The sequence below is a fragment of the Bactrocera dorsalis genome, chromosome 3 (genome assembly GCF_023373825.1).
Source record: "Bactrocera dorsalis isolate Fly_Bdor chromosome 3, ASM2337382v1, whole genome shotgun sequence".
In the NCBI taxonomy this organism is placed as follows: Eukaryota; Metazoa; Arthropoda; class Insecta; order Diptera; family Tephritidae; genus Bactrocera; species Bactrocera dorsalis.
Window position 1 is genome coordinate 34484348 of NC_064305.1, and position 72089 is coordinate 34556436.

Here is a 72089-nt window from a genome sequence, read left to right on the forward strand (position 1 = left end):
GATTCGTAACACGTTATTACAGTTTACCATGAAACACGATATCTCAATTTGTTACTCTAGTTACAGCTTTCACGGAATGACGCACGGACGTACTTACCCGTATTTCAACTCGTCTCGTAATCCTAATTATATATGTATATGTATATAACTTCATGTTTACAGAGAGTTCTCATTCATTGTCTTAAAACGAAGAAAAACGAGAGAAAACCTCAGTCATAATTGATAGAAGTATATACTGAACTTGCTTTAGCTGAGCGCACCTGCCAAAGTGATTTAACCGAGTTAAAAGTGGTGATTTTCGGGGAACTGACCTCGCAGAATCTTTAGGAGTCACACAGGTAGCCATTTCAAGACGTTTAAAAGCAGCAGGATATATTCAAAGGCGAGAAAATTGCAATATAAATTAAAGCTGAAGGACTTTAAAAGATAATTTGGTATGTACAGAAAAATATCAACGCCAAAGCCGAATAGCCATAAGGCCAAAGTAATGCTTTGTATTTCGTGAGATTAGTGGGGCGTGCTGTAAATTGAGCTCCCAAATCCGGACAAAGCATCTCAAAAAATGCAGTCGAGCGATTAACACCCAGAAGAGCGACTACGCAATCGTTTTCATTATATTATTTGGAAAACAGGGGCTGGGAACCTGACCAATATTTTTTCCGGTTGATATACAATGACCTCATTGGAATACGGTTCACATTAGAACAGAGAATGGCCGCCATCCCGACGTAATTCTTTTGATGAAATCCACAGTACGCAGTACTTTTAATAATTCTATTGGACCTTTTGCTCAAATCTTGAAAGAATAAAAAACAGGAAAAAATGTTGAATCGTTCAGTTTGTGTGGCACCTATAGGTGTCGGGCAGCAGTTGCGTCAAATGAGCATCTTGTTAGTGTGAAAGGGACGGGGGCATAATGACAGATCGATAGAGGACTAGGTCACTAACATGAAAACAGAGAGACAAAGCTAAATCGACTCAGCTCGTCACGCTGATCACTTATATATATTTTATAGGGCCTTCGAAGTTTTGTCCTGAGTGCTATAAACTTCGTGGTTAAATTGATATATCCTATTCAGGTTACAAAAATGAACTAAAGTGTATCTTTAAAAAATATATAAAAGTAGAATGGAAAACAGAATGAAAAATTCTTCTTCCGCACTCAGCCAACTCACACACACACGTCGGGAAAGTAAAATTCCATAGCATCAACAAAACCAGTTTGCTTCATAATTTATAACATGTTTTGCAGTCGTAAGTCGTTGCTTTTGCTATATTCAAAAGATTTATGGAAATGCAATTTCCTAACCACAAAAGAAATATAAGACATGAGAAATTTATACCCAAAAAAATTCCGAATTATTTCTATGTGCACAAAAATTACATAGGAGAAACCTACTTTTAGGCGCCATATATTTTTCATTACTTATAGCTCAGGGCGCATACGTATGTGCATTGGTGTGTGTCTCTGTGCTTGGATTTGTGCAAATCTCACTGCAATAGCTAATCAGCTTTTGCTTACAAAACATTTTTGAAACGTCATTTTCATAGTGTACGCGTACGAATATGTGCCTTCTAATGCAACAGCAACAATAACTTCAACGGCGACATGCCATGAGTAGACGCAATCCATATTGGCCAATAAATTGCAACTCTGTCGCATGGAGATTCACGACAATTTTACACCTTTTATACAATCACAGCAACAAAATAATATTTCGGAGCAGAATCACAACAGAATCACCAACAAACGGGAACAAAAAGTGAACGTTAGAAGAGGAGAAGGACAAGCAGAGAAAGTATGGACTGCAATTTTCAACTGCCAGCGGCTTCAGTGAATTGCCATGTACAGTCGTATTTCAACAATTGGGCGAATTTTGCATGCCATGTGTGCGACAAGTAGCAAATGCAATGTGAGCAATTTGTAGCTTAGGCGCGTTGGCATCGACTATGCAAATATAGGAACAACAACTACAAAAATTGCCATAATAACAACATCAGCAGTTGTATGTATGTATGTTTGCACGTATGTTTATTTGTATGTATATGTGGCCGCAATGCTTTTGTTGTTGTGGAATTCTTATCACGTTCACGTAATTTAACGCAATAAATCCTTTTATTTTTCACACTTAAAACCGACATTTCTCAGCAGCTTACCAAAGCTCGCACGCTTACAAATATATGTACAAGTACAAAAACACACACGCACACATAAGGATAGCTTTAAATGCATCTCAAAGTGCAGCAGATGTTCTCTTATAAAACGCCTTCGCAACAACGTTGGAGTTGCATTTGTGTTAACACAAACACATGAAAAAGGATAACGAAACAATGGTTGTTGCAATGCCGAACGGTAAGTGCAAATGCATTGTGCCCGTATGTGTACATGTTTGTGTATTTGTAGAATGCTAAACATATCAACAAAATGCCACTAAATCCCAAATGGTCATAAATTTCAAAATAGTTAAGTCGGCCACGTTCTTTGTTGGCCCACTGCCATTTTATGGGTGTATGTGTGCATGGCACAAAGGCCAACACACAGTTGCGCTATTTATTTTTATGCGCTTGTGTAAAATTGCTCCGCAGCAAACAATCCTTTGAATTCATATGCACAAAATTATGTTAGTAAACAAATGTGTGGTTGAGGCTAAGAAGAATAGAAAACAAATTAGGAAAAATGAAAACAATACCGTACCCTAGCACATCTAGAGCCATAAAAGCCACCAAGGTGCGTTTTTTATGCAGAAAACTTTAAATATTTTTGAGTGGTATACAAAAATTCCAAAGTAGTTCCAGTTTACTAGTGTATAATATATAAAATATGTCACTATTATTACAGGACGAAATTTCAAAAAATTTGGTAAAAGTAAAACTGAAATTGCTGAAAACCGTTAAAAATAAATTTATTTGAGTTTACTCATAAAAAAGTCAACTCCTATTCCATAACCACAATAAATTTAAAAATATAAAAGAAATCAGAGTCAAGTAAATGTATACACCCAACTTTCTTGGAAAACTTCAAATAATTACAGTTTTTGTCAAAACGCTTTGGCGGACTTATTCATCTAACGGGTCATCCAAGTAGAGGTACTTTTTTGAAAGCCTCTTTCTGACAGATCATCCGTGAGTCGTCTCAAGAAAGACTCACGCCTGAACAACGTTTACAAATCGTTCAACTTTATTACGAAAATTTCAGTTCCGTAAACAATGAGCTTTGCACGCTTCTCTCAACCCATTGTCAACATAATCGGCTCAATGAGCGCAAAATTTGCAACACCACCACCCATCTTGGGACCCAGCATTAATTGAATAATATTCGATTTAAGAGACCACATCCAGCATGCAGCGAAGAAAACAGAGCAACCGTAGCTGAGTGTGTACACAAAGACCGCTCTATGGTCTCTTGAAAAAGTGCCAGAAGATCCGCCGTTTTCGAGCCAAATTTTGTTCGGCGAGGCCCATTTCAGGCTCAAAGGATACACAATTGTATATATATTGTATAAACAAGTAAAATTGCTGCATTTGGGACGAAGAGCAACCTGAAGAGATTGAATTTTATCTAGAAAAAACAATGGTTTGATGTGGTTTCTGAGCCAGATGAATAATCAGTCCATATTTCTTCAAAAATGATGCCGATGAGAAGGCACGGTTGACGGTGGTAAATGACAACCCTTATCGCGCCATGATAACCAACTATTGTATTTATTGAGAGCAGAAAATTTCACATTTTGGGCTGGTCGATTGACCGCGAAGATTTTGTTATATCACACCCTTAGAATTCCTCCTGTGGTGATATGTAAAGCCTAAATACTATGCGGAGAAGTCCTCTTCAATTCAGGCATTCCAGCAAAACATCACGGATATCATTCGCCAGTTACCAGTATTCACTAAACTTACAGAGCAATAAAAAATAAAGCAATAAGAAAAAACGTTAATTTCGGTTGCACCATAGCTATTAAACCGTTCTCAGGTGCACTACATATGGCATAAGAGGATTTAAATAGAAAATTTTCTTGATTTTGATTGGCCAGTTTGAACATCAGCCATATGTATAGTAGTCTGATCTTTTCTTCACAGAATGCACCATTCACTTTGACAATAATCCATACAGAATTTTGTGAAGACATCTGGGATATGGCTAGACATTGGCTACATTGACTCAGCTTCACCTCACGTTAATTATATATAAATTTATATTTTATAGGGGCTCCGACGTTTCCTTTTGGGTGTGATAAACTTCCTGACAAACTTTATACACCCTGTTCATGGGGTAAAAAAAACAAACACCAACCACAATAGAGGGTTAACACTAGAACACACACCCGGGTACAAATGTATCCACTTTCAACTTTGAAGTGTTGTAACTTTTGAACCGCTATACCTCTATACCGCTAACAAATTCAAAATTTGAACCAGATCGGACCATTGGTTCAGGAGCTACAGCCTTCCAAACACATTATATACGTAAACACACACCCGGGATACGTTTGTATCCCAATAGTAAAAATCCTCATAATAATCAAAAAAAAAAAAAAAACTTATTATTTTTTTATTTGAAAAATTAAAAATATTCATTTCACACATTATATTATTGACTTTTATTATAAAAATTATAAAAATGCATCTTTTATCTAAGGAAAATCATGGCAAATAGAGCAATTTGTTGATGTGACCGAATGTTCAAGACACATTGGCTTCTTACATTTGGCACACAGCTTTCTGGTTTTTCTACGGCGTTTTTTCTCTTGTGCGTAATATAAATAGCAAGATCCGGACACAGGTTTTGGCGTGCGCGCTGCGGCAGATGTTGATGCTGCTGTTGACACCATTGATTCCACCCGTCGGTTGAAACAGCAATTTTAGTCGAAAAATTTCGCGTCACTTGACAAGGCAACATAGGGCTATTCAAATCGTAGACAATGTAGGCTGCAAGGGCTGTAATGACCAACATGTTGAAGAATAGGGTAGGTCGATTCCGGACTTTTTTCGATTCGGTATTTCTAATAGTGCGGAAAAGTTGCCTTAGTACTTCCTGATTCCAATGCAACTTTTTGTTTTGAGATCGGATTGCATCTTCAACCCGAACCTCGGCCTTGAAATTTCGGAAATTCGCCTAAAATCGTGAAATTGTCTACCTAGCACCTGAAATACGCATCTCATGGCAAAATGTATAAAACAAAAGTTATTTGTCACGTCATTTGCTACCGAAATGGTATATGTGATCATGGCCGTAGGACGAACCGTTCCCGAGATACGAGCGAAAAGGCGGCGCGCCACAGCGCAGGGTGAAAATCGGCTTGCGGCCACACTTCTTGACGTTGATTTCGCCGAGTGCTATCACTCACATTCATTCACCTACGCCAAAGGACACGTTCGGATAGGTCACCACACAAATATTTTTTCATCGAGTTCCTTCACTCTTGTCGGTGATTTCGCCGAGTTCTATCACTTACATTCATTTCCCTGCGCCATACGACACGTTCAGACTGGTCTCCACATAAATATTTTTTCATCGAGTTCCTTCACTCTTGTCGTTGATTTCGCCAGGTGCTATCACTTATATTCTCTCAACAAAACACAGAACTCAAAATGTCTGTATCTAAATTTAAATTTGTCCTGTGTTTGGCATATATCCGTACAATCTCTCTGAGTCCCAGTTACCTACTTACCAGGATGTTCTTTTGTGTTATCAGTTTGAAAGATTTGGTATAGGGCGACTCCGAGGCGACAACTATGAACCTAGGAGTAAAGAGGTTACAGAAATAGTTGCATCACATCTTACAGAGTCAATACTTTCGGTGTTTTGGAGCTTAACTCCAACACTTTTTTTTGCCCGACTAATCTTGCATTTGTCAATGACAAAGCTAGCCTGATCCTCTGTTATCAAACCTGCATTTTTGGCATCCAGAAAAGCAGATGAAACAATCACGGCCGCTGCTCTATCACTTACTCCAAATCTTTGGGCAGCTAAAGCAGTGTGTTCTAATACTAGTGTGTTTTGTTTGGTTTTAGAGGATGGAAGAGAAAATTCATCATCAGTATCGTTTTTGGAAGAATCCATGTGCGACGCGCCTACATTGTTGTCGTCTGTATGAGAGTCTGGCTGATCTGAATGGTCACGTGTTCTAGCTGATACTTTTCTGGTAAGTGTTGATGTTGAATGACGTTTTGAAAGCTTTTCTTTACGTTCATTTTTCTTTGTAATCTTTTTTGTTTCAGGTAGATCAACACTTCCAATCCGACCAATTCTTGTGGTTCTCTGGTCCAAGAGAAATGGTTGTTCATTGATAGGAACTTTCCTTTCCTTTGGACAAGTGCAAGAAGAAAAATAAATTCATTTACAAGCAGCGATGTCAAATAATGTTCCGGCAGAAGAGACAAAGTCGTCTCTTTTAAAGCTCAAACCTATTGAAAACATTTGTTTAAGAGTCAGAAACTTCTTATGGTATGTGGTGAGCATTTGTACAACTCTGGTGTGTGAAACTATCGGAATAGATGACTTTTTGAAAGTATTTTCAAACTTTTTTGAAACTATTTCTGTAACCTCTTTACTCCTAGGTTCATAGTTGTCGCCTCGGAGTCGCCCTATACCATATCTTTCAAACTGATAACACAAAAGAACATCCTGGTAAGTAGGTAACTGGCACTCAGAGAGATTGTACGGATATATGCCAAACACAGGACATTTCTGTCTAAATTTAAATTTAGATACAGACATTTTGAGTTCTGTGTTTTGTTGAGAGAATATAACTGATAGCACCTGGCGAAATCAACGACAAGAGTGAAGGAACTCGATGAAAAAATATTTATGTGGAGACCAGTCCGAACGTGTCGTATGGCGCAGGGAAATGAATGTAAGTGATAGAACTCGGCGAAATCACCGACAAGAGTGAAGGAACTCGATGAAAAAATATTTATGTGGAGACCAGTCCGAACGTGTCGTATGGCGCAGGGAAATGAATGTAAGTGATAGAACTCGGCGAAATCACCGACAAGAGTGAAGGAACTCGATGAAAAAATATTTGTGTGGTGACCTATCCGAACGTGTCCTTTGGCGTAGGTGAATGAATGTGAGTGATAGCACTCGGCGAAATCAACGTCAAGAAGTGTGGCCGCAAGCCGATTTTCACCCTGCGCTGTGGCGCGCCGCCTTTTCGCTCGTATCTCGGGAACGGTTCGTCCTACGGCCATGATCACATATACCATTTCGGTAGCAAATGACGTGACAAATAACTTTTATTTTATACATTTTGCCATGAGATGCGTATTTCAGGTGCTAGGTAGACAATTTCACGATTTTAGGCGAATTTCCGAAATTTTTAAGGGCCGAGGTTTGGGTTGAAGATGCAATCCGATCTCAAAACAAAAAGTTGCATTGGAATCAGGAAGTACTAAGGCAACTTTTCCGCACAATTAGAAATACCGAATCGAAAAAAATCCGGAATCGACCCACCCTATTGAAGAACATCGCTAGTGGCCATCGTTTTGTTTGTCTTTGTGTTGGATGTTCCGCAAACATTTGGTCCATTCGATCAACACCACCTTTGGTACGATTATAATATTCAATTATTTCAGGTTTCCCACTGTCAGCTATTTTAGCATCATTATGCATGGTCGAAAGCAAAATTACTGCTTTATTTTTTTGGGAACATAAAAGCACATTGTCACATTATTTTTGAAGCCAAATGTCGTTGAACCAATTGTCCTGTTTTTGTTCTGCTTCATTTCTTGAGGAATATATGATTTGTTTTTGCGCAAAGTTCCAACGATCGTGAGTTTCCAGGTGAGAAGCAGTTCTGCAACTGGCAAGGTCGTAAACAAATTGTCCATTGTAATGTTTCGGCCACTTCCTTGGTATTTGGCAGACAAATCCTTCACCACTCGCCTTGGTTCGTTTCCCTACCAGTTTCTGCTTGGCCAGTATATATTTGTCCATGCAGTGGATATGCATTTGTGGCACCGCAAATCCACCAAACCTTGACACCATATTTAGCAGGTTTTGGCGGTATGTACTGCGTAAACCGTGTGCATCCACGGTAAGGAAATAATTGTTCATCAATCGTCAAGCATGAGCTGGGCTTGTAATGTGCAGCAAGATTTTTGTTCATCATCGTCCACAACTCACTGATCGGTGCTGCTTTATCAGTTAGTAAGCGTGTTGCACGAGTGTTTTTATCGTCAAATCTTAGGAACCGCAATATCGAACAGAAACGGTTGACTCCCATTGTGGCGCGATATAAAGGATATTTTTTGACGCTCCATAAATCTCGAACCTGTTCTCCATTTCTATGATTCGCACCAGTCATAATAAGTATGCCCAAAAATGCATACAGCTCTGTTATTGACACAGGCGTCCATGAAGTATAAGTTTCTTTTGCTAACTTATTTGTGTGGCGCATAATTATATCAGCCATTTCAACGTTCATGAAACATTTGAATTTTTGTTCTATTGACAACATTTCAGTGCATCTAGCTGGACCAGAACGTTCTCTTATAATATTTTGTCTGAGTACCTGACGACTTACATTTGGTTATTTCATCCACTCAGTACCATCACGTGCAACAAATTTTCCGGCACTAGCAGGTAATTCATTATTTTCTTCTACTTCTTCTTCTTCATCGTCTTCTTCATCATCCTCATAGTCCGCATAATCAGAATACTTCTGCGGCACTTTGCGAAACTTCAGCATCGTCATCAGCAATTTCAATGTCATTGATTTGAATTTCTTCTTCATCTTCTGAGTCAAAGTTATAGGGAGCGTCATCGTCACAAATTTCATAAAATAAAGATTGTACATATATATGTATGATTCTCGCTGTTCCTCAGTTAGTTTGATAAATATTCGTTTCTTCTTGAAGTCATTTCGGATCCAGTTATTTATAGTTTCAGTTATATTTATGTAGGGGTGGATTCATGTTTATTAAAAAAAAAAGGTTTATCAGTTGATTTTAATTTTACAAAAAGTGATTTTATTTGATTTTACGAACGTATCTTATTTTAATTTTACAAAAACTGATTTTATTTTAATTTCACAAACTGATCTTAACTTTATCAACTACTTGCATCTAGCATGGTGCTCGTCCACGTGTCGACTGACTGTCGTTTCCAAAGTTTTCGTTACCCGTTTCTTTGTCGGTTAATGGTAAAAAGTGTCAAACTTTCCAATGGAAATGTCAGATTGCACCTGGCTAACTTAGTGTTGCCTACGTCAAAGATATATATAGCAGCCTACGTAATAATTGAATTCTAAGCTTTTAAGCTACAATGTGTGCTAATATCTAACAAAGCAAGGGCAATAAATTAAAATACGGAAATATTTTTTGCAACTTGCCTGATATGTATTTAATTATACTCTCGCAACAAAGTTGCTAAAGAGAGTATTATAGTTTTGTTCACATAACGGTTGTTTGTAAGTCCTAAAACTAAAAGAGTCAAATATAGGGTTATATATACCAAAGTGATCAGGGTGACGAGTAGAGTTGAAATCCGGATGTCTGTCTGTCCGTCCGTGCGTCCGTCTGTCCGTCCGTCTGTCCGTCTGTCCGTGCAAGCTGTAACTTGAGTAAAAATTGAGATATCATGATGAAACTTGGTACACGTATTTCTTGGCTCCATAAGAAGGTTACGTTCGAAGATGGGCAAAATCGGCCCACTGCCACGCCCACAAAATGGCGGAAACCGAAAACCTATAAAGTGTCATAACTAAGCCATAAATGAAGATATTAAAGTGAAATTTGGCACAAACCATCGCATTAGAGAGGGGCATATTTTAATCTAATTTTTTTGGAAAAGTGGGCGTGGCCCCGCCCCCTACTAAGTTTTTTGTACATATCTCGGAAACTACTATAGCTATGTCAACCAAACTCTATATAGTCGTTTCCTTCAGGTATTTCCATATACAGTTCAAAAATGGAAGAAATCGGATAAAATTCACGCCCACCTCCCACACAAAGGTTATGTTGAAAATCACTAAAAGTGCGTTAACCGACTAACAAAAAACGTCAGAAACACTAAATTTTACGGAAAAAATGGCAGAAGGAAGCTGCACCCAGGCTTTTTTTAAAAATTGAAAATGGGCGTGGCGTCGCCCACTTATGGACCAAAAACCATATCTCAGGAAGTACTTTACCGATCTCAATGAAATTTGGTATATAATATTTTCTTGACACCTTGATGATATGTACGAAATATGGGCGAAATCGGTTAACAACCACGCCTTCTTCCGATATAACGTATTTTGAATTCCATCTGATTCTCTGTATAATGCAATATATACATTAGGAACCAAAATAAACAAATATGTAAATGACGGATAATGAAATCTCGATTATCACTTTATCATGCGAGAGTATAAAATGTTCGGTGACACCCGAACTTAGCCCTTCCTTACTTGTTTTTTATTTGTCTACCCTGAACATGGTATATTAAATTTGATACGAAGTTTTCAACACCCAGAAAAAACGTCGAAGAATTAAGTATTTATGTAAATGATCAGCCTGACGAGCTGAGCCTGTGAGCAAAACTTAGTAAGACTTTTTAATTCAATTTCACATAAAACCCAATTTGTCTAAATATTTCTATGCTGCTATGGCTGTAAGTGATATCTGAGCCAAACATCGCATCAAAATAATAATTAGTGTTTAGAACTTATATGTGCTTGTCTTTAAGAAGTGCAAAAAATATATTCGTTGATATTTACGATGAGTGAAATTATTCAACGGAGGATTCAACGGAGGATGGAAAAAGAAATTATTCAACGCAGAAGTTCCATTAAAAATCCTGTGCGGAATTATATTTCAGGTGCCGAAACGTTCAGAATCTTGGAAAAGGTCTTCGGTGATAATTGTTTGCTCCGAGCAAGTGTTTTTGATTGGACGCACCGTCGCATACTGCAGTTATTCTTCGTGCGTTTTTCACCAAATTGTTAACCAATATTATTTACATTGCGATCTCATAAGATAGGTCCTATCAGCTGATTCGGGCTGCGGTTTTGCAGTGTTCGCTGAGACAATCATTACAGAAAGACACGTCGAATATAAATGGTATATGCGCACCGAAGCATCTGTGGCCCATGTATTCAACTGACTCAAAATGGTTTCAACGGAGCACTTGTTTGACTTTTCTGAATTGCCAGAAGTCACACGGTGCTAAATCAGGCGAATATTGAGATTGCGGCATGACCTTTGTAGTGTTTTTAATGGTTAAGAGTGAGTCTGTTAGATCAAATGTGCTGGAATGATAATTGAAATCATGACATATACGGCAGAATGGTTCGTTTAACTCAAAATTTATTCTAGAAATGAGAACTGATCAGCCATTACCGCTTCCACCGCCTGCTTTGCCGTAGGATACCGTAGAATTTCCCACAATGGCAACATTGTTCAAATCAAAACAAACAAGAAATGCGCTGTCGTGGGACACCAGGCAGGAACGAAGTTCCTTCGGATAATGTAGAATCGATATAATTTGCAAAAAAATACCACATGATAATACATGAACATTCGTAAGAAGGCAGCAACATAACAATGGCCGGCATGTACACAAGACAACACAGCTGTCCATTTTGCATGTACACAATATCGTTGTGGCCATACTAATACCTTTCACTCCAATGAAATTTTAATATTTTGTTCAATGTGAAATTTTTTTATGCAAAAAATTAGTAAAAATTGGTAAATATTTTTTTTGTTTTAAATTATCAATTGTTATTACAAATGATATACTCGTAATAGAGCTATAATAGAGCTATTTTATGCTTTTATTTGTAAAATAACGTCAAGTTTGTTAGAGCTGTGAATAATTTTACATATTAGTGACATCACCACTCTACCTCCTCTTTCTATCTTCCATTCTACTGTCAACTCTACTGTCGTCCTACTGCCGTTGGCAAATACAGGAAATATTCAAGTTAGCGGGAACGACAACTGTTGGCCTGCAGTCGTGTAGTCGTGCAGCTGTCAAAATAACAGTGTCCGTAAGAACGTCTGTATTTTAATATTTGGCAGATGTAGTTTGCAGTCTGTCGCGCTCTATGTGTTCCGCACTTCATTCAAAACTAATTTGCATACACAATAATGTTACAGATTTTCATGCCTAATTATTTTGCAAAACCTAAAGGTAGGCTATAACTAGTGATCTTACAGTCTTTTTCTTACGGGTTATTTCCTCAAAGCCTGCGCCAAAAAATATGCAACAATTCAACTCCCCATAAACGTATTTAGTGCATGCAGAATTCTCAGGTGGTGAACACAATGACTGCGACAGCATGGCCGGCATGTACCAAGACAACACAGCTGTCCATTTTGCATGTACACAATATCGTTGTGGCCATACTAATACCTTTCACTTCAATGAAATTTTAATATTTTGTTCAAAGTGAAATTTTTTTTATGCAAAAAATAAGTAAAAATTGGTAATTTTTTTTTGTTTTAAATTATCAATTGTTATTACAAATGATATAATAGAGCTATTTTATGCTTTTATTTGTAAAATAACGTCAAGTTTGTTAGACCTGTGAATAATTTTACATTTTACATATTAGTGACATCACCACTCTACCTCCTCTTTCTATCTTCCATTCTACTGTCAACTCTACTGTCGTCCTACTGCCGTTGGCAAATATAGGAAATATTCAAGTTAGCGGGAACGACAACTGTCGGCCTGCAGTCGTGTAGTCGTGTAGCTGTCAAAATAACAGTGTCCATAAGAACGCCTGTATTTTAATATTTGGCAGATGTAGTTTGCAGTCTGTTGCGCTCTATGCATAATTTGCATACACAATAATGTTACAGATTTTCATGCCTAATTATTTTGCAAGACCTAAAAGTAGGCTATAACTAGCGATACAGCTTACAGGTTATTTCTTACGGGTTATTTCTTACGGATATTTCTTACGGGTTATTTCTTACGGTTTTTACTATCACTTTTTTTCAGTTAGCTCCCGCAGCAAAATCCCATCTTCTGCAAGCCTGCCGTAAGGAACTTCGTTCCAAAAAATGGCTGATTTCTATTGGCTCAAGTTTTGCCACATTTTGCCTACCTGCTTTTACACCCGGTCTCTTCGCCTTGCATCCTTTGTATGTGGTAATGTCAAAGCTTGCTGCTTGTCTATGATCTATCGTCTGTCGTCTGCTATTGTGTAGTTTGCATACGCTTGAAATGTAAATGAGATTTTAGTCATTCACAAGCCAAACGCATTAATAATTTTTTATAGCTCTCTGCCAGTTTTTAAAGAGTGCGGTTGAAGAGTTCTCTGTATTTTTATATACAGTTTTTGTAGAACTCTGAAATCTGCACAAGTAGATATTTTTGCAATGCTCACACATACTCTAAACATATAGCCCTTCTGCATTCATACATACGCAGGTACTCATTTGGGCTTTAACAGAAGAAGAGCATAGCGGTCCCTAGTAGCTGTATTAGAAAATAAAACAATTTAATCGGACTTGTAAAGATAAGTTTGAAGGTAGAAACAGTCAAAAAAGAGTTGGCATGTGTCAATTATACCTCGAGAACAATTTTCTGGGAAAAATAAAACTGAGAATACAGCATATCAATAATGCAATAAGAACAATTGTTCCAAAGGTGAGCTAAAGCCAAAAAAAAAAACAAAAGTTAAGTTGCAGTTTTCTTCGATTATCGAGGAGTGGTGCACTTCAAAAACTATATCGCAAAATTAATTACTTCGGACAGTTTCTAGAAACCAGTAAATATTAACATAAATTTTAATTCTATTACAAAATGAAATACTTCTGCTATCTGACTTAGTATACAGAAATATCAAGAAAACAATAACAACAGTTTAATCGTAGCATAAATTCTACTTTAAAATAAATTACTTGTGGCAGAAATATCAATAATGAAGTGAGAGCATTTTTCTGTGAATAGCAATTATGAGTACAAATTATATCGCAACATTAATAACTTGTGCTTTGGGATTTAGTAGACAAAAAATAACGATTTATAATTCTTAACTGATTTCGGAGAAAATTTTTTAGAAAGTTTTAATAATATTGTAATTAACAAAAAATAAAAGCGGTCGCAGACTATGAATCAAATTGGGGAAATTTTTTTTTCTGCAAGTTAAAGGCGTAGAAAAAGTAACATTCAGAATTCTTTAATTTGGAATAATTAAAAAAAGGTGAAAAAGCATTACCAGCTTTAAAAATACTAGTAAAATATTTTATGATGGTAATAAGATTCAAGCTGGTTTGAATACTGCATCCTAAAGCTTTATAAGAAGAAAGAAGCTCTCGAATGATGTGTCAGAAGTTTTCAGCTTTTGTATTACCGATAAAATAAAGGCATCTGTTATAACCTCGCTCATCTGCAAACCTTCTCCCTCCTTCAATTTTCGTAACTGATTCAAGGAAACTTTGTTTTGAGATATTGGAAGTTTGCACCTTCCTTGTTCGTGATCAATATGAAGATGTTCCAAGAGAGAGAATATTCAACTGATGCTGTAAGCCAGAAGAGTGTTCATTTTTAGTTTTGGTATTATAAAAGGCTTAGACTTGTAATTTCCTTCAACCCAACCTTTCGAAATTCTGCGACAACTATAACAGCATATTTTTGGCAGTCACCTTTTATTTCTCTCTTCAATAGGAAATCCAAAATATAGCTTAAAAACCGTTCTAACAGTTTTGCCGTATCGCTGTATTTTCAGAGTAAACATAGCTCTAATGTAACAAAAATAGGAAGGGAAATTTTGATATGTACGTGGCATTACAAAACCTTGAATTAAAAAGCAAACATCGTCTCCGTAAACTTAACAAATTTGGTGGCTTGAGTGGCATTCTTTTTGAATAGCTGTAACTTTTTTTCAACCTCCCCGAATTTAATTATTTTGTGGTTTAATGAAGCTTCACCTTTTTAACACTATATGGTGTCATACAATGCGATTGGGTATGGAACAAACTGCGGCAGTAATTCGGCTTATGTATGAAAGAAATTCGCACAGTGTATCGCACAAAAGGAAAGTAGCGACAAATTAAAGCGGCTGCTAAAATATGCATAATAAAAACGCACATGTCTACATAATACATATGTATATGTTTCTTGTATTTCCATACAAGCGCACGCACGTGCGTACGAGGTTTGACAATTAAGGAATGAGACTGATTTTATTGCCGCGCTTGTGGTAAACCTGTGACCTTGAAATTCCCGAAAGAAGATCGTCGTGTTGCAACAGCCACCTAATTTGCCCGACATGTCACCCTGTGACTTTTTTGTTTCCTAAGTCAAAATCGGTGGTCAAAGGAACCCATTTTGAGTCGATTACGGACATCCAGGTGGCCGTGACGAGGGTACTCGCGGACATCCCAGTCGAAGCGTTCCAGAAATGTTACGAAGCATGGATAACGCGCTGGAATCGCTGTATAGCTGTCCAAGGGGCTAATTTGAAGGGGATGGCAGAGTTGTAGAATAATTTTCTAATATACGGTTTTTATGGAATCAGTCCCATTACTTAATTGTCATACCTCGTACAGACCCCATTAACCCAACACCAGATAAGCCAACACGAAAATATGTTTCTTGTTTCTATCACTCCCTTTACGTAATGAAATTTTTATCCGGCAGTTTGCGATTTAATTAAATTTTGAATTGTACGAAATCAAATTGCGTATTTAAAATGTTTGTCTCCCCTCAAGAGGGTGCAAGTGTGTGTGCGTGCATTTTACCGTTTATATTTTCACGCTCACTTCATTTATATGCTTTGCTTTGCCACTTTTATTTTCACTCATTTCGCGCAATTGTGCGATAATGAAATTTTCTTCACACAACGCGCCAACGAACCAAGATAAGATAACCGAAGAAAGCAATTGTCTGTTGCTTGCTGGTAACTACATTTGCACGGCTTCGCATCGTTTGCCTCTAGCGAGTCTTACACACACTTCGGTTTTTATTATCCCTGATTTTAATTTTGCAAAATGAGATTTTGGATTTGGCTTGATTTTTCGAGTAGCTAACACCCGTCGTAATTCGCTTTAGACAATTTGGAGTTTGAGGTCAAGGGCTTCGAGTTAAAAGAAAGATTTCAGAAAATTGTTGGCAACAGAAATTTATAAAGATTACAACTTTATAATTTAGCTGCCTAAGGGGTTAGGGGTAGTCAGAGGCACGAAAAAATAACAATTTTCAGTATTTTTTTGCTATTAAATCGTGTTATTTTACAAAAGTAGTAATATGGCATTATTATAGCTTGTGTTGACTTGAAGTCACGAAAATTTCAAAAAAAATTAATTTCCAAATTTATAGGTAGTATATTATAGTATTCCAAAAAAAGGTACTTGCGGTGACAACCATAAGTCCTTGGAGATTCATCTAAAATCAATCGGAGAAAAAAATTAGTTTTATAAATTAATAATCCTGGGCTTGACCGAAGGATTTTTTGTTTTTTTTTTTTTCAAAAATTAACCAAATGGCGGCGTTAGGAAATTTTTTTTTAATTTTTGGGAAAAAATCAACAGTTAATTTTTCTTAAAAAATCGAAATTTTTGAAAAAAATAAATAAATCTATCAGGCCCGAGTTTATTATGTATTCTAAAAGCTGTATAAAATCTACTGAGCGGTTTTCGAGTTACAGTTGTCACCAGTTCAAAAACATAGTTTTGAGAAAAACGCGTTTAAAGTTTCACAGTAGCACTTTGAATTGGCCGAGCTCTTTTTGTTGTTTATGGAATAACTCAAAAACTAATTATCGGATCAACGTGAAATTTTCAGATAATATTTTTAAGATATTACACTTAACGAAAATGTAAAAAAATATACATTTTTTGAAAATTCTGACTACCCCTAACACCTTAATCCAAGCTCAAACACGATTTGTAAAGAAAAAGCAATAAGACCCACGGAAGCTTAACTTGTGGTAACCACATAATTTCTTTCTTCAACTAACTCTATATTGAAATATATCTGCAATAGTTTTCGAAAACACCTTTCACTACTTTAAAGAAGAGTAGAATGGTGATTTCTAGTTTTTTTCTGTTTTCAGAGGTTGACAGGTGTAATGTAGTAAAAACACTCTCGACAGATTTGGTAATGATTTAAAATGAACATACTTCCTTACAATCAGTCCTTATTACACTGATCGATGAGCTGGATATCTCAGCCCTTTTTTTTATTAAAGCTCTTTCTTTTGAGGCTATTTTCAAAATTTAAAATCCCTATCCACCAGCGAAATGTTGACAAGTTACACTGGATATTCATATTACTTTACACAGGCAAACGATTTACTTTATATTAAGACAATTTGAAGTTTATTATGAGCTAGGTAGTTGGTTTCGGACTAGTAAAAAACTAGTTGACGAATGACAAACATAAAGAATAATTTTACAACAAATTAGTAAAGTATGCGATATTACTACCACTTTATTTTTCAATCGGACTAATAAAAATCGTGTGTTGATGTTTTGAATACATATTTGTCATAACATATACAAGTAGGTTAAGTTAGGTTAGTCTGGTAAACTAGTGAGCCACATATAGACCAGTTTTAGCTCTTTGCGATACCAGTTTCGTTACGAAGTCCACGAGAAGAAGTCATCCTTTAGGATGCCTGCGTTTGACGCGAACTGCAATAGCGTCTGTGGTCTCACTGACAATACCTCTTTATGTAAGGTGGGTTCACCAAATGATTTAAGCGTAGCCTTTGCCAATAGAGGACAAGTCCACAAAAGATGCTTCATTGTTTTCCTGTACATCTATTTTGCCCAGACTGGGTGCAATATATACACGACACTGTTTTTAGTTGAAAGTGAGCAATTTCGCCACAAAAATCGAAGGCGACTTGAAACATATGGAAGCAAAACAGCGGTCAAAAATTAACCAAGCTTTTAAAATGGCAGATTTTTTCAGCATTAGTAAGGGATATGAGTACCAACACAACGCAATTGAAAATCGAATGCACGTAGCCCGCGAAATACACTTAATACACCCTCTGGCCAGCTATTTAAACCAAATTCAGCTAAATAGTGTCATGGTTAGGCACATACATAATCACAAAGACACAACTCAGTTAATAGGAGTCAAAAAGTAGCTTCACACGTTAAATTAACTGAGTTGTCACTCAACTAAGAAGAGACGGAGAGAGAGAAGAGAGCTAGCAAGTATGACAAATGATTATCGCTGGAAACGATGAAATGAATGTAATGGCAATAACTACAGATTTTCGCAATTCAACTGCTGCACGGTATTTGCAAGCAATTTGTCACACAACCTTAAATGCACACATACATATATGGCCACATTTATATAAATTGATTCTGCGCGTTTGCAATCATCATAATCCATTATTAAAAACGTTGCTAACAGCTCACCAAACAAAGCACATTCCATGCACGTGCACACGCAAGCGGTGGCCATTAGGTCCCCACTGCTTCTGCTCACTTGACACCTATTTATGCACACATACAAAAATATAATAATTTAAGTTTAATGTATATAGCATATAAAAAATAATTTTTTTCTAAAATTAGCCAAATATTTATGTTTTTATTAATGATTAAAGTTAGAACTATTTTTCACTTCGTTCGTAATTTATTGGACAAGTACTTTATATACAGATAAATATGTACTCTCGTACATATATGAACAAAAACAGAACATTTTAATATATGACAACATTTATCTCAACTTTTCAAAAAATAAAAAGAGAAACGTAACCTCCGCTGAAAAAGATTTTGTCCGCTGAATTACCATTACGCTTGGCAGTAAATTTTAACGCGATGAGTGTTTGCCTGTATCTCTGCGTTAGTGAGTATTTGTGTATTTTAAATTTAATCTATATAAAGTAGCTGCAAAATGTGCAAGAGCTGCAAAAAGAAGTTACAGTTGGGAACGCAGCTAAAGATTTATTTCAGTATTAAGTATTAAGTACATACATCATAGCAAACAAGTTTATATAATAAGCAAATACGTACATATATATACAAACATAATATATAAAACACATATAAATAAAAAGAAAAAACACCAACCACGTTTACCTTGGTTGCACCGAACTTACAACATCCTTCACTAATAAAAAGTTTTCAATCGGTTCGTAAGGCAGCTACATGAACAATTTTTCGTAGTTTTTGGACAACAATATAAGCAAAATTTCGTGAAAATAATTTGGGAAATAAAAAGTTTTCCATACTAGTTCTAAATTTTGATCGTACAGTTTGTACCATAGTAGCTACATATATGCCATAGTGATACCATGCAAGCAATTTCTTTGCAACCTTAGAGAATAATCCATGCCAAATTTTGTGAAGATACTTCCTCAAATAAAAGGTTTCCTTTACAAGAGCTTGATTTTGATCGTTCAGTTTGTATATGCTGTATTGATCCAATCAAAAAAAAAATCCATAAACATATTTTAGAATTGTTCTCAAGGGAATTATTGCCAAATTGCGTGGCGATATCTTGTCAATTAAAAGAGTTTTTCATATAGCAACTTAGCTTTGATCGTTCAGTTTGTATAATCCAAGATCGGTGGTTCATGCAAATAAACAGTTTCTTGGAGACGTGTGCGAAATAATTTCAAAACAATATCTCAATATATCTGAAGCGGCCCACTCACGACAAATTTGTTTGACAAATCTGTTTGAAGACGGTTGAGCACTCACGACAAACCGATTTGACAAACTTTATTTCCATTGTGTGTTTCGCGGAGTTAACATGTCTGATTATAACGCGGATGATGTAATTGCGCTACTAGTAATACACCAGTGCATGACGCGAAAAAAGCCAAATGCAACAAAAAAAACAAAAATAATGAAGATGGATGAAAGAGTGGTTATGTGAGAGATATAACCACTCACATGTAAAACTATTAAATTCAATGGAGCTGAATTTTTCCACGACTTATCTTTTTGGCATTTATTCTTATAATTTTCACTTTTGCATTGCCATAAGGCCGGTTCATTTTTAAATAATTCAATAAACTCTTCCAAAAAATGTTTGCTCACGCTTGCCATTTTTTTATCCGCTGATGTTTACTCTGCAAAAATTTCAAGCAACTGACCAAATGTTTGCATACCACGCCACTCACGACAAACGAATCGACAAATCGGTTGTTAGTTTTTGAAATTTGTCGCAAACCTTCAACCCGTTTGACAACATGCCCACTCACGACAAAAACCACCTCAAACTCAAACAGATTTGTCAAACAAATTTGTCGTGAGTGGGCCGCTTGAGGAACTATTTCGCGAATATATCAACTCAGCTCATCATACTGATCATGTACATATATATAGTAAATATAGTATATGTTTTAGAGGGTCTACGACGTTTCCTTCTGATATTTACAAACTTCATGACAATTTTTATATTTCCTGTTTAAGTTATAAAAATAAACATTTAGATGTACGAGTATGAGTTTGAATCTACAATTCTATACGAGTATACACCGTTGAAGTATGCTATAAATTTATGGAGGTGGACTTCCTTTGCTCTTAAGCAAATGCCACCGAAATATCGATGTCGGAAAATGGATTTTATTTGGTACAAATGTGGAAGGAGGAATGGAGCTGGCAATGAAATCTTAATCGAGATTTTTTGTGAAAATATGTATACTTTATAAAATTTTTACATGAAATGTTAAATTATTTCTTTTAGTTACTAAAATATTCAAAGTTGTGAGGATCTAGATAAATTCATTATAAAAAAAAAACGAACATGTAAAGATGCAGCGCAATCCTTGTTAAAAAGTTCTTGCGCGTAATCAACGGTCAACAGCCATGAAAGTATCATTTAAAAAAAAAAAGAAAAAAAATTCACTGTTGAACAAGTTTTTAACAAGCAAAACCGCAAAAATATTATTCCAAGCATCCAACGTGGGCGCTATTCACCTATGGGTGGGTAGGATTCCTTCTATAATGGCGAAACGCCATTTTACTTCCTTTTAAAAAGGATTAAAACTGTAGCCAAAGTGTATCAACAGATTATTTTGGAAATGTGGTTAGCAATACTCTTTTCGATGGAGAGCATTAGATCTTCTAGCAAGATTCTGCTTCTGCACACAAGGCGACAACCCCCAAGCAATATCTCAAAAGCAATATTGCTGGTTTTATAGCTGCACATATGTAATTGGCAGTCCGGAAGTACAGATTTGAAACCACTGAACTATAGTTTATGGGAATTTTGAGAATCTCCAAAAATCTTTGGTGCGAGCAGCGTCGTCAAAATCATAGAAAAAATTAAAATAGTGTTAATCGCAATAACTGTGTCATCAAAATGGTACTTGTACTCAACAATTCGAATTTAAATATCAAGTCCGTTTGAAGTTATTACGGCATTCAACTTTTCGATGCTATTTTTGCAGTACGATTTGTTATTTGCTTCAAAATAGGCCTCAGCTTCGGCAATCTCCTCTTCATTTGAAGATTTTTTTTTCCAGCGGATGCGGAAGTAATTTGAAGCTCGATGGATTTTTCCCATCATTTTCAATGACTTGTGACATGATGCCTTTGTGAAACAATACTTTTTTTCATCAAATACGGCTGTTTTTCGACCCTTTCTTTTTTCAAACGCTACATACTTAATAATCGGTAGACAATAAAAATTATGAAAGGGCATCCCAAAATACAAGTGCCATAAGCTTGGTAGCCAACTGGTGCATTTTTCCACGTTTTGGAGGGGGTTCATCATCTGCAGTCCATTCGAATGACTATCGATTGGACGTCGGAGTGAAATTATGGAGCCATGTTTCATTCATTCTCTCATATCGATGCAAAAATTCAGATTTACTATGAATAAAAAACTGCAAACCCTCCTTAGGATCGGAAATTCTGCACCCACTTTCCACAAAGCTTTTGCATACTCAAATATCAAATACGTTTCATTTTAATTTATTCACTATATATCAAATACGTTTCCTTAATATCTATAGAGTCTCAATCCTCTGACACAGCTTCACTTTACGAGCATCCGAAGTTATAATGGGAACCATCGCCGGTAACAGTCTCCTTAGGGCGTCCACGCCCTTCATTGAACTCGCTGCTCATTTTTCCCCGTTCAAGCTTAGCAAACCACTTTTCAACGCTTGAGTTCCCTAGGGCAGAGTACAAGTAATATGTATTTATCAATCCAAATTTTAGCTTTAACAGTATTTTTCGTCAAATTTCGACATGAGCCTTTTGAAGGTTACGGCTACCTTAAAATGATGTGGTTTTAATTATAGTAGCAACGTCTATGCCTCAAACCAAGTACTTTTCAATTGACCTGCTAGTTGCAGTTAAAGCAATAAAATTCACAAATATGCATTTAAAATTTCAGAGCAATGTTCACAGAAACACAGGCTGGCTACCCTGACAACATTATTTGAATCCCACAACTTTAAACCATTGTTTTTAAATACTTTTTAAGCCGGAAAGTTCATTCTCAAATGGCTCTTGTTCGTGCAAATGGCTCTTGTTAGCGCACATAACAGTACTGGCACAGTAGCCATGCAGACACAACTTTTACGCCACCACAACAGCAAGCAACATCGCATACATATACATACAAGCGTTTTAAAATTATTTGTTTGTGTAGGAGATTGTAGGCATGTGCTCCAACAAATCCTTATTCCACCTTATTCTCTCCGTCCTTTTCAAGCTGTTTCAAATGCTGCCATCGCCGAATACTTTGTTCGACGGATTAATGTGTTCACCGGCGCTTAATGGTGTTTAAATACGTTGCAACATCATTGTAGCACGCATAGCTCTTACATATGTACATATGCTACACATATGTAATAGAACAAAAGTTGTGTGAAGGTATAATGAGCACTATCGGTCAAATGTATTTTTATATGTATTTAAATCAATGTGGTTAGATAATCTGCCTACAAGGACTTAAAGCATATAAATATTCAATCCTCGCGCATATTTGTTTCAAGGTATTAAAGTGAGAGCATATGTATATATGTACTACATGTAAATGCTTCAATACTCCTGTAAAAGTATGACAGTAAGCGCGTTGAGGTGTGCTTGTAGTTTATTTGGACATATTTCTAGGAGTTACTTGGTGTGACTCTACACCTTCAAACTGATATTCGTATGTATTTCCGGAGCTTTAGCATGACAACTTAAAGCTCTGTTACGCACACACACACACATACAGAAAATACTGACACAAGATACATTGGCTGCTAACTGCGAACGTTTAAATCTCTTTTAGGCACTGTTCGTAGTTAATACGTAAATACATATGGTATATACAAACCTACACTCGCACAAGCATTGCCATGAAAAACTTTACTACGCTCTCGGTATGATTTTTCACCATTAACTCGGAGCATACGGAATAATTCAACTGCAAAGTTACCAAAAGTTTAACAGGTTTTTGAATAGGCCTTAAATGGATTTGAATGTCATGGTGGAGGCTTTTTATCTACCTTTGCCGTTTTGAAAAGTTTGGCAATACGTAAGGTGCTAGAGGTCTCATATGTATATAGAATTTACGTGCTTTAATTTAATTAATAATTATTTAATAATTGATGCATACAATGTTATCACTAAATTCACAAAATGTAAATGGCTAATTTGACTCTGCGCTCATAAAAGTATGCAACAAATAGATTACTTAAATGGGATTTGGATAAACACAACTATTTGACTGTTTTCTATCTTCAAGATATTGCGTGCCTTGAAGAGTAAATGCTTTTGTCTAATTCTAAATAGTAACTTTGAAACTATACAGAACATAGGAAAGTTTTGACAAATTTCCTAAAATATTATTAAAGTTTTAATAAATAAATTTTCGCATGGAAGTATTGAGTTATTTGTTATCTTAAGCTTACCAACATCTTAATAGGAAGAGAGGCATGGAATATAAATGAGGCACCCTTTAAAAAGCAGTAAAATTATTATATATTTGATAAATCAAATTTCGATGTATTGAACCTTTCCAAATTACATCAAGTTCTTAAACTGTTTGAGAATCAAATTAATGTGCCAATGAAACTACTACTTTAAGCTCAAAATAAACCAAGCAGGTTTCTTTGAAAAAAATTAAAAAAGTGCTACATAAAATTTTTTTTTGGTATCTTTCATTGGATATAAATCAAAAATATATGAAATATTTATATCATATAAGTTTGCACGTTTTAACCGCCACTTAATCAGCGAATTAACTTTAATTTCCAAAAAAAAAACAAATCTCAGAATAAGCAGTCCCGTCAGTGTGCACAAAGCATTGCCTTGGACAAAAATTTGCCTTTTAAATCAATTTCTTTGATGATAAGACATTTTATTTGTCAAATTAATAGTCATTGTCTTGGCAAAATAAAAATCATGTCAAACCAACAAGCATTTATGTCCAAAAGAAACTAAAAAATTTAAAAAACATATAAAATAAGGGTCAAAATTTGTACTTGCCGGTAAGCAGAAAAAATTAATCAGTCACTATGGTGCTTTTTCTATGCCAGCTCATCCAATTCTCCGTAGTAAACGGCACCTCTAACAGGGTACTGAATTTAAAGCCAAAAAAAAGATAAATATGTGACTGCCGCACATTTGTCTACCTATCAATAAGAGGGATGTGCATGATGTTAATTTTATTTTCAGAGCCGCCCGATATCCCTAAGCAGTTAAGAGTGGTGAGATGGGTAAGGAGAGCAGCAGCTCGAGGACGAGCCTAACTCAAAATATTTACTCTTACTTAGGACTTTCAAAAAATGTGCATATACACATAGAAAACACGAATCTATACAAATAGGTCTACAAAAACATGCTCGCACATATAAGCACACAGTAAACTGCAGTTATATTGATGATGAGAGCTTCAGTAGACATTTCCGAACAAAATAACTAATATTGAATTAAGACCCAATTAAAGAGCAGCAAGTACAAGGAGGCATAGGGAACACATAGAACACACTAAATAAATGATAACAGATAGCACGACAGGCCGACAGGCCGACTAAAGGCGATATACAATATTTGTTTATGAATCTTTGATACACAATTTATACAACATCTTTACACCAACAGAAACACACACATATACATACATTTTGCTGTAGGTATGTGGATTCATTTAGAACTTCGTATACAGTAAAAGTATCGAAAACAATTAAAATGAAATGAGCATAATACACATGCAGCACTAGTACGGGCCAACGCACAAAAAGTTTGTTTCTTCCAACCAATGGACGCATACACAACACAGAAAGTATGTAGAGTGATAACACTGAATATTTCTGTGGAACCCAGCGCAGGTGGTAAGCATGTTGTTGGCAATGTGTAGCATACATTTAGGCGATTTATCCATATTACCTATAAAAACTGTTTTAGCACCGATAACAACACTGTGCTCTGCAGCTCGCCACATAATAGTTGTCGATAAAAAGAGCAAAATAATGCAAAATTACCTCAGAGTAGTCAGTCAGGTAGGAAGAAATTCATTGGCAAAATGAAAATTCGGAATCAGTAGAGCTACAAAACTCACAAACAACTATTCTAATTTGAATAATGAGAAGACCCACAAAAAGGTTGCAATGCGAAAAAACTATAAATGAAATACATCCAGCGGACACATTTACACGAACTGGTATATCGTATATGGAAGATACATAAGTAGGCAGGTAGTGTAGTTTTGTGAGTTTTGTTTTTTATGCTATGTAAATAAATTCAGAGGTACTGATTAAATGTGTGTTATGAAGATTGAATGAGCTAAGTTTGGCTGCGGCAGGCAGTAATATATACTATATATATATATTTCTGCAATTTTATAACCACGTTTTTCTACTTAAAATATCTGTGAACAGGATTATAACGACTATCAACAGACACATCATTCAAGACCAAAGTCAAAAAAATTATGTTATATCCAAGTTGCTGTACCATTATATTTGGGTGTTCGTTGATAATCAAGAACACAATATTCAATTAAAAATTTTATAAATAATGGAGTCCGAAGAGGAGCATAGTAAATATTGGTCAACAAGGCAGACATGCCATCTAGGCCAAGACCAAGGGTCGGAATAATAGGGCTCATTAGAGCCTTTAATCCGAATCTATATATTTATATATATAAATAACCCACTAAAATACCTTAGGGTTTCATAAAAAAAAAGAATGTCTTGATCTTGAACTGGATCAAACATCGAATTTCGCGAAAATATAAGGATGTGTAGGAAAGGAATCAAAACTATTCGACGAGGGTTTTGATGAACTTCATCAGAAGCAAAGGCTGGTTCAAAGTGTCGTTAGACATATACCAGTGATCTGCAATGAATGAGTTAAACACAAGTTTGAGCCACTTGCGAAAAATTGAGTATGAAGCAAGCAAATTATTCACGGAATGAGTATAAGTGTGAATACTGCTCACTTACAATTATGAGAGAGAGAGTTTTGGCTTGTGAGCTGCTTAGCTTGTATGAAGCATATATTCACAAGTGTTTGCTTATGAGCTCACAATACTTATGAAACTTTACTTAGGATTCTCTGACAATTATGAATACAAAACACTTGTGAATATACGAAAAAGCTCAATTGTGCGCAAGCCACTTGAGCCTTTAGAGCCGTAACGCTATGAACCAAAGGCTAAAAAATCCATTAGGAAAGTAGTATTTTATTGTATAATAACAAGGATTTTGTAACCGGTTCTAATAATGACTAGATATAGTAAAACAAAAAACGGGGTTTTCAACAGGGTATTTTAAGTTTGTCACGAAGTTTGTAACACCCAGAAGGAATCGTCGGAGACCCTATAAAGTATACATATAAATGATCAGTATGTCGAGCTGAGTCGATTTAGCCATGTCCGTCTGTCTGTCGAACTAGTCCCTCAGTTTTTAAGATATCGTTTTGAAATTTTGCAAACGTCATTTTCTCTTCAAGAAGCCGCTCATTTGTCGGAACGGCCGGTATCGGACCACTATAACATATAGCTGCCATACAAACGGAACGATCGGAATCAAATGCTTGTATAGACAACTTTCACATTTGACAAGATATATTCACGAAATTTGGTACATATTATTTTCTAAAGCAACAATGTAATCTCCGAAGAAATTGTTCAGATCGGTTAACTATAGCATATAGCTTCCATACAAACTGAACACATAGTTACTAACAGAAATGCACCTGTGAAGGGTATTTAGCTTCGGTGCAACCGAAGTTAACGATTTTTCTTGTTTGTATTAATTTTCTCTATTATTAAAAAAATCACATATACCTATTTACATTCATGTTATCACGTATAATATAATATTTTATTTTATAAAATGATAACTCAGTCCCTTTCAATGGAATTAAAATTAAAAATAAAAATCATATCGGTTTAATGGTACTTATAAAAATTACATGAATTATTAATAAAAAACAAAATAACATACTTCAGTTACTTTCGGTAAAAAATAAAAAAACTAAACATAAAATTTACTTCCAGATTTATGTACATACATAAGACTTAACTCCAAAGATATACACATACTATAAGTATGTATGTAGCTCCGAAATATATCCTTAGATTGAGGTATTGCACAAAATAACTTTTCAATACCTTTGCATATTTTTGTTTTTAAAGTCTTATTGTCATATTAATTAGTCTTAAATACAGAATTGAGGAAAATTATATTGTCTACGGTTTTGGGTGCAAGTCGATTTCTTTTATCAGTTATTAAATTGCCTGCCAATGAAAATACACGTTCAGACGCCGCACTACTTGCAGGTACAGTTAATATTTTAAGTGCAAGTTTTGATATGCGTGAAAAGTTAGTTTTATTTTGCTTCCACCATTGAATTGCGTCAAAGTCATTATCAAATTGTACTCTTTCTGTAAGATTTCGATCTAACTCATCTTCGATACGTTCCTGCGCGCCCATGTTTGAAATATTTGGAAAAAAAGAAGTTCAGGTCATTTGCAGGTGAAGACGTATTTGATGTTGAAGTAATTGGTGAAGATGGAATTTGTGGGGTCTCATTGTCTTCGGAAGTGTAAAACTCAATATTGCCTGATATCTTCTCAATGCAGAAATGCTTCACAGCTTCAATATCGACATCTCTCATAACTTTTGCTGGAGGATATAAAAATAGTCCTACTTTGTGGTAAATGCTTAAATTAGCAAGCCTATACTGTGGATATATGTTGATATGTTATGTTTAAAACTGACTATTGTTGGAATGTATGTATGAACTACTCCGCATATCGTTTTTAATCGAAAAATTGAAGGAAGTACAAAACATATTGACACAAAACCCACCCATATTTCTTATATAAATGTATAGTATCTCTTAGTAATTTTACTATGTTTTAATGTGATTTATTGTGCTATTTTAAAAGAAAACTGAATAAAAGGATAAGAAACAAAGAAGTTTCAGTTTTGTAGTTTTTACGAATTACTAGACTCACTCGTTCCTTTTAAAACCCCTCCGCGTAGGTATAAACTTCAGGGACTCATCTACCTAAGCTTTTCACTTTCTAAAATGTAAGATAAAGCTTGCATCTAGGTTTAAGAAATAATTGAATAAAAGGATAATAAACAAAGAAGTTTCAGTTTTGTATTCACTACAATCGCGCGTTTTAAACCCCTCCGCGTAGGTATAAAATATATTTTGAATAGGCACGGAATTTGTGAATGTATTTGTATGCATAGGACTTGCAAGCATGTGCTACTTACGGACATGTATGCTTATCAGGTTAAAAGCAGCCCTGTAAAGTAGAGAGATTGGAGTTAAACATATCAGTGGTTGTAAAAATGTCAGGCGTCTGTTGTGCCTACCAATTAATAACTAAATGGCTAAATAATAGAGTTCTAGACGTTAAGTTCTTCTATAATATACAATAAGTCGGCGCACATTTTGATATGTTTTTCCTACTAAAAGACTCATCGAATTTGTTTCTACAAAAAGTTAAACCGTTTGATTGATTCCGGTTAGGTCACAAAGAGAGTAATATCACTCTTGATTCTGTTCGAATTGTCTGAGCTAAATGTCACGACATATCCTTTTTTTGGGAACGAATGGAGGAAAATATTTCAGGATTCTTAGTTTTCTAAACTTAACGTAAAGCTATCTAAAAATCTTTTAAAACCAGTCAGTAATTCTCTCAAACAAAACCTTGGTTTTTCATACAAGAATCGGTCGAGACCATTTCTTAAAATAATATAATTTTTGCATGTGTAGTGAACACAAGTCATATTTTCTTGAAAGTCCATCGCAAATTCATAACTTGCCACTTATTGAAAACTTCAAAAGATAGTAACAAAAATACATTGGTATTTGTCTCAAGGAATTTCTACCAAGCGAAGGGAATATAGGCCCTGAGTTTTTTAAGTTATTTTCAATATAAAAGGCCATACCCTTTGGTTTTGGACAGCATCTCTCTTTCCGTAAACTCTCTCTGGTTTATCTCAAAATTATTACCCTCAAATTGCAATTAATGTACCGACAACAAGCCTGCAGGCGGCCAATTTAGCCCGTAAAACATTAAACAGTTCAAAACCTTGCCTCACGAAACGCATGCCTTACAGGGTATCTTTTTGACTTATTTGAATTTGTCATTTTGAAAGTGACATGAATTGAAGTGGTGTGCAGGGTGTACTTAACTCTTAAAGCATTTAAAACTCTAAAGCCCGGGTCCCACTATCGGCGCAAGTAGCACAATTTGTACCGATTTTTATTGGTCTACATCGGCGCAAAGTGCCAAAACAAAATTGAGTCAATTTTTAGCAGTCACATTATCGGCGCAAATTGTGTCATATTTTATCGGCGCATATCGGCGTTAAATATTCTGCTACGATAATCGGCGCAACGCGGTCACACTGTTGTGCTCAATCAGCTGTTTGCAGTAAAAGTTTTTATTTATTTTAGAACATGGATTATTTGAAGAAGAAAAAAGTTGCAGTTGCTCTGCTTACCATTGCAACATTAAAGCTGAAAAAGAAAAATCAGAAACGTAAAACAAATCCTAAACAACGTAGTATCTGGGTGAGAAATTGGCTGGAAAGAAGAAATACTAATGGTGCATATGAAACGACTTTACGTGAATTTCGAGAAGTTGATAATCAAAAGTTTCTTTTTAAAAATTACGTGCGAATGAACGAAAACAATTTTAATGAGTTACTGCAGCTAATTTCCCCACTGATTAAAAAAAAAGATACATGTTTTCGTGAAGCTATTCCAGCAAGTCATCGTTTGGCCTGCACTCTCCGCTTTTTGGCCACGGGCGATAGCTACAAAAGTCTTTCAGCTTTTTTCCGTATTGCCCCAAACACTATCTCAAAATTTGTTCCTGAAGTTTGTGATGCGATTTACAGTCAACTTCGAAATACTTACCTGAAGGTAGGAACACATGCTTTACCAAATCCATATGTATATTTTTCATATTTCCCCTTATTTAGATACCTTCAACAAAAGAAGAATGGACTGAAGTTGCTTCGAAATTCGATTTATTATGGAACTTTCCTAACTGCATAGGAGCAGTTGACGGCAAGCATGTGGTCATGATCGCACCAGCAAAATCAGGAAGTACGTTTTACAACTACAAAGGAACTCACAGCATAGTGCTTATGGCAGTTGTTGATGCCAGTTATAAATATTTGTATATTGACGTCGGCTGCAACGGGCGTATTTCAGATGGTGGTGTTTTCAGTAAATGTTCTCTGCAGTATGCCCTCGATACGGATTCTCTAAATTTACCACCTCCTCGTCATTTATTAGGTCGTGAAATGAATGTACCTTTTGTTTTAGTGGCAGACGATGCATTTAAAATGCAAAATTATTTGATGAAGCCGTATCCTGGTCGCATTTTATCTGGTAGCAAACGTATTTTTAACTATAGGTTATCAAGGGCTAGGAGAATAGTCGAGAACGCATTTGGATTCATGATGAAGCGCTTCGAAATCTTTTCACGACCAATGAAGCTGAATCCAAATAAAACAACGAGAGTGACGTTAGCATGTTGCGCATTACACAATTTTTTAATGACAAAAAATATAAGTTATGCTACTGGATTGGTAGATAGCTGCACTGAGGATGGAAATATTATTGAAGGTGCACGCGTTAATATTTCCATACCTACCTTTGAAAGCGCCACAGAGGATATATCAATTTCCTACATAAGCAACGAAGCAAAAACTATCCGTGAAGAATTTGAAAACTATTTCATGTCACCAGACGGCGAATTGCCATGGCAGTATAAATTTATATAACAAAGCAGACACTTAACAGAATATGTGCACTTTTCATAATCTTTAAATAAATTGTATTTATTTGTATTTATAATTCAACATATTATGATAAACTTTCCTCATCTTGTTGCAACACAGCATTCATAGCTACTTGAATTAATTCCGCGTGAAGTTTATTTGCTGCTCTTTTATTTCTTTTTGATAGTTCACGCATTTGCAGTGCAAGATACATGCCCACTCCATGCCAGTGGTCTTCTTCTTTATTTAAAAATTGTATTGCGCTCTCCATTGCATCTGTTGTCACTGATTCATCGGATGCAGAGGGTTTGGATTTCCTGTCACTTCGGGCAGCTGTTGGTGGTGGCGTTACATCTGCATCCACATCTAGTGTTGAGACGGACGAACTACTCTTGCAGCGATCATGCAAACAGTAGAATTGCATAGCTGACCAAAACGGCCAATGTGGCAAAGCATTACCGGCCGCTTGGCCTGATTTAGTTGTCATTTTTTTCTTTACATTTGAAAATGCCGTTTTTATATTCGCCCATTTTGCTTTGCATCCGTCAACTTCTTGGGTTGGAAATTTCTCCGCGATGTTATTCCAAGCTTTATCTCTTTTGGCGCGATCTTTATATTCTGGGCAGGAATATTCCCAAATACAATTGTGCATTTCAATGGCCTGTATCAAATTCGTTGTGCTTTCATTTGTCCATGATGACACTATTTGTGGTTTTTTTCGTCTTTTTGTTTTGCTGGGTGTGGAAGAAATGGTTTCGTCAAGCACATTGTCCATAACACCTTCAAAAACTTCGTCGTCTGAATTCATTTCTAAAAATTATTAATTAATTACTTCATATTATAATGCATTTTAATTTTATTGTATGCAACTTACCGAATATATGTTTTATTTACATATGTTTGCAACCAGTAGAGATGTCGAAGATCGATTAATCAAAAACCTTCGACTCGATCTTTTTGTTTATTTTGTTATTTCGGTTGGAATCGAGAATCAATTCAAAAATCATGACGATTAATGTGGATTTTTTTCAACTTTAAAATTTAAAAATTATTGATAAAGATTTTTCAAATTAATACTTAAAAATTTGCTGAAAAAGAGAGATATTGGTGGTGATTGGCGTATTCGATCGGTGCTCAAGTGCCCGATAAAAATCTGCGCATTTTTCAATTTTTATTGCTCTTTATCAAACATTATAGCGTTCACATTATCGGCGCAACTGGGTCGATTTTGGTTGTGCATTGTAGGCCCAATATCGGCCATGATTGTCGCATTTCATAATATTTAATGCGGTCACATTATCGGTACATGAAATACGCCGAAAATTGGTACCTTGCGCCGATAGTGGGAACCGGGCTTAATATAGTAACGGTAGTAATGATGAACGCAGCATTGTGCACACATATGGAAAGGAAGCTCGAATGGATTTACAAAAAATATGGTTTAGAAGCAAGAAATATCTATGCGCATGTAGAAAGTAGTGTGGTGTGGGTCCCAGGCAGTTTCTAAGTGGCTCACTGGTGCAGCAGAACTGCCGCAAAGCTATGCCAAAATACCAAATGAATGTTTATATAAGTGCGCTGTATAACTTTCGGCTGGTAAAACATCAAGTGAGTCACACAAGTTCAGCGGCGGGGGAAAAAAACAATAACTAAAACAACCGAATTCTAAGAATAATGATATTCAGTGCGAGAAAGATGCTGGCGCTAAATAAAATTCGAAAACGAAAGTACAGAAACAAATTGAAAGGCAGAGCAAATAACTAGTGTGTGGTGTTGAGGTGCCGTTAAGCAAGCGTGACATGAGTTGTCAAGAGTTTGCTCAGAAGGTTAAAAGCAAACTGAGACGCACAGTAGAGTCATGTGTAAAATATATGGCAATGAATTTGTTTTTTCCTTTTCTCCCACTTCAAGCTAAGCACAAGCGAAAACTAGCGTCGTTGGTTTCAGCATTAAAACCATTGAAACCTCCAGCCGCTCCACCAACAACCACTCACACATGTCAAAGAACTCAAACAAGTGTAAAGCGAAAAAAAATTGCAGCCGTTAAGCACTCATTTGAGGCAGTGTAAAATGGCAAAGAGACACGCAAACACTGACGTATACAAAACACACCCACATACACGTACATGTTTGGCAACATATTGAACGGAGCGGCATACCCTTTATATAAAGGAACTTAACTGCACATTTTAATCATTACGGGGACCACAAATGTGAACACTCACCCATTTGTACACTCCTTCCTTGGCAGGCGAATGTGAGCGATGCCTGCTTTGCTTTCAGTTTATGTTGGTGCCCATAGCGCATTAGAGTTCACGTTCAACAAGCTTGTCAGCAGGTGTAACAACTGAAGCGAGCAAAAACCACAACAAAAACAACACTCAAAGTAATAACAAAATTATTTGAAGTTTTCACTAATTCAGTGCTTTTCATATACATACATACACACACATCTACATATATGTATATATAATATCGAACATAAAAATGTGCATTTATCCTGTTACTAATTTGCTAGTATGTTTGTGTTCGCGTTCTTTTGCATGCTACTGTATAATGAAAGCGCATTTAGCTGTTGTTACTTATTAGTGCCGGTATGTTTAGTAGGTTGCTCATACGACGCGGCTGACATTGACAGATATTAACACTGTGCCACCGCTACTTACGCTATTGCAACAACTGTGTACCTATTTACTGTCACTCAATAGCTAAGGACACTCGATCAGGGCAAATGTCAGCAGCAAGTGTTTAAATATTTCGTTTGGTCATAAAATGAGTGGTGGGAGGCTGGTTGTTCGGGAGGATATTACAGAATTTTTGTACGTTTTATAATTGAATAGTTTTAGCTTAAAAACTAATCGTGCGATTCTGTAACGTGAGACAGTCTCAAGTCTCTAAACTTGAGATTTTGTGTTAGAGACAATTTTTGAGACTTGAGACGATTTTGCTATTCTGTAAGTGCCAGTCACAAAATCTATTACATTTCATCATTCAGAGATGTTTTTACACTTGAATGGAAATAAATATGTCGATAACAAATATTAAATTTTCTATAACATCGTCAAAAAACATAATTATCAATAAAAATGAAAATATATGTTGACTTTGTTTCATAATATTTATGAAATTTATGTAAAATTTATTTATTTTTAACTTTTTCCTGTTTGAGTTGCTTACAAAATATAAAAATAAGACAATCGATTAATATCTATGATGATCTCTGTTCAGTATATTCAAAATGGCAGATTCAATTTTGTGACCTTCTAACTACCAGGTCTCAATATTTTGAGACTAACGCTAGAGACTGTTTAGTGAATAGTAACTAGTCTCAAATTGAGACTTTGCCTCAAAATGTCTCAAATAGAGACTAGAGACTGGTTACAGAATCCCGCTATAAATTCAAATAATCAATCAATGATACGAGGGCTGCTATATATATTTCTGGCCTAATAATGAAAATAGGCATATTTATCAACGAAAATGTTTTTTGTTTTTTTTTTTGTTTTCGTTGGATTTGGCTCGGCTTGGAAGACCCTCACGGTCGATTGCTGTTTTGTTTCGGGCTCATACGACAACAAATCTTTTTTACGGCCAGGTGTTCATGCAATATCGAATGTATGCTGGTGAGAGAAATGCATAGGCATGCCTCTATCTGAAGGTATGTTACATGATGGTCTTGCATTATTAGTTCACATACGGCATAGATGTTTTCTGGCACAACGGCTGTTTTTGGACGACCTTCACGGAATTCGTCTTTGAACGAGCGTCGGTCACGATTGAATTCGTTGTAACAGTTTTTCACAGTGCTACAGGATGGTGCTTCATAGCCATACAAAGATTTTAGTTCATCGATGCACTCTTGTCGTGATAATCCACGTCAAGAAACGTTGTGAAAAATGATCGCACCAAAATGTCCACGAGTTAATTCCATTTTTTGGCCAAGATGAATTTTTTAATTCCTTGTAAATAAAACAATTCACGATTAAATGACAAAACCTTCTGAGTGATGTTATGGTAAAAAAATGTCAAACTTTCCAATGGAAATGTCAGATTGCACCTGGCAACACTTAGTGTTGCCTAGTCCAGAAATATATATAGCAGCCTATGTAATATAAGTGATATTTCGATATTTAATTAAGTAAGAGATTATTATGATTTTCTACCATAGAAACCACATTGGACCCATTATGCTGAAATTCTGGCAGTATTATTTTTTTATTAAAAACATGAATTATTATTTCTCAGTAAATTTGAGATTTCATTCCATTTAGCTTCTTCCGCTGTGATTGTCTACTTTTTCTAAAGTAGTAATTTTGAAAACGTATAGGCGGAGTATCTTTTCTGTTGAAACCTTGGCAATTAAAATTCCGTAGGGAGTACGTAAGAGACTTTATTAATGTCGTAGTTGGAAGGATTACTGTTGAAAGAATTTTACCTACGAAGAAACTAAGACAGATTCATTTTAACTGAAATGAAGAAGCATATGGAAATCATGTTATCGTCTATCACTAGCGACCCTTATTCTACTTTAATGCAGAACTATTCCTTTTTACAAAACAGAAATCGGCCTCCATGGAGAACTACAAATACTGATCATTAAGGACTGAAGTATTGATAAACCTACAGTGGTCCGATGCCGGCGGTTCCGACAAATGAACAGTTCCTTAGAAAGAAAAGGACGAGTACAAAATTTCAAATTCAAAACTAGTTCGCGTATATACAGAGAGGCGAATGTGACTGAATTATTTCAATTAATTATTTATATACCATAGGGTCTTCACCGCGGTAGGCTTTTACAAAATCTACGATCATTTTCGATTATTGGTCTTTCCAACAATTAGAACAGGTGGTGGCGAATGTGATAGAGCTCAAACTCAGTAAGAAAGCTGATACCTTCGCAAAATGAAGTCTTAAATTTAATAAAAGTATACAATCATAAATTAAATTGTCATTGCTCATAATAAATTTACTATATTAATTGGTACATAAAATTGATGCTACAACTATTAAAGTCCGAAAATATGAAATCTTCTTTTTTCAATAAATACATTTGTAGAAAAAAGTACCTATGTATATTTCTCCCTTTTGTATTTTCCACATAAATCTTTTTTCAAAACATTTTCATAAAGAAAAATTCGTTTTAATACAAAAGCAAAACTTTCACCTGCTTAAATAGGACAATTTCAAAACTCATCATTTTGTTGGAAGCAACAACAAAAAAGCAACTCTAAAATAAATAGACTTCTCCAACCCTGAAATTAAAGGATAAAATATCGAAAACAAATCAAAAGTGTTTGCTTCAACCTTGTCATGTCAAGTAAAATGCACTGCTGCATATTGATCAATAGCGGCACTTTTACATAAACATCTATGTATGTATATAAAGCAGACACGCATATATTGTATGTGTACAAATACAAAGATATTACATTATTCAAAATTGACTGGCACTCCACATACGAGATAGAAGGGCAATCATAGCCTGAATTACAAGATACTCACTTTCACTCAAATACACGCACACTTTCACACAAATGCATACTCACATGTTCAATTCCGCTTTCTTTTGGTGTTTGCGGTGGAATAGAATTTGAGCGCTTTCAGCTTGTATTTACTGGTGAAACTAATAGAAATTATCAACATTCAATTGTGGATCTATACTTGCGCTATATATGTATGTGTGTGTTTGAGTTGAAGGTTTGAATTGAAATGGTGTGTCATGAGATGTATGTGGCATAGTAAATGTATATAAAATGGAAACAGTGTCAGCATTGGGGCGCCAGCTTCAACAAAAAGTGACAGCCTTGACATGTGACTTCCTGAAGAAATCAAGCAAGGATATAATGATGTTAAAAAGATGGGAGAAAGAAAATTTCAAAGAATCAAATAATATGAGAGCATGTAATGAGAAGAGTAAAAACACGATATGGCTGATGATATAGCAGTGGAATAGGGATTTTGAGAACGCAGTTGGGTAGGAAAGTTAAATTTGCATGCAAGTTTCGAAGATAGCTAAGAATTTCTTCCCTGAGATTAATGGATTAGTGAATTTACAAAATAACAAATTGAAATAATAATATAATATTATTTTTGCTTTTTAGTTGCTGTGTAATTTTGCGTAAATTTATGAACTACATTTTAACTAATTTTAAAGTGTTCATATTATGTAAATTTTCTTTCAGTTTGAATTCATTTGAACCCCTGGAATAACTCTATAATTTTACATAGTACTACCGATAACTTTTACAGTAATAAGAATGAGGACTGAGAACGATTTTAATCGTAGCAAAAACTTGTTAGATATAATTTCAACAAGACACACTGGACCAGCTCTAATACTCTTAAGCGCTCTCTATTCGCTCTTTAACTTTGCCTGTTGAACCGACTTTTTAAGTATTTAGGTAACCTAACCACTGTTATTTTCTTCGTCTACTTACTGCAATAATTTATGCAATTAATTTTCAATTATTTATTCTTTTTTTTTTTAATCCGAAAAGTTAATAAGCAAACAAGAGACAAGCAAAGTCATTTGCGCTGCAAGGGGATAAGAAATTGCTTTGCGGCGCCCACAAGCAAAAGCCAAAAGCTTTCAACATTAGCATGAAATTGGCCGAATTAGTAATTTATAAGGCAACGTCGCGCAAAAACGAACAAAAACACAGTAGGTATATGAAGACAGCTCACTAAGACCAGCAGGGTCGATATGTTTGTGGTTGAATAAAAGTGTAAATTAGATGTCAGCAAATGAGATGAAGTGGAAATGGAACGTTGAAAGAGCGCATAATATAGCTGGGTTTTGCGGTGTGTAAAATTGCAGGTAGGGATATTTAATGTTTCTGAGAATAATTTGATTACTCAACACGTGACTTGTTGGGAGAGAATTTGGTCTTTATAAAGATAATAGAATATAAATTAGTAAAGGGATTAAATCTTTAAGAAATAGATTAGAAGATCAAAGACAGGCTAGTACTAATTCTACATTAAAGAGAAATTAATTGTACATAAGATGGATCATCAAGTAAACAAACCTATTAAAACCTATTTTACTTTTGAATCACGTTGTGAATATAAAATTATTGAGTAATTGACTCTTCTCAAAAGGTCTTTTAAAAACAAACTATTCGAAAAAAAGGTTCCACAAAATAAGCTTTCTGTAGCATGAATTTGCTAACAGTTGTTGTAACTCCTTTACTCTACAACTTCAAAACTTGTTGTATGTATCTCCATTATCGTGTAAATGAATCAGTATAAAATTCGAGTAAGTCAAAATATCTTACCGATATCGCTAGATTTAGCTGTTCTTCAACTAAAAGGCGAATTAAACGCACGGTCAGCATTCAAGAGCACTAAGCATTTTAGAAGAATTAGAACTAATAAGCAATTCCTCATCGACTTGGATTTTGTTGAGGCGCATATAATCTATGGTACAATGAAAGCTGACATCTTTCCCGGCTTACCGTAATAAAATACATCGTTTTGACAAAAAACATAGCTCCCTTCAAGGGCGATACACTCCAATTTTTCGGTACCATTTTTATGGCACGATTTGTTCTTTTCTTTAAATAGGCCTTCGAAGAAAATTTCTTCCTAGCGAGCATTCCTTTGAGATCAGAGAACAGAAAATAGCTTCTGGACAGTTCTAGGAAAATACGGTGAATGCTGAACCAATTCGAAGCACAACTCATAGATTTTACCCAACGTTTTCACTGACTTGTGACACGGCCTTGATAAAACATAATTTTCAAATGCGGCTATTTTGCGGTGGTTATGTAATAGTTACTGTTTATGGTCCTTTCTTTTCCAAGATAGTCAATATACATTATTCAATGCGTATCCCAAAATACATACGCCATTACCTTGCCAGCCGACTGTTGTATTTTCCACGCTTTGGAACGGGTTAATTGTGCGCAGTCCACTCGTATGAACCTCAATTGGATTTTAGAGCAGTGTTGTCCAACGTGACTGTGTGCACGTTATGCTTGTGTTGGTTATTCTAGCGTCAACTGATCGCAAAATTTTGCTTTGCTTGCCTACGAAGTTGAATAGAGTAGCACAATCGTGCTTTTACAGACACTTGTCGCGACATGTTGGTGTGAGGTGTCTGGCTGTCCGTGCGCTATTGTGCGCATAGGCCGTGGACATCGTTGTTTTAGAGTGAAACTATAGAAACATTTTTAAGTAGAAGGATCCAGATTTTAAAACCAAATAAAATCAGAAATATAATTCTTGAAGCAAGGCGACAAAGATAACAGATCACAGAAAGTGTTAAGTTGGTAGTACTGTTAGTGACATCTATGTTAAACTTTACGTTAAAATATTTATTAGTATTTAGTATACGCGTGTGAGGCTCTAAAAGTGAATTATTCGATCTTTACTATGTCACTTTCAACTAATATCGTACCGCAACCACCGTATTCGCCTAATTTGGCCCCTTGTCGCTTCTGGCTATTCATCAAACTCAAAAGACTACTGCGAGGACACCGTTTTGACTCAATTGAGGATATAAAAGCTGAGTGGAAGAAGGCTCTGATGGTCATCACGACGGAGGATTTTTCCAAGTGCTATGATGACTGGGAAATTCATTGGCGTAAGAGTATTGCAACGGGAGGGGATTACTTTGAAGGAAATGAAATGGAAAAAATTCACCTTCCTATTTGATCACATAATCTGAATTCTCCAAAGCTGTAGGCATTTACATACATATTTGTCACTTTACTTTCGACCAACACTTGTGACATAACATCAATTTCAAGCCGTCAAACAAATACTATTGCCATCCGAGTAAGTCGGTTGCAAAACTGCTTTAAGAATATCAAACACTCTCAATGTAATGTGTGCTCAACTACTATGACATAAAATAAAGCAGCACAGTAGTAAAAACTTTTGCCATAACTCAAGTATGCGTTCATATTGTGGCATACTTTTGGAATAACAGTTTTTATTATATTACATTCCTCTTGTTTCTATTCCAATACGTATTAATGTAATGCAGATAGAGCCAAAATAGAACGTGAGTAGTATAAGCAAAAGCAAAAAGAGTGCTGAGAATTTTCATAATGAAATTTATTTGCTCAATACGATATGTGTACTTACCGGAGAAACGCATGAAAATCCAGTTGGATATAGGTGCTTTACGGCAATATAAGACTAGCATATATTGAACTTTCTAGGAGGTGTATGGCAATACCAGCTACAAGGAATGCTCGAGTATAACTTTTCTGATACATTTTATTTCAACTGTTGCACTACCACTCCATTCGGATATATAGGTATAAATGTATGCATAAATCTAGCATACTCGTTTATAGAGGCAGCGTTCATAAGCATGTAACAATTTTCAAAGGTACTATACATATGTCAATGGAAATTTTGAAAAAAACAAGTCAAGTTCTTGACTTGCAAAACTACTCGAAGCTTTTAGCTTACTACTGTTGCTGATACCTCTCCTCCTCTAATTTTCCACTTTATTTTACCACTCCTCTGTACTTTTATTTTCCTTGCGCTTCATTCGCAAGTGCTTTCCGTGGTATTTTTACGTATACTTGTATAAGTTGTGTTAATAGTAGTAAGGCAACAAGATAGTGGTCCGAGTCAATGTTAGGACCTCGGAGCGCACGCACATCTAAAACACTGGAGACGTGTCTTCCGTCTATCACAACATGATCGATCTGGTTGGTGGTTTTTCGATCCGGAGACAGCCAGGTAGCTTGATGTATCTTCTTATGCTGGAATCGGCGGGGTGCAATAGCGCCCCCGCTCCCATCCGCGTCCTCCGGTTCGTGCGTCCGCGCACATCTGCGCCGCCGGCCGCGTCCGCGCACATTTGCGCCGCCGGCCGCGTCCGCGCACATCCGCGCCGCCGGCCGCGTCCGCGCACATCTGCTCCGCCGCCCGAGTTACATTCCGTACCCAAATAAACACATTGTAAACACACTATAATAATAGAATAATAAACATACATATTAAACGTATCCCAATTTCCATATCCACACTTTCCTATCCGTTCCTACCTAACCCAAGTTGAGTACGAAAGCATTAGTCCCGCGCCCACGGCCATCCACCGGACCATTTTCAAGATTTTAAACCAAGGCATACATGAACCAATTTCTGTAGCAAACGATTTCGCCATTATATTTCGGCTGCCGAATATTCAAAGTGAAGTTGGCCTCAAAATTGTATTAAAAGTTGTGTCGTGTGTAGCGACAAGGGCAATTTCAATCTTAGCCAGTTAAGTTATAACTTATATAATAAGGTGTCTTTGAACGCGATTCTGGAACAAGATAGTATACATAAGTATAGATAGTGTTGAGAATGATGAGGTTGATCCAATAATTGATACCTTACCATCTGTCCTGCCTTGCACCATTGAAAATACTTTGACATGTATTATTTGTTATGAAAAACAAAGAAATATATTGTTATTGTCATGTAGTCATTTTAAGATTTGCAGTGATTGTTATGAAAAATTGGACGCGGAAAAGGAATTCTGTGTCAACTTTATGTCCAGTGTGTCGGACCATTGTTCAAGAAGCCAAAAACATTTTTGTCTAATTTTCTTTCGATTATTTTGATTTGGGGTTCTCTTTTTGAATTATTAACATTCCATTAATTTTTCTTAATATGAAAATTTTTTGTTGAATTATTAATGTTCTATTAATTTTTGTTAATATGAAATTCTTTTTCTGAATTATTAATTTTCTATTAACTTTGGTTAACGTGAAATTTGTGTGTAACTATTCAATAAAATACAAAAAGAATTAGAATATTATTGTTTCATTAAAAAAAAATGAAAGCGCAATAAGGCCTTTACGGCTTTATTTCTCTTTCGAAGTGTAATAAAGCCTTTTTTGAAATAAAGGCCTTATTTCACTATTGAAAGTGAGGCGCTATTGCACCCCGCCGCTGGAATCTAGTACTACAGATAACCATATTTCGGGCCCCGGCGAAGTCGATCAGCCTCAACCCATTTGGGGATGTTTCCTCGTGGAGGCTGAATTTACCGACCGTAGTGCCAAAGATACCTTCTTTGCCCACCCTGGCTTTGAAGTCGCCAAGCACGATTTTAACATCGTGGCGGGGGCATCTCTCATAAGTGCGCTCCAAGCACTCATAAAAAGCATCTTTTGTCACATCGTCCTTCTCTTCCGTCGGGGCGTGGGCGCAAATCAGCGATATGTTGAAGAACCTCGCTTTGAGGATTGTGGCTAGACGTTCATTCACCGCAGTGAATGATAGTACTCGGCGACGGAGTCTCTCTTCCACCACGAATCCCACACCAAACCTGCGCTCCTTTATATGGCCACTGTAGTAAATGTCACAAGGACCTACTCGTCTCTGTCCTTGTCCCGTCCATCGCATTTCTTGGACGACGGTGATGTCAGCCTTTATTTTCACGAGGACATCAACCAGCTGAGCAGTGGCACCTTCCCAGTTAAGAGACCGGACATTCCAGGTGCATGCCCTCAATTCGTTGTCCTTATTTTGTTTGCCATGGTCGTCATCAAAAGGGGGGGTGATTAAAAATAACCTCTATGCTCCGTGAGCACCCTGTGTTGTATGGTTATTTGCTTATTTTTACACAAACAGCTGTTCATTGTTTACAATTTTAGTTCAATGAAATTCCAACTTATAAAATGCCTAAACAAAGTTTAAAAAGCAAAATAATCGAATTTAAAATAAGTTCTGCTATTCAGGAAATGGACTTTATTGAAAGTATGTGCTCATTAGATAATCCAAATTTTAGAGGGTTCAAAAAATTCTTTGTATAAAATTTGCAGACATCTTGCATAATTCGCTGATTGTAAACAAAAAACAGCTGTTAATAGCAGAATTTCCAATAAGAAAATCTAAATGGAAATGCCATTCGCTTAGTTTTATTTATTTTTTGTGCTGCCATTTAGTAAAATTGCAATGACTTTCTAACACTGGAAATAAGCAAACAACCACATAATCTGTAAACAAGGGTCTAGGTTGGTCAACTATGGCTATTTTGTCATACCGCATTTTGTTGTTGTTTACTTAATCACATAACCACATAACCCGATAACCACCTTATCGTGAACAGCCTAAGTGGCGAATATGGTACGATCCATGTGTTGTCAACTTCGATATTCACACCTCTAAATTGAATGCTAAACCTTCTGCCATTGTCGTCTGGTGAGCGGCGCCAACACAGCGGATATCCATCATTTCCAGTTCGTGTTTCCGAAAGAAAAGCACGCGGATAGTGTTTCGTGCATTTATTTTCAGACATACAAACCGAAGTGGGATTGTATGTTGGCAAGGTCCATGAACCATATTGGTTTTCTCCACTTCGTATAATTCTGGATCTATCTCTGATTCAGGAATTTCCGCAGAAATTATTTTATCAATTTGATCTGATGTAACCACCATCCGCATCCAAAGAAGAATGTGTGCGTGCGGCAAACCTCTTTTTGCTACTCAACAGAATACATCCAGCATCTAACAGCACCATATATACCAAATATTGCTTCAAGATAAAGTCCATCAAACATCGCAGCTGTTGTTTGAAAAGTCGTGCTGTGACATCGTGACGATCGCTTACTGATTGTCGCGTTCCATAACTCCGCATGTATGCCATCGCATTTTGGGAGTACTTCTTGCCTTGCCTTGCCTTGGGCTACCATACATTGATGGCAAAAAGAACGCCGACCGATATTAGCACGACCTCTTCGTGGCTTCGTAACAAATTTCAATCCGTAATTGATCAGTATATGTGAAACACAAATAAAGTTTTCGCTGAATAATTTTCAATAATTTTTCTTTTCAATAGCCGGAATAAAAATGCAAGCGACCGATATTGAACAATTCAAATAATTTATAAATCAAATTATTAAAAAACAAAACAAACAAGAATTTAAAAAAAATTTGAATGGAAGAAGTTACTTTTTGGAATCATCCAATTTTTCGACTTTTCCTCATAAAAAATATAAGGTATTTTAATTTCTAAACCTTCCCCGATCCACAGCCAACAACCTCTAAAAATTTCATCAAGATTGCTTGAGACGTTCTCTTAGCGTTACTAACAAACAAACAATAATTATACTCTCGCAACAAAGTTGCTAAAGAGAGTATTATAGTTTTGTTCACATAACGGTTGTTTGTAAGTCCTAAAACTAAAAGAGTCAGATATAGGGTTATATATACCAAAGTGATCAGGGTGACGAGTAGAGTTGAAATCCGGATGTCTGTCTGTCTGTCCGTCCGTCCGTCCGTCCGTGCAAGCTGTAACTTGAGTAAAAATTGAGATATCATGATGAAACTTGGAACACGTATTTCTTGGCTCCATAAGAAGGTTAAGTTCGAAGATGGGCAAAATCGGCCCACTGCCACGCCCACAAAATAGCGGAAACCGAAAGCTTATAAAGTGTCATAACTAAGCCATAAATAAAGATATTAAAGTGAAATTTGGCACAAACGATCACATTAGGGAGGGGCATATTTGGACGTAATTTTTTTGGAAAAGTGGGCGTGGCCCCGCCCCCTACTAAGTTTTTTGTACATATCTCGGAAACTACTATAGCTATGTCAACCAAACTCTACAGAATCGTTTCCTTCAGGCATCTCCATATACAGTTCAAAAATGGAAGAAATCGGATAATAACCACGCCCACCTCCCATACAAAGGTTATGTTGAAAATCACTAAAAGTGCGTTAACCGACTAACGAAAAACATCAGAAACACAAAATTTTACGGAAAAAATGGCAGAAGAAAGCTGCACCCAGGCTTTTTTTTAAATTGAAAATGGGCGTGGCGTCGCCCACTTATGGACCAAAAACCATATCTCAGGAACTACTACACCGATTTCAATGAAATTCGGTATGTAATATTTCCTTAACACCCTGATGATATGTACGAAATATAGGCGAAATCGGTTCACAACCACGCCTTCTTTCAATATAACGCTATTTTGAATTCCATCTGATTCCTTCTCTTTATAATATATACATTACGAACCAATGATGATAGCGGAATAAAACTTTACATAAATACGGTATTTGAGCTGAGGTATTCCTTGTGGAAAAATTGTCGTGATCGGACTATAACTTTTCAAGGTCCCTGATATCGAACACGAAGAACTCAGTGCCTAACTTAACCTAACCTAATTTTTCACCGAAAATATCGGTAAATCTCTCAGAATTTAATTCTAATTAATTTTACAGCAAAATAAAAAAATATGTAAATGACGGATAATGAAATCTCGATTATCACTTTATCATGCGAGAGTATAAAATGTTCGGTGACACCCGAACTTAGCCCTTCCTTACTTGTTTTTATATAACGTTTGTATGGGAAAAAGAAAAGTGCTGTTTTCAGGGGTTTCCCAGTAATTATTCGAATTTTTCTCGCCGTAAAAACCATCTTTGAACTTCAACGAACATTCACAAAACAAAAAAATGGCCAAATTGGACCAGACATTGTTAAGTTATGCGCTGAGCAATACATTTAGCGATTCTTTTTTATATACTCGTACATATACATATGTACATACATATGTATGTAACAAGATAAGATATAACTTGAATTACCAAGACTCTTTGAATTTCAATTATTTAGTAACTGCACTTTGTGTAACACCCTGTTGACATCAATTATTAGTTTTTCTGATTACTATTATTTATTTTTCGTTTTTTTTTCTTATTCTGCTTGCAATTTAATCAAATTAGCCTGTTAGAAATTGTTGAGTCATTATATAGAAAAAAATTTGGGCATATTATATGCGCATTAGGGTGTTCTTTATTTCCCAAATTGGGAGTGGGTTTTCAAATGCATCCCGAAGTTTCAGTGTTTGGCCTAAAAGCGGATCCATAGTAAATAAGCACTTTATTATACTCCCAAGAGGGTACGGAGAACCCTACGAAATATATATATAATTAATCAGTGTGACCGGCTTGGTCGATTAAGTCTAGTCATTCTGTATATATGTGTATTATGCAAACTAGTCCCTGAGTTTTTAAGATATAAATCAGACATTTTGCACACATCTTTTTCATCCTAAGATGCTGCTGATTTGTAGCATATAGCTGCTGTAGGAAAAACTTTTTCATTGACGAGATATTTTCACGAAATTTTGTACGGGTTATTGCCCAAAGCATCGCTACAGTATCCGATGAAATTCTTCCGTTGTAATTATTGTATATAGCTACATATGACTGAACAAATTCAATATAAAAATATTTATATGAAATTGATTCGTTGTAATTATTGTATATAGCACCATATGACTGAACAAATTCAATATACAAATGTTTATATACTTCTTTTTCCTTTAAAAAATGCACCTTGTGAAGGGTATTATAACTTTGTGCAACTTACCTTTCTTCTCATTTTTAATTTCAATCCTGCTTAAACAATTTAACCTTTGCCATATGCTTTATATGCCATTTCCTAATATTTGTAAAAAAAGAGTTTGTATCCCAAGCCATTAAGTTTACAACTGTGTGATAAGTAATATAGCAATAGAGCAATTTTTACAAAAAAGATGTTTTAAGTTTATTCATAAAAACCTTTCTTTAAAAGTTATACTAAGCATAAATCACTTGTGTGAATGCTCAGGCTGTCTGATGACTAGATCAAACCTAAGATCTAAGATCTAAAATCACCTTTTAGAAAACAGAAAATATTGGAATAAAATATCACTTTTTCAAAGTTTTAGTTTTACTTGCTTACTGCAAGATATCAACATTACACATGGGGAAAGAAATATGATTTTAATGCCTTCTTTACCTTGGAGCCTTGTTTGTAGGACAAAAACTGAAATATAAGGGGTGTTTGAAAAAAAAAACAGTCAACTTGGAAATAAGGAACACCCTAGTGTACATATGTGTGTCAATATTATATTAGATAATATTAGATATACTATATATAGATATACTATATATTTAGAGTAATTATTTGTATGTGTGCTGCGTGTTTTTGTGTGTGCACATCATACAAAAATAATTTGTTTACTTTTAGTATCTGACGTAAACGAAAATATGCGGACTCGTTATATTTTTAATTAAATTGCAATGATTAAAAACAAAAACAAAAGCAAACAAAGCAATCAAAGAATAACAAGTAACACATTTTATACTCTCGCAACTTTCAAGAAGCAAAGCCAAGGAAGTACTTTAAGGTGTAAGGTGTTAGTGGTAATAAGCATATTGACCGATACATGCGGTACAAAGTCACCCCGAAGTTCGATAATCTTTATTTTAAGTATATGGGGGCTAAGGGAACCCATTTATGTCAAACATACATACCATTATAAGATAATTAATTTCAATTATATATATCACACATTGACCGACATTTTCGATCAAAAGTCAGATATAGGTACCGGGATCTAAATATTCGGCACCTAGAGGCTTGAACAGATTTTGTTGGAGTTAAACTATTTTTGGTCATAAGGTGTGACAGATACATTATTCGTGCAAAGTTTTATCCCGTTATACTAAATGCTTCTTAGTTTATGTACTGGAAACTGAACGAATGAAGTGGAATTTAAAAATTTAAGAAGAATGAGACGAATTAAATTATGTCGAAATTGGTTTGTTCGGGCGGTGCCAAGTCTATTGTCCAATTTTGGCAGCAGTTCAAGTATAAAGCTCTTTTATACTATCTCGGTGGTAAAATAAATTGTCTCTGGAATATTTAGTTATTGATTTATCATGCGTTTAATGGTTTTTATGGTTTATATGGGTTATCCTCAGATTTCATCCATTTTCACACTGTCAGTAGAAATTCCTCTAAGATTTGTACTCACCATTTACTCACTTACTTACTTTACTCACCAATTTAGTTGTTGTAGCATGAGCGGTTTAGGGGATTTGTACATTAGACTTTCTTGACGGCGGGGCATGTCCACTTTTTCAAAAAAATTTTGTCCACAGGTGTCCTTTGCTACTGCGATCCTCTGTATCAAATACAGATTTATATCTTAATTTAATGCTTAGTTATGGAAATTTACATGTTTTCGGTTTATGATGGTTTGTGGGCGCGGTAGGGGTCCGATTACGAGCTCTTTTGTACTAAGGAACGTACGTTCTAAGTTTCATAAAGTTATCTCAATTTTTACTCAAGTTACAGCTTACACAGATGGACGGTCGGACGGGCAGACAGACAGTCAACCGGATTTCAACTTTTCTCGTCATCTTTCTCGATTATTTTTAGGCAATACATACAATCATTAGGTGTACAAAACTATAATACTCTGTAGCAACTAGCTGCAAGAGTATAAAAATGTAAATAAATACCAAATGAATTTTTGAAGCAAATCACTACTAATCACATATTAGCAGCGAATAAATGAAGCGCACGCAAATTAGGTGAAGGTTTTGCAGTCATTAAACTTGCTTTTGAATATTCATTAAATAATATTTTTCATTTGGCTTGCACTCAAACAAATAATTCTCCATACAAAACATAAATGAACAAGTAAGGAAGGGCTAAGTTCGGGTGTCACCGAACATTTTATACTCTCGCATGATAAAGTGATAATCGAGATTTCATTATCCGTCATTTATATATTTTTTTATTTTGCTGTAAAATTAATTAGAACTAAATTCTGAGAGATTTACCGATATTTTCGGTGAAAAATTAGGTTAGGTTAAGTTAGGCACTGAGTTCTTCGTGTTCGATATCAGGGACCTTGAAAAGTTATAGTCCGATCACGAAAATTTTTCCACAAGGAATACCTCAGCTCAAATACCGTATTTATGTAAAGTTTTATTCCGCTATCATCATTGGTTCGTAATGTATATATTATAAAGAGAAGGCATCAGATGGAATTCAAAATAGCGTTATATTGAAAGAAGGTTGTGAACCGATTTCACCCATGTTTCGTACATGTTATCAGGGTGTTAAGGAAATATTATATACGGAATTTCATTGAAATCGGTGTAGTAGTTTCTGAGATATGGTTTTTGGTCCATAAGTGGGCGATGCCACGCCCATTTTCAATTTTTAAAAAAATCCTGGATACAACTTCCTCCTGCCATTTCTTCCGTAAAATTTAGTGTTTCTGACGTTTATTGTTAGTCGGTTAACGCACTTTTAGTGATTTTCAACATAACCTTTGTATGGGAGGTGGGCGTGGATTTTATCCGATTTCTTCCATTTTTGAACTGTATATGGAAGTGCCTAAGGGAAACGGCTCTGTAGAGTTTGGTTCATATAGCTATAGTAGTTTCCGAGATATGTACAAAAAACTTAGTAGGGGCGGGGCCACGCCCACTTTTCCAAAAAAATTACTTCCAAATATGCCCCTCCCTAATGCGATCCTTTGTATCAAATTTCACTTTAATATCTTTGTTTATGGCTTAGTTATGACACTTTATAAGCTTTCGGTTTCCGCCATTTTGTGGGCGTGGCAGTGGGCCGATTTTGCCCATCTTCGAACTTGACCTTCTTATGGAGCCAAGAAATACGTGTACCAAGTTTCATCATGATATCTAAATTTTTACTCAAGTTACAGCTTGCACGGACGGACGGACGGACGGACGGACGGACAGACGGACGGATGGACACACGGACGGACGGACAGACGGACAGACAGACATCCGGATTTCAACTCTACTCGCCACCCTGATCACTTTGGTATATATAACCCTATATCTGACTCGTTTAGTTTAAGGACTTACAAACAACCGTTATGTGAACAAAACTAGCAACTTTGTTGCGAGAGTATAAAAATTTAAATGAGACTTAATTCAAATAAATAACTGTGTGTGTGCGAAAATTAGTTAGTTATGAAAAGCTTGATACCAATCAGCGTCAACTTTACTTAAATTACTAATATTCAATGCCAATAACAACAACAGAGTGCAGCTGGGCATTGCCAGCAACCCACAAATATCAGCACTATAATGCAAATTACGTGAATTATTGCTATTTTATTCATTGTTAATTTTACATTTATTTTAATTACATTATAAAGATGCACACTCGCACGGAATTACACGCACAATGAGTGATTTATATTTATACTTTTTGTGCATTCGTTGTCCCTGCATTGTTGTAGTATTAAATTTATTTGTTGGTGGGCTCTAATTGGTTTCGGGTTTTGTCATTGCATATGTATGTGTTTATATTTCTATTGCACCGATTGCGCTCATGAAGGGTGTATCAAGATGAGACACAAACCTTTAAAAATATTGATAATTGGTAGTATTATTGAAATATAATATATCAATGATAAATATAAAATTCGAAAAATCTAGTATTTATTTTTTTTTTAAACTGGAAAAAATATTTTTAAATTTCTTGCAAAAGTGTTTTGAAAACTCTTGAAAAAAATATTTGAAATTTCTTCACAAATTATTTATAAATAACTAGAGGACCCGTCCACGCTTCACTGTGGCTGATACATAGATAATACTACTACTACCATCTATATGGTTTCTATTAGATGGATTATAACTATTAGTTAATGAGATATAGCATTTTTCTGAAGCAACTTGTGTTAGTTTAAAAAAATCGATCATAAAGCATTTCATGTGTCAATAAAGCATTGTTTTTTTGTGAAAAATACTGTTGAATTTGGGCTCAGGGAAATCCACCGTTGAGTTGCAAAGTAGGTGCTCGCAAGTTCATAATCCAACAAAAACAACTAATTCTGAGAAGTGTTTAAGTACTCTCTAATCGCAATAAATAAAGAAATATAGCTCCATCATTTCCCGCTGGAGTCCAATCGACAGTCATTCTAGTGGACTGCACATGATGAAGTTGGTGGTGATGGTTTTCAGGCGTGGAAAAACGAAAAAGGCGGCTGGAAAGGTTGTGACATCAGTCTTTAGGGATGCACGTGGTATAATACATACTCAACGACTGATTACTGAACCATTTATAATCTATTTCACGGCGTATTTGGTTGCAGTTCTTTTCTTCTATTCCAAATACTTAGCAATTGTATTATGGAAAATGTCAATGTTATTGGAAGTGTTTCCGCTGGCTGTACTGTATTCTCTGAGTTGAAAAACACTCTTTAGCCATTCTTCAAATAAACTGCGAGACGCACAACAGTCAAAAAACGTTCATGAATTGCAGAAGTAAATACCCTACAAAGCGCTTTATTGCAGTTCACGTATCGACCGTATCGTTCAAGACCAATAACCGCCATATTGGTTCCTTTGATGACGTACTTACAAACGTATTTTATAGATTACACCAAACTGCAATACTAAACATTGATATGAATTTTGAATGTGAATTAGACAACAGTGGAGAATATAGTACGATCAATATGTTCTCAACTTCGATATTCACTACTCTAAGTTGAATGCTAAATGTCCTGCCATTGTCGTCTGATGAGCTACGACGATAGAGTGGATATCCATCATTTCCAGTTTGCGTTTCCGAAAGAAAAGCACGTGGATAGTGTTTCGTGCATTTATTGCAAGTGGGATGTCTGCAAGGTCCATGCACCATATTGGTTTTCATCGCTTCGTAGAATAATGGATCTTTCTCTGCATGAGGAATTTCGGCAGAAATGATTTCATCAATTTGATCTGGTGTAACCACTATCCACCATTCAAAGAAAAATGTGTGCCTGGGGCAAACCTCTTTTTTGCAACTCAACAGAGTACATCCAGCATCTGACTGCACCATACTTGTATATACATACGTTGCTTCAAGATAAAGTTCATCAAACACCGTAGCTGTTGTTTGAAAAGTCTTGCTGTATTATCGTGATGATCGCTTGCTGATTGACAGCGATCCATAATTCCACACATATGTCATCGCATCGTGGGAGTCTCATGAAGTTCTTGTGTCTTGAGCTTGCCATACGTTGATGGCAAAAAGAACGCCGACCGATATTAGCGCGATGTCTTCGTTGCTTCGTAACAAATTTCAATCTGTAATTGATCACTTCGTTTGAAACACACATAAAGTTTTCACTGAATAATTTTCAATAATTTTTCCGGAATAAAAAAGTAAGCGACCGAAATTGAACGATTCAAATAATTTACAAATCAAAATATTGAAAAACAAAACAAAAAAGAAGTGTATGAAAAGTCACTTTTTGGAAATTTCCAATTTTTCGACTTTTCCTTATGAAAAGTATATGGTTTTTTTATATCTAACCCTTTCCAGATCCACAGCGAACAACTTCTGATTTCATGAAGATTGGTTCCGCCGTTCTCGAGCGTTAGCGTTACTAACAAACGAACAATCATTTTTACTTACATGTGTATGTATGTATGTATATACAAAATAAAACGTTTGTATGGGAAAAAGAAAAGGGCTGTTTTTAGGGGTTTCCGGCAACTTTCGTAATTTTTTCTTACATAAGAACCTTCTCCTAATAATAACAAATACAACAAAAAAAAATCAGCCAAATCGGTTCAGCCGTTTATGAGTGATGAAATTACAAAGAAAGTGGCATTGATTTTTATATATATAGATTTTGAAATTATTACAAATACAAATACTTTATGTAACTCATTACATAACCTTTTTTAAAATGTTGAAAGAAAAATTTTTGATATTTAAAAATAAAATTTAATTATTTGGCATTAAATTGACTTTCAAAAATTAAAATGAAATTCTCTGTGCCAAATGTCACTTCAAAATAATCAGTAGAGTTTAGGATACGCTTGACTTTCTGAAGAAAGTAACATACATTCAACGATTTGTCCGATGAGTGAAATTATTCAACAAAGACGTTCCATTAAAATTTGTGTGCGGAATTAAATTTAGGGTGTCGAAACGTTCAGAATATTAGAAGAAAGTGTTTTTGATTGGTACAAATTATTCAAAGATGTCCGATAACGTGTGACCACGTCCAGGACGGCAATTAATATCAACTCATGATAACTGCGATGAGATTTATTCTTATGACCTGGAAATATACGTTCAATCAGCCGAATGTCGTACCAAAGGTGAACAGAAGTCGAGAAGAACACGTCAAAGCTGGTCAAAACTCAAGGTCATTTTGACAGTTATCTTCTATTATCGATGCACTCCGAATTCTTTGCGACCGCTGTCAACGAAGAATACTCCCTTGAGGAAAAGAGGACGGAATTATGGGCCGACAACTTTGGCTTTTGCACCACGGCAATGCATCGATTTATCTCCGTGTGACTTCTGGCTATTTAGCAAAGACAAACGAACGCTCCGGGAAACATTATGAATCACTACGCTCATTGAGTGCTCATCCGCAAATCAAATGTTTCGAGAATTGCCAAAAACTTAGGGTCTCCGATGACTCTTTTTGGGTGTTACAAACTTCGTAGTAAACTTAAGATACCCTATTCAGGGTAAAAACCGTAACCTTAACTGTCGGTAAGAAACTACACCAATATCATTCTAAAAGCAACTACTGGTTGGCAGGTTAGTTCGCTTTCTAGTTCGCTTTCATGTGCCACTTTTCTCTCTAAAAATCAGATATCTGCATCAGAAAAGAAAAATTTTTGTTAGCGAATAGTTTAGCTTAGCCAGTCTTTTCAGAGACAAATCTTTTTAACCATAAATAGTGTGTGATTGAACTCAGATAAAAGGAAACACGAAACTACAGGACTATTATCTTAAAGTTCCAATTCTCTATTTCGAAATTTTGTTTTCAACAGGTCACTTTATTATATTCAGCCTGTTAAATAAAAATACATGTTTTACAAACAACAAGGGTGTCAAACCCTTTGTTTATCAACGTACTTATATAATAACATTTGGTTTAAACTGCCCACCAAACTATCTAAATGCATTGTGGCACCGTGACCATAAAGAAATTTCATGCAATTTACTAATTCGCATTTTTAATGACTTTGTTTGCTGGGCAACAAAGTACAACAACAGCAAGAAATTTGCAGCATCACATTTGCAAATTCCCGGCTAAATCAGATACCATTTATAACAAACCAAAAATGTAATAAAACACCACGGCGCCAATTTGCCTGAATTATTAATGTATGGGATGGTTCTTTTAAGGACATCTATAGTTTATTTTAACGAATATCCATGTTTTATAAAAGTTTTCAGCTAAAGCTACGCTTTTGCGGCTATTGATTAACGTGCGACCACTAAATAGTGTTTTGGGAGAGGAGTAATAAATTTACAAAGAACTGGCAATTTAAATACTCAACTTATTTTCAATAGGGATAGTCACATCAGCTTTGTCAATGCGTTAGTCGTAAATCGGCAGTTTTTTACGTTAATTTTGTTTTTTATGCTCGCAACAAAATAATTTTAGACAAATTTTTTATTAGTATTTAAAATAATTAATCACCTGGTATTGAACACAATTTAGCATACTACAGAGATCGAGCAAAAAGTATGATCCCAGTTAAGTGTTTTTTAAGGAAGAATCAACTAACAAATTATCAGATTATCATGTTCGGTCTGAATACCCCTAACGATTTCAATACCTAAACCATTTGCAGTTATACAGTTATATAAAGCGAGAATTTAAAAAAGCTCTAAATTAAATTGAGATCTTAAATCAACCAGTCATATTGTTTGAGTTCAGAGAATTTCGATGTTTTACTAAAATATAACGTTTGCTTTGAATTTTTCACTTTGGAATTCAATAAAAAATGTCTTGTTTAATCTAATAAAATCTGTATTATTTCATAATTGAATAAATAATAACTCAAGTATGACCAATGGCAGAACCTGAATCTATACAATAATGTGGTCGGTATGCTTGTGAACGATCATTTCATTAAATTAGAGATCGGTACATATGCCCAAAAATAAGGTGACATTTGAATTTAAACTGCGCGCGTCGAAGGATTTGGAGAATTATTTTTTTTTTTAGGTTGATAGTACTGTCAGTCACATTTATGTCAAAATATTGATTAGTGTTTGAGATACGTATCGTTTTGTGAGCTGCTAAAAGTGAGTTTTTCGTTTTTTGCGATGTCGAAATTTGTTGAGCAAAGAATTTGCATTAAGTTTAGTTCACGGAATCAATTTTCTGCTGCGGATACGTTGAAGATAGTGCAGAAAGCTTTTGGTAATGAGGCTATGTCTAAAATAAATGTTTACAAGTGGTATAGTGAGTTCCAAACCGGCCGTGAACGTGTCGAAGACGAAGAGCGTCCAGGGCGACAATCAACCTCAACCGACAAAGCTTACGTTCAACAAATCAAAGATTTGGTGTTGAAATATTGTCGATTAACAATTAGAGACCTTGCTTATGTAGTTGGCATATCGAAAGGCTCAGCCAATATCATTTTGAAGGATTTTTAGGGCCTCAAGCGCGTCAAATCTCGACTGGTACCGAAAACATTGAATTTTTTGGAAAAAAGGCGTCGCGTTGAAGTATGTGAAACGATGCTTTCCGACCACCAGGGTGTCATGACATGCATTATAACTGGCGATGAGATTTGGATCTATGCTTACGACCCCGCAACAACCGATCAATCGAGCGAATATTGTGCCAAAAGAGAGCCGAGATCAAAAAAATCGCACCAAAGTCGCTCAAAAATCAAGGCCATGTTGACTGTTTTCTTCGATTATCGTGGTGTTGTGCATTATAAATTCCTTCCAACCGGTCAAACAGTCAACAAGGAATATTATTTGAACCTTATGCGTCGTTTGCGTAACGCTATCCGCCTAAAAAGGACGGAATTGTGGAAAGACAATTCTTGGTTTTTACACCACGATAATGCACCATCCCATACTGCCCACGTAATACGTGATCATTTCGCCAAAAACTCAACCCATATCGTTCCACAACCACCGTATTCACCTGATCTGTCGCCGTGCGACTTCTGGCTGTTCACCAAGCTCAAAAGACCGCTCCGGGGACACCGTTTTTAAGCGATGGAGGAGATTCAAGCCGCAGCGAAGACGGAACTGAAGGCCATTCCGGAAAGTGACTACAACCAGTGTTTCGAAGATTGGAAAATCCGTTGGCATTAGTGCATTGCATCGGGAAGGGATTACTTTAAAGGGGATGAAATTGATTTGGAAGAATAAATGAAGAATTTTCAAAATAAATACAATGTTACCTTCTTTTTTGGGCACTTTCAGGTAGCTAGTTTACTATAATAATTACTATCATAGAAAGCTTTTGATAACTGGAAGACATGGGGTTCTAAAATGGGACAAACTTCCTTCTTCGAATATTAAACACAAAAGTGTTCGTTAAATTAAACAAAGGATGAACTTTACCATAAGTCTTGCTGGTAACAAGATGTAATTTTTCTAGCAAAATTGGGCATAGAAAGGCATCAAAGCATTTAAAACCACACCAATAAGACTCGCTAAACGTAGATATAAACCATAATTTCCCGCCATTCCTCCATTGTCATTCCCCGCCATAATTTGTTACATGAATACCATCCATGTGGAGTGTAAAAGCTTAAATACAAAACAATTTGCACAATGTAAAAGCAAATTAATTTCCATTGTTGTCTAAATTGTTGATTAAATGCAAAATGTTGTTTTAGATATGTTTATGCTTTCGTTCAAATGTATGTGTGACAAATATGTGTAAGATAATGAGAAATTAAAATGTGATCGCGTTGCACTTGCATAATTTATTAACTCGAAATGATGCCACAATGACAACAATAATTATTGCTCATGAGCAATCTATTAAACGAAAATAACAGGAAATTGAGTTAATTAAAAATATGCTTACACATAATTCAGCACAAAAGAGCAAAGAGTGATTAGAAAAAGGGTGCTTCACCACTTTATTATCAATATTTCATGATATCGGCCTAAGCCGATGATTTTTTTTTTTTTTTTGCGGGTGAGGGGGTGGAAAATGCCTTCCGCATCATCGGTGCTGTCGTCACAGCAGCGGTATGTGCCACTTGCAGGTCACTAAAAACCCCCCCTCTAAGGAACCGTCGCCCATTTTTCTCATTGAGAGATTTACATCGGCGCACCTGCGTCCAGGTCCCGCTTTTTGCTGCGTAGCAAGAGTGCAGCGAATTTCTTGATAATCCCCCAGTTTGCTTCACTCTCCAACATGACGCTGACTACATTGTCCGCGTTTATTTGGCCAACCAGGTTCTCTACGGCGGTGCGTTCTTCTTGCCAATGCACACAATGTGTGTTCAGCGTCGTCTTCTGTCGCGTCGTTGTATGGGCATGACGGCTCTTCGACTTTTCCCATTCTGTGGAGGTACTTTTTGAAGTACCCATGCCCGGATAACAGCTGGGTTGTGTAAAAATCTACCTCTCCGAATTTTCGCCCTGTCCATGAGTCTAGATCTTTTATAAGCCTGGCCGTCCATCTGCCGCGGCTTTCGGTGTCCCATCTTTGTTGCCATGTTATTATTGTTTCCTTCTTTATTTGTTCTATTGCGCTCTTGTTGTTATCATGTGACTGCTTTAGCTCCCACAGCTTTTTCCTTTCGTATGCTAGAAGGTCAATTGGGGCATTTCCGCTTATAACTAAAATTGCCTCGCCTGATACTGTTCGGTAGGCTGATGCAACTCTGAGGGCTGCAGTGCGGTGCACTCTGGCCGCTATCTTACGCCGGTTTTCCTTTTTGAGCGTATTTGCCCATATCTCAGCTCCGTATAATAAAATGCTGATTGTTGTTGACATTAGGAGTTTTCTTTTTTCTTGGCTAGGGCCTCCTATGTTGGCCATTAGTCGGCTCAGTTGAGAAGTGATCTTCGCTGCCTTTCCTGCGGCGTGCTGGATTTGTATCCAGAAGGTTAGTCTGGGGTCCAGTCTTACGCCCAGGTAGTTAACTGCTTTTTTGTCCTAAGAATATCCGTAGTCGTGTGCATGCCTATCTCGAGAGGTATGTGCTTGTTTGTTAGCAGCAGTAGCTCTGTTTTCTCCGTAGCGAGCTGGAGGCTGTGTGAGTCTAGCCATGCTTGCGTCCGTATCATGACCTGGTTCAGCTTTCCTCGCGCTTCTTCCGTATCCCTTGCTGTGATTACTGCTGCGATGTCATCCGCGTATCCTATTAAATATGAGTCCTCTGGCATTTCTAGTTTTAATATAGCGTCGTAGCTGATGTTCTACAATTCTGGTCCGAGGATGGATCCTTGTGATGCTCCTGACGTAACCGCTATCTGTCGTGATCCTTCTTTAGTTTCGTACAGCAGTTTCCTATTGCTAAGGTAGCTCCGCACCACGGCCCTGAGGTAGTCGGGTACCTCCAAGCTTTTCTCGAGAGCGTCGATCATATCTAGAGCCGCCACCAACACTATTCTCTTGTATTTATGCCATCTACGCTGTGCGGCTTCTACGCTTTCAATGACGCATTTTATTGCTCCTATGGTTAATCTGCCGGGTCTGAAGCCATATTGCCTAGGGGACAGTCCTCCAGCTTTGTTGATGGCCGCTTCAAGTCTGGGTTTAAGCAGGGTTTCATATAGCTTTCCCGCTGTGTCAAGCATACATAATGGGCGGTATGCTGATGGCGAAATTGGGGTCTCCTTTTCTCTTGCTGATTAGCACCAGCCGTTGCTTTTTCCACGGTTCAGGGAATATTCCGGCTTCAAGGCAGGCGTTGTACATGTTCAGAAGTACTGCCGGGCGCTCTGCAGCGATTATTTTAAGAATTTCGGATGGGATCCCGTCCGGTCCGGGTGCTTTGTGCTTGGCAGTGGCTAGTTGCAGCTCTTCGAGGGTAAACTGGGGGATTTGCGTCGATCCAAGAATGTATTCTGGGTCACTAGCCTTTGTTTCGTGTGTGGGGAATAGTGCGTTCACAATGTTATCCATTTTCGCAGCGGTTAGGTCAGGTGGCTTTGCTCGAGCGCCGAGTTTCTTCATCACTATTTTGTACCCGAGTCCCCAGGGGTTTCTGTTTATATCCTCGCGTAGTTCCTCCCATTTTTTCTTTTTGCTGTCGTCGATGGCATGCTTCAGCTCCTTTTTTGCTAATTTGTATTGATCAGCTTCTTGAGTTGCGGCTCCTCTACGCCTGGATCTTGTGTAGGATCTGCGAAGGCGGAGACATATTCGTCTGAGTTGGGCTATATTTTCAGTCCACCAGTAAATTGCTGCTTTATGTTTGCTGTGTGAGGCCTTGGGCATTGCTTTTTGACTGGCTCTTGTTTGGCATTGTGTGCTCGACAGTTTTTCTTGCAATTGTGGGGGAGTTGCTAGATGGGGTTTGGTTGTCTATTTCGGAGATTAATTTCGAAGTATCTAGTTTCGCGACGTTCCACTTTCGTTTTCTAGTTGTTTTTCTGTGCTGGTCAGCGTTTGTTCACGTGTCGATCATAAATGCAATGTAGTGATGATCACTGCCAGTGTAATCCTCCAGGACTTTCCAGTTCTTTATTAAGCCTGCCATGCGTTCTGTTGATAGCGTGACGTCTGGTGTGGTTTCCTCGCATCCCCGTCTTCTAAACGTGGTTGCGTTTCCCGTATTGTGCACTACTAGTCCTAGTCGCGCTGCCATTTCTAGAATGCGCTTTCCTCTCGAGTCCGTGTTTGGCAAACCCCACTCTACCGCTCTGGAATTTAGGTCTCCGGCGATAATCAATTGACCTTCTATAGACCTGGCTGTGTCCACTATGTTGTCGAGCTTTTCTTGGAATTCCTGTGTACTATCGCTTGGCGTCAAGTAGCAGCTAATTACTGTAAAAAGGTCGCATTTGGCCCAGACGAAGCCGTTGCCGTTCCCATTGTTTGCAGTGCTGATATTACTCCCTGGTGGTAACCATATAGCAGCGGTTGAGCTGCTATCTTCTAGCCAGGTACCTCTCTCTTTCTTTTTGTATTGCTCGCTTATGATGATCATCTCGTAATCGCTCTCCGTCACCATTTGCGAGAGTAGTGCGTCGGCGGCCTTGCATCTATATATGGCCTGTAGGATATTCATTTGCCTCGGTAGTTCCTATATACCGTGCATTTTGCGGAGCCCGGGATGTGATCGGTTTTCTCTTGTTTGGCCTCCTTGCAAAGGCAACATGAAGGAAGTTTGTCGCATTCTTTCAATTTATGACCTGGTTGGCCGCATTTTATGCAAACGCCTTGTCCTCTTCTATCGGGCCCTTTGCAGTCCCAGGTTAAGTGTCCTGGTCCAAAGCAGCGGAAACATCTTTTTTGCAGCTAACCCAGCCAATTTTAATGCGTGCCTATCGCATTAGTGTATCAGCTCTATCCTGGTCCAGCATTACATATGCCCTTTCTTGCTCTCTTGTGTGTAGCGCTTCTTTGACAGCCCCTGCTACTTTATGCTTTGTTGTCAGCGAGTCGAGGTCTCTGATTTCTATAGTAACTTTGGTTTTAAGGTCGGCTACCGTTGCAGTCTCCTCCATTCAAAAGGGGGTTCTCTCAACCAAGGTTAATTGTTAAATTTCATTGGGTGCGTGTTTTTACGTGGCAGGTCCCAAATCCAGCGCATGACCTTGTGGAGGGGATGTTTCGCCTTCAAAAAAAGCTCTTTGGCTATCCAGGGGATATTGGGTCTAGGACCGGAAGTCGTGAGTTGGATATGGAAAAGAATCGTTCCATTATATACATGTAGTTCCTAAGTCTATTCAGTATTTAAACTCAAAAAAAGATAAAAAAGTAACAAAATAGGTATACAATTTATTATAGTTTTATTTTATTTTATATTACTCTTCATATTTTATTTCTTAAAATTTTTATTTTTTATGGCATTTTTATATATTTTAATTTCAGTTCTTTTTTATAATATTTTGTAGAAAATGTTTTTCATTGTTATGATTTGTCTTACTTCGTTCTACAATAGTATATATATCATCAATTGCTGGAACTCTTCTTCACCACCAGAATATCCTACCTCTCCAGCAAATAACGACAATGAGGTTTTAACTGAAAATTGCCTTATGTATATGTGTCTTCCTATATACGAGATTTGACAATTAAGTAATGAGACTGATTTTATTGCAGCGCTTGTGGTAAACCTGTTACCTTCAAATTCCCTTTCTCGTTTTTCGGCATCCCTCCCCTCTCCATTAATTTATGTACCATCGCTCTAGCTTATTTAGTTCGCCTGCTGCATCAAGTTGAGTAGACGTGTGTTTGTAGTGCTCGTCACGAAAATGGAAAAACGAAATCAAGAGCAACGCGTCGCGATAAAATTTTGCGCTAGATTGGGTAAAAGAGCTTCGGAAACGTACGCTAAAATTGTAAGAGTGTATAGTGATAGTGCTCTTAGTCGTGTCCAGGTGTTTCGATGTCACAAAGAGTTTAAGGAGGGGCGTGAAGGCGTGGAAGACGATGCGCGGAGTGGGAGACCAGTCGAGACCTATTTTGATAGCCGTGGATACGTCCACAAAGAATTCGTTCCACCGGGGAAAACTGTGAATCAAGTCTACTATTGCCAAGTACTCGAAAGGTAACGAAAACGAGTCAACAGAGTACGTCCAGGCATCGCTCGTAACTAGATCATCACGACAACGCGCCGTGCCACACCGCCCTCAGCGTGTCCCAGTATTTGGCCTCTAAAGAGATCGCCGTGTTGTAACAGCCGCCTTATTTGCCCCACATGTCACCCTGTGACTTTTTTTGTTCCTAAAACAAAATCGGTGGTCAAAGAAACCCATTTTGAGTCGATTTCGGACATCCAGGCGGCCGTGACGAGGGTACTCGCGGACATCCCAGTCGAAGCATTCCAGAAATGTTACGAAGCATGGAAAATTCGCTGGAATCGCTGTATAGCTGTGCAAGGGGACAACTTTGAAGGGGATGGCAGAGTTATAGAAAAATTTTCAAATATACGGTTTTAATGGAATCAGTATCATTACTTAATTGTCAAACTTTAAAACTAATTAAAATGTGTACTCGATATATTGGGGAGCACTCACCACTGCGTTAAATTAAATAGAAGCATCCGGTTTATTTTTTATACATTTGGTTTTTCAAAAATTTTATTTAAATTTCAATTTATTGATTTTATTATATATACTCATTAAATTTGATATCGACGGGCGAGGTGGCGATCGAGTAGACACGGATCGTGGTTGAATTTTTTAATTGGAGGTGTCGTGAGGTGTCGACGCGGCGGAGTGTATATGCGAAAGTTGATAGTCGGATTGTATGTGTCGAACGAATTGCTTAGAACGAATTGTGTCTGCCTTCCCGCTGCCCATTCTTTTAGTTGAGTGGGTTGGTGTACAGATGTGTTGAGTTGTGTTGTAGTTCCGAAGTAGAAAATCACATAAGTGCAATTTCCAACAACATAATTAATTTCCAACACAGAGCGAAAAGGATAGTAAAACAAGAAAAAACGTTAACTTCTGTTGCACCGAAGCTAAATACCCTTCACAGGTGCATTTTTGTTAGTAACTATGTTTGTATGGAAGCTATATGCTATATAGTAATCCGTTCTAAACAATTTTTTTTGGAGACTATATTGTTACCTTAAGCAGTAATCCATGCCAAATTTCGTGAAGATACCACGTCAAATGCAAAAGTTTTCCATAAAAGCCCTTGATTCAGACCGTTTGGTTTGTATGGCAGCTAATGCTATAGTGTGCCGATCTGAACAATTTCTCCTAATATTACATTATTTCTATAAAAATAACTCATACCAAATTTCCTGAAGATATATCGTCAAATGAGGAAGTTTTCCATGCAAGCATTTAATTCCGATCACTCAGTTTGCATGGTAGCTATATGCTATAGTAATCCGATCTGAAAAATTTCTTCGAAAATTACATTGCCTCAAAAAATAATCTATACCAAATTTCATGAATATATCTTGTCAAATGCAAAAGTTTTCCATACAAGAACTTGATTCCGATCGTTCAGTTTGTATGGCAGCTATATGATATAGTTAACCGATCTGAACAATTTCTTCGGAGATTTCATTGTTGTATTAGAAAATAATCTGTACCAAATTTCGTGAATAGAATTGTGAAATGTAAAAGTTTTCCCTACAAGAACTTGATTCCGATCGTTCTGTTTGTATGGCAGCTATATGCTATAGTGATCCGATATCGGCAGTTCTGATAAATGAGCAAGTTTTTGAAGCGAAAATGATTTCTGCAAAATTTCAAAACGATATCTTAAAAACCGAGGGACTAGTTCGTATATATACAGACAAATGGACATGGCTAAATCGACTCAGCTCGACATACTGATCATTTACATATGTATATATGTATATGTACTTTATAGGGCCTCCGACGCTTCCCTCTGGGTGTAACAAACTTGGCGATAAACTTAATATACCCTGTTTAGAGTATGATTATGAAAAGACAACAACAATAATAGCACATTAGCGAAGAAATTGACTAACTATGTTCGCAAATGTAAACAGCTACTGAGACGGAGGCTAAACTAGCATGTAGTGTTAGTGCGATGTTTCTGAAAAATATTTTTCAGCAAAGTGTACACGACGCTACTTCTAACCGAAGAAGCAATGAAAAATTAAGAAAAATAAAACTAAAAAAACAACAACAAATTCGCTTTACCTTAGCCAAGTTTTTGGAGTGTTAGAAATGAGCGTAAAGAGAAAGTGTAAATACTCGACCAGGCTGGCTGGTAAGGATATTAAGCAAAGGCAAGACAGGTAATGATAGCGCTCGGTTAAAGCAGGACAAAACAGACAGTATGCAGCAAGTCCAATCAAAATCAAACACTAAAAATCGAGGAAAAACATAATTTCACTTTGCGGTAATTAAAAAGTACAAAATTTTCTGCCCTACGCGAGGCAGAAGGAGAGGGGTAGCGCCGCAGCACAAGTCTGTATGAGTCATAAGACATGAGCCTAACGCAAGGGTTACAATAAAGGATAAAGCGGTATAAATGTGCGGGGTCAGTGGATGTTGTCATTTTGATCTGTGCAAAACGAAGGTAACGGTGAAGAAGTTCTGGCGGGCAAAGGGGTGAGCATAAAAATTACAAACCATATTCCACACCGCAGCACCGAAAATGCTTTATTATTATTATTTTTTTATTACTTTTATTATTTTCGCAATTGCAAACAACACTTCCTGCCAAAGTGCGTGAGCATGGCCGACATTTTTACATTTTATCGCTGCCTGGCTTGTAATTGCAATTATTTTGCGCTTGTAGTTGTTGTTCCGTTTTGTGGGAAAAACTTTTGCCGTTGCGTGTTTCAGCCCTACCTCGCCACTTGGTCGATTGTCGCATTTAAATGCAACCTCTCATAGCCAACCAAGCGGATGAAAGAGAATGCTTTGTGGTCCGAGTAATCATTATTCGGCCGGAGTCTTTTGTATGTGCTGGGGAATATTTGCATATAAAAACACAATTTTAGCATGGAATTAGGCATTTGACAGCGTAAATCTAATTCTGACTAAAGAAACAATTAAGTATTCTTTGATTTCATTTGTATACCCTGAACAGGATTTATTATATTTGCCACGAAGTTTGTAACACCCAGAAGGAAGCATCGGGCATTCTTTAAAATGTATATTGTAAATAATTGATCAGCATCAGATCATATCATATGAGTAGACTTAGCCATTTCCTTCTGTCTGTTGATTTCTATTGCACGTATATCAATGATAAGCGCCCCAAGGAATAAACGCATTTTGCGCCTGTACCTTGGTTCCAATTGGTTCGGGTGGATAGGGACACCTTAGCCACCTTGCTCGGGTTCGAGGCTCATCTAAAACCTCTGCCGTACTTTGAGAGAGACAGAAGACCCTATTGATCCCGTGCGGCCTTAAAGTTTTCTTCGAAGAAAATACAAGCTATACATACACATATAGTGACTCGCCGGATGCTCCGGGAGGTTGATTGATTCCACTTTACAGTTCAAGAGAAACTTGTGTAAATCGACTGCCCCAGGTTTTGCCATTAATACATGGGCTGCTATATATATTTCTGGCCTAGGCAACACTAAGTGTTGCCAGGTGCAATCTGACATTTCCATTGGAAAGTTTGACACTTTTTAGCATAACATCACTCAGAATGTTTTGTCATTTAATCGTGAATTGTTTTAATTACAGGGAATTAAAAAATTCATCTCGGCCATTAAATGGAATAAACTCGTGAACATTTTCGTGCGATAATTTTTCACAACTTTCGACGTGGATTATCACGACAAGAGTGCATCGATGAACTAAAATCTTTGTATGGCTATGAAGCACCATCCCATAGCACTGTGAAAAACAGTTACAACGAATTCAATCGTGGCCGACGCTCGCTCAAAGACGAATTCCGTGAAGGTCGTCCAAAAACAGCCGTTGTGCCAGAAAACATCGATGCCGTACGTGAACTGATAATGCAAGAACGTCATGTAACATACCTTTAGATAGAGGCATGCCTATGCATTTCTCCCACCAGCATACATTCGATATTGCATGAACACCTGGCCGTAAAAAAGGTTTGTTCTCGTTGGATCCCGCACAATTTGACAATCGCTCAAAAAAAGGCTCGTGTGGATTGGTGTAAAGAAATGCTGAAAAAATACGATCGCGGTGCTTCAAAAGACGTTTATAAGATCGTCACAGGTGACGAATCATGGATCTATGCCTATGAGCCCGAAACAAAACAGCAATAGACCGTGTGGGTCTTCCAAGACGAGCCAAATCCACCAAAAAAAAAACCATTTTCGTTGTTAAATATGCCTATTTTCATTATTAGGCCAGAAATATATATAGCAGCCCTCGTAAGTTATGATAAAAACAACTTTTGCCTTGAAGAGACTTTCTATATTTATCTCCACAGAAGTTGTGAGCTCTGAACAGCACCGTTGGCTCATGATCGGTTTATTATAAATTAGTTATCGTATCTACTTCATAAATACTTTAAACAAAAAAAATAATGCCGATTTCCCCTGATTTGCGTCTCTTAAATGACTGTGTACCACTTTTCAACTTTAGTGGCTGGTGGTAAAGCAAGTGTTTTCAATTTCTCATGTGGTTGTTGGACTACAAAGTATTACCGGACGCACAACTACCGCAAATGTCCTGTCGCCAACTGCCAACGTTAAGGCTCCACCACGGAGGTGGTGTGAGAAAGCCAACATGTCAGTCGGTTTGGACAGCTTGCCCGTTGACTGTGCTGTTTGCTGCGCCGCATCAAGGAAATGAGAAAAGTTACTTTTTTGGTTTTAAATTTGCAAGTTTGCCTATGTGCAGGTGCTTAGGCTCGTAGTGTTGATTTACGTGTCGTAACTACTTGCTGTCCACTTAAACGTAAATTAGATTCAACTCTTTCCTCACCAGCTGATGCTGAATTTTATCGCACTTTGTCGTTCGAATTGGAAATTAAAAAGCCAACTTTACTCCATTAAGGGAATCCTGCATTGACCGATATAAACTTCTCAGCCAAGCTCTCCCAGTTTTTGCCGAGTCATTACAGATGTGTGTGGTCTAGCGGTGTTTTTGATTGCTTCCCTCAATCTCATCAGTTGTTGACAGTAAAATATGTAGTAGAATCAGCTTTGATCCACCTGGTACCATTCGCTTCAGTGATTGTTCGAATTCATTTCATTTCAGCAAAGAATCGCAGATGTCCCGGCTCAAATAAGACAATTCATGTGGAACCCAAACATCGAGCTCCTTTGTAGCCAGTCTATTTTAAATGATTCAAAACCGTTAGATGATGAGTTTGATCAGAGTGAGGTGCATCTTTTACTTCGAAATTTCCAGAGCGGAAGCGAGCGAACCATAGTTGTGCTACACGAACTGATACAGACATCTATTGACAAAATACGAAAATACTTGTTCGACTATCAAATACTTCTAAAAGAAATACAAGATTCCGTGAAGCGATCTCGGTCGGTAAAATACTGGCGGCAACACTACGCTATTTGGCTACAGGCGAAAACTTCTCGAGCCAAATGAGTATTTTTCTGTTGGGAAAATCTACTATTTGTCATATAGTGCGTAAGACGTGTGATATAGTTTTTGAAGCTTTAAAGATGGAGTTTTAAAAGTGAGTATTCAGGTCTAATCGTGCATCAGTGAAATAATATAAACTGTATTATGGTAAGGTTCCGAACATACAAGAAGAATGGAATGTGTCGGAACGTTTTTAGCAGCAATGGAATTTCTCTTTCTCAAATTCAGATGAAACAAAAGTAATATCAGTTTGTATTTAATATATTTTTATATAATGCATATCTTATACAAAAAAAGTTTTATAATTTTTTTTATTAATTATAATTAAAAATAAAAATACCTATGATTATATTAAACGAAAAAAGTTTCCATCACTCAATGAATATAGTATTCCAAAAATTTGCTTTCTCACTTAAAAAAAAAAAATATATAAAAACATAAGGTACATTTCACTTGACTAGCATAGAAAAAAAGTTTTGCGAATATGAACGGCATGATGTGGAGCTATAAAGCAAAACAGCAAAATTAGGTTTTATTAACACATACAGGTGTGCAGCTGCTCTTACCTTAGTAATTTCTTTTAGTAGTTGAATATCAATTCACATATGTATGTCCTTTGCTAATTATGGAGACGTTGCTGATGTGAGGGTCGCTAGCGCACGTTCAACTAGTTGAGCATACTCACCATTGTGTTTTCTTTTTATGAATGAGATGAATGCCTTATCACAGCGCGAAATCGATGAAAATATGCTTGCTGTTGGTCTTTCACCTCTACATGTCTACATAAGGTTTATGGAGTGCTTGTTGCACATTTCTTACCGATTGGAAATAGAAAAATGGTACGTATCAGGCGATGAAAATAAGGAGACCGTTGCAAGAAGGAAGAAAAAATGCAAGACAGGTTTAGGAACGAAATGGGTCTTCTTGTGGATATGCCGAAACAGAAAACAGGAAACACAAATGATGGCAATACGGCCAGAAGATTTTTCAAAGAAGCAGAAAAAACATCGGATATTACAGGCATAAATCAAGCGGTATCGAGTAATACTTATTTGCATAAACAGCGGCTATTTTATTAATATAGATGCGTTCCAAAATTTTACGTCAGAAACAAGAGAGCTTTATTTGAGTTTATATCCTTGGTACTATATGCCAGTAACTCTCCACAAAATATTGTTTCATGGAGGAGCTATCATTTCTTCATGCATTCTTCCCATAGGAAACTTTTCTGAAGAAGCGCAAAAAGCACGCAATAAAGAGTCGAGATAGTATCGCGAACTGTTCACAAGAAAAACGTCCCGAGTTGACACCAACATAGATTTATTGTAAAGGTTGCTTATCACGTCAGACCCTTTGATTGCAAGTTTACGTTTGCACCCAAAAACCAAGCGTTCTACTTTACCTTCTGAGGTCATTGCACTTCTATCTGACACCCAACTAAATGATGAATTTGATTATGATTATGATTTAGCATAAAAAACTTTGCTTGCAGCTCTCTGGAATTTTTATTTTTGTACAAATTCCTTATTTTTTTTATTTCTACTTTTCGCTTTTTACTTTTGTATAATTTGTATATAATTTCTTTATTTTGGTTTTTGATTAATATCTTATTTTGAATATTTTCCATTCTTTTAAGAACTTTCGTTGAATGTTTTAGTTTTTTTTATTTTTCTCATTTGCAAAGAATCATCGAAAACTAAAGTTCGAAACTTGAAGAATTTTATAGAAATGGTTGTATGTGGGTGCTTATATCAATATATCGACAAGTTTTAGTTAGAAGAGAAAAAAAGAAGAAATTTTGAATATAAATGTGTAAAAAAAATTGTCCCCAACTAGTGTTTTTGAGGATAGTTCGGAACTAGTCCCCTTTGACACTAGTTGGAACTAGTTGTCTAACACCATATTGAAGCTTATAATCTCCTTAACGATCGTGCCAAATTTCAAGTTCATATCTCTACAACTTCATATAAAAATTAATTTTGAGATGCTAGATTGACTAAATCTCACACTGTGCGCCGTAGAGAACTTGTTGGACAAATAAACGCCGACAATTTAATCAATCAATTTTATTTTTCTTTTGCAACACTGCACTTATACTTATTTTCAACTCCTTGATATTTCATTCCATAAAATAAATATTGTATTTCAGACTTATTTTGTCACTTCATCATCAGATTGCAACGTCACATGTAAGGTGGTAGGATATCCATGTAACTACTAAGAAGGATGTAAAGTCCTTTAACTCAAAAATGTTCAAATGGCACAGTAATAACGAGTTTTTCAATTTATTAATTTTTATACTCTCGCAACAAAGTTGCTAAGGAGAGTATTATAGTTTTGTTCACATAACGGTTGTTTGTAAGTCCTAAAACTAAAAGAGTCAGATATAGGGTTATATATACCAAAGTGATCAGGATGGCGAGTAGAGTTGAAATCCGGTTGTCTGTCTGTCCGTTCGTCTGTGCGTGCAAGCTGTAACTTGAGTAAAACTTGAGATATCATGATGAAACTTGGTACATGTATTTCTTGGCTCCATAAGAAGGTTAAGTTCGAAGATGGGCAACATCGGTCCACTGCCACGCCCACAAAATGGCGGAAACCGAAAACCTATAAAGTGTCATAACTAAGCCATAAATAAAGATATTAAAGTGAAATTTGCACAAAGGATCGCATTCTTCTTCTTCTTCTTTACTGGCGTAGACACCGCTTACGCGATTATAGCCGAGTCAACAACAGCGCGCCAGTCGTTTCTTCTCTTCGCTACGTGGCGCCAATTGGATACTCCAAGCGAGGCCAGGTCCTTCTCCACTTGGTCCTTCCAACGGAGTGGAGGTCTTCCTCTTCCTCTGCTTCCCGCGGCGGGTACTGCGTCGAACACTTTCAGAGCTGGAGTGTTTTCATCCATCCGGACAACATGACATAGCCAGCGTAGCCGCTGTCTTTTAATTCGCTGAACTATGTCAATGTCGTCGTATATCTCGTACAGCTCATCGTTCCATCGAATGCGATATTCGCCGTGCATCGATCGCATTAGGGAGGGGCATATTTGGACCTAATTTTTTTGGAAAAGTGGGCGTGGCCCCGCCCCCTACTAAGTTTTTTGTACATATCTCGGAAACTACTATAGCTATGTCAACCAAACTCTATAGAGTCGTTTCCTTCAAGCATTTCCATATACAATTCAAAAATGGAAGAAATCGAATAATAACCACGCCCACCTCCCATACAAAGGTTATGTTGAAAATCACTAAAAGTCCGTTAACCGACTAACAAAAAACGTCAGAAGCACAAAATTTCACGGAATAAATGGCAGAAGGAAGCTGCACCCAGACTTTTTTTTTAAATTGAAAATGGGCCTGGAGTCGCCCACTTATGGACCAAAAACCATATCTCAGGAACTACTCCACCGATTTCAATGACATTCGGTATATAATATTTTCTTAACACCCTGATGACATGTACGAAATATGGGTGAAATCGGTTCACAACCACGCCTTCTTCCAATATAACGCTATTTTGAATTCCATCTGATGCCTTCTCTGTTTAATACATACATTAGGAACCATTGATGATAGGTAAATGACGGATAATGAAATCTCGATTATCACTTTATCATGCGAGAGTATAAAATGTTCGGTTACACCCGAACTTAGCCCTTCCTTACTTGTTTTGTTTGCTTTACTACAAATTTACCTTTGCAGAAACTTTACATGCCAAAAGGGAACATAGGTGCCGTGCAACTACATATACACAAAGCACTTAAAAAAACATTTCTGTTCACCTGACAACAAAACAACCAGCTTGATATAAGCGGAAAATTATATTTTAATGCTTACTACTAGAAAAAATAACAATATATTCACCCACCAACACACAGCTTAAATCACTGGCAGGATATTTGTGTGCTACCGAGTAAGCACAGAAAAGCCGTTTAAACGACTCACGACACTCGTTCTCGGCTGCGTCACGCACACAACACAAACGCTAGTCAACGACAGACTGAATCGCGCGACACAACCCGCTGAGCCAACAAAACCCAGCACATCAAGTGAGTTTTGTGACTTGGTTTTTTTTCTGAATTTGCCTTAAAACTTCAGCTTTTCAGCGTTGCAATCATTGAAACGAAACTTTTTTAGCCGTTTGCAAGTGCCCGCGGGATATCATCTGTGTAGCCGTTAGCTTAACGCGCCAACCAACCAATTATTCTGGCCAAGGAAAACAAAACCGACAACAAAAAAGCACGTTCGTGTCCTTGTCACATAACGCGTCACGACTGGACGCGTATGCATGTCCGTATTCCTGCATCAGAAAGGCCAGAAGCAAAAATCAAAAAATTTACGAAAATCGCAAGAATTATAGGCGTAATGCCTTACTCTCTATGTTCGGTATTTTACCGTAGATGATTTCACATAAACTAAATTGTGTCTTCGTATAACAGTTGTTTAAATAGCAAGTGCAGCAAGCGCCAGCTGGACCATCGGAAATTCGAAGCTAGCGGTTAAACTTTCATATATTGCTCATGCAAAACATTATTATGCTACTGGGAGAAATCTGGTGTTGATTTGCTGAGCGCAAGGCTTCTCAATAAAACGCTCATTGAGAGTTTTCTGTTAATACCGTAAAAGTTCTCTAATATAAATCTCCGGTTAAGGTGCGAGTGCCAGTAAGCTCTCGTGAGTTTTCAAACAGCTGACTCAGCTGAGTGTGGAGGATGGAAGCAAGTGTTGACTTGCTGAGCGCAAGGCTTCTCAATAAGACGCTCGATTAGAGCTTTCAATTTATACCGTTAGGATTCTCTAATCTAAATCGCCGAAGTGTGCGAATGCCAGCAAGCTCTTGTGAGTTTTTAAAACCCTGTATCAGCTGAAATTGCAGGCAGAAAGCAAGTGTTGATTTGCTGAGCGCAAGGCTTATCAATGAGATGCTCGTAAGAGCTTTCAATTATTACCGTTAAGGTTCTCTGATCTAAATCGCTTAGTAACGTGAGAGTTCCAGTAAATTCAAATAAATGAAATTTCAAACAGTTGAATGTCGGGCAAAAGTTTAAGGTATTTTTACCGGTTATTTTGGGACAAATTAGTATAAACAAACGGATTGAAGGGGAAATGAAAAAGTCTAAATGCTGGGTTTTTTGGATAATACGGGGAAAACGGATGGGTTGCGAGGTTTTATCCACACATATCAATTTAAAATTTTTTAGTTACAAGGTTTAAGTTTTGCATGGACTTCTTGAGGTTTTAACTACTTCACAGAGGCTTTTCCTTTAGAAAGTATGGTTTAAAGGGTTACATGCGTTTCCTTGG

The 72089-nt window shown here is 36.6% G+C and overlaps 2 protein-coding genes across 2 annotated transcripts; one reads left to right on the forward strand and one right to left on the reverse strand.

Moving 5' to 3' along the window:
* Positions 1-29559: 29559 nt before the first annotated feature.
* On the forward strand, positions 29560-31124 carry LOC125777363 (uncharacterized). The gene is made up of 2 exons (XM_049452122.1): positions 29560-30255; positions 30315-31124. Exons 1-2 carry the CDS (start codon positions 29788-29790, stop codon positions 31122-31124), a joined length of 1278 nt encoding a protein of 425 aa, XP_049308079.1. The 5' UTR covers positions 29560-29787.
* Positions 31125-31206: 82 nt separating this feature from the next.
* On the reverse strand, positions 31207-32198 carry LOC125777377 (uncharacterized). The gene is made up of 2 exons (XM_049452141.1): positions 31996-32198; positions 31207-31931 (listed from the first exon to the last, which is right to left on the reverse strand). Exon 2 carries the CDS (start codon positions 31927-31929, stop codon positions 31207-31209), a length of 723 nt encoding a protein of 240 aa, XP_049308098.1. The 5' UTR covers positions 31930-31931; positions 31996-32198.
* Positions 32199-72089: the final 39891 nt, after the last annotated feature.

What these genes read in the sequence shown, in the direction of transcription:
- LOC125777363 (XM_049452122.1), top strand. Translation starts at nt 29,788, where the DNA reads ATGGATTATTTGAAGAAGAAAAAAGTTGCAGTTGCTCTGCTTACCATT. An exon ending in TTCGAAATACTTACCTGAAG is followed by an intron (nt 30,256 to 30,314) that starts GTAGGAACACAT and finishes CCCCTTATTTAG; the next exon opens with ATACCTTCAACAAAAGAAGA.
- LOC125777377 (XM_049452141.1), bottom strand. Translation starts at nt 31,929, where the DNA reads ATGAATTCAGACGACGAAGTTTTTGAAGGTGTTATGGACAATGTGCTT.